This window comes from Myxocyprinus asiaticus, chromosome 26 (genome assembly GCF_019703515.2).
Source record: "Myxocyprinus asiaticus isolate MX2 ecotype Aquarium Trade chromosome 26, UBuf_Myxa_2, whole genome shotgun sequence".
In the NCBI taxonomy this organism is placed as follows: Eukaryota; Metazoa; Chordata; class Actinopteri; order Cypriniformes; family Catostomidae; genus Myxocyprinus; species Myxocyprinus asiaticus.
The window spans coordinates 39,219,044-39,284,747 of NC_059369.1; the positions used below are offsets into that span (position 1 = coordinate 39,219,044).

At 37.8% G+C, this 65,704-nt stretch overlaps 2 protein-coding genes across 5 annotated transcripts in view; both read left to right on the forward strand.

The window, feature by feature from the left end:
• The window catches only part of LOC127416584 (E3 ubiquitin-protein ligase NEDD4-like), a 55,641-nt gene extending 47,397 nt beyond the window's left edge, over positions 1-8,244 (forward strand). For all 4 annotated transcript variants that reach the window (XM_051655998.1, XM_051655996.1, XM_051656000.1 and 1 more), the window contains 8 exons: positions 371-466; positions 697-770; positions 1,557-1,617; positions 1,714-1,773; positions 2,206-2,313; positions 2,805-2,901; positions 3,709-3,781; positions 7,028-8,244. In XM_051655998.1, coding sequence (XP_051511958.1) covers positions 371-466; positions 697-770; positions 1,557-1,617; positions 1,714-1,773; positions 2,206-2,313; positions 2,805-2,901; positions 3,709-3,781; positions 7,028-7,130 — 672 coding nt within the window. In that variant the 3' untranslated portion in view covers positions 7,131-8,244. The remainder of the gene's footprint in view (positions 1-370; positions 467-696; positions 771-1,556; positions 1,618-1,713; positions 1,774-2,205; positions 2,314-2,804; positions 2,902-3,708; positions 3,782-7,027) is intronic.
• A 3,611-nt stretch (positions 8,245-11,855) lies between these two features.
• LOC127417113 (protogenin A-like) lies at positions 11,856-60,614 on the forward strand. The gene is made up of 19 exons (XM_051656822.1): positions 11,856-11,956; positions 13,743-14,042; positions 32,468-32,612; positions 33,601-33,734; positions 33,843-34,139; positions 34,266-34,425; positions 38,072-38,319; positions 40,967-41,131; positions 41,526-41,831; positions 44,146-44,337; positions 52,716-52,811; positions 54,320-54,506; positions 54,899-55,026; positions 56,275-56,445; positions 56,754-56,919; positions 58,136-58,261; positions 59,718-59,856; positions 59,944-60,042; positions 60,195-60,614. Exons 1-19 carry the CDS (start codon positions 11,890-11,892, stop codon positions 60,612-60,614), a joined length of 3,546 nt encoding a protein of 1,181 aa, XP_051512782.1. The 5' UTR covers positions 11,856-11,889.
• Positions 60,615-65,704: the final 5,090 nt, after the last annotated feature.

The window sequence follows — 65,704 nt, forward strand, 5'->3', positions numbered from 1 at the left end:
TGGCATGAAGGTGAGTAAATGATGAGAGGATTTTCATTTTTAGGTGAACTATTCTTCTAAATATGCAGCATAGTCTCACAAAAATATAGCATAATGCTGTTTAATAGGTTTAGCTAATGCACTGTTTCACATGAAAAATAGTAAGGTGAATATATTGCGCAGTAGGCGCTAAGCAATTTGCAAGTACTCCATTTCGAACATAGCCAATGCCTCTGGGTCTTTAGGCAAATTATGAGTGTTGTATAAAATTGAACAAACAGTACACACTGAGCATGTTGATAACACTAATAATGTAATTAATGTTGCATGGAGTTTTGGCTCTCAGTTGTCAGAAACTAGTTAAGCTGTTTTTTTGCTCATATTATTTCAGGACAGTGAATACTTTAATTCTCTAAGATGGATCTTGGAGAACGACCCCACAGACCTGGATCTCAGATTTACTATCGACGAGGAGCTGTTTGGACAGGTAATGCGTAATACTTGAGTTTTACACTATATAAGCACCATAAAAGTATTCAGTACGACTAGTGCACTATATTCTATATCTTTTGAAACCATACAGTAGCTTTGCGTGAGAAACAGAGTGAAATTTCAGTCGTTTTTCAGTGTGAGGGTGAGGAAATGACAGAATGTTCATTTGTGAAGCTGAATATAGTACTATTTTGTTATTAACGAATAATTTGATCTCTTCTGCAGACGCACCAGCATGAACTGAAGCCAGGAGGCGCTGACATCATTGTCAATGACAGCAACAAAAAGGAGTACATTCAGTAAGTTTTACTGCCCTCCTGTGGCACAGAGAAGAACCACATCTGACACATGGAAGTTTATGTGCTAGAAATTGTAATTCCTGTTCAAAGATATCATTGTCATTAAAGGAATAGTTCACCAAATCTGCTGCAGACCACAAATTAAGATTTTTAGAAGAATATTTCATCTTTGCAGGTCCATACATTGCATGTGAATGGTGACCAAAAGTTTGAAGCTCCAAAAAAGCACATAAATGGTGCATAAAAGTAATCCATACAACTCCAGTGGTTTTATCCTTGTCTTGTGAAGTGATCCAATCGATTTGGGTGAGAACAGTCCAAAATATTAGTCCTTTTTCACTGTACATCTTGCCAATGCAGTCTCTAGGCACGATCATGATTTCAAGCTTGATTACACCTCCTAGTGCTGGACGCATGCTCAGCGCTCTAGATGGCGCTGTAGGAAGTGTAATCGAGCTTGAAATCATGATCGCCAAGAAGGCTGCTGATGTCAAGATTTATAGTACAAAAGGACTTGGATAGTGATCTGTTTTCTCACCCACACCTATCATATCACTTCTGAAGACATGGATTAAACCACTGGAGTCATATGGATTACTTTTATGCTGCCTTTATGTGATTTTTGGAGCTTCAAAGTTTTGGTCACCATTCACTTCAATTGTGAGGACCTACAGAGCTGAGATATTCTTCTAAAAATCTTCATTTGTGTTCTGCAGAAGAAAGAAAGTCATCCACTGAGAGAACTTTTATTTTTGGGTGATCTATCCCTCTGGTTTTTATTTGCAGTCTAGTGATGCAGTGGAGGTTTGTAGATCGGATTCAAAGACAGATGACTGCCTTCAAAGAGGTACAAACACAAATTCAATCGGTTTAGACCATTAATGCCAGCTGAAATGTTCACCCATGTGTGAGTTTGATCTTTGTGTTTGATCTTCCTTTGCAGGGTTTCTATGAACTGATTCCTCAGGACTTGATCAAGATATTTGATGAGAATGAGCTGGAGGTGAGACCTTTTACTTTATTTAAACTCGTTTTTTTTAAATAATTTTTAAAGAGAGAGAGAAAAGAAAACAAAGATACTGTGAAGGTTTCACAACAAAATCTTTCCCATCCAAGAAATTCCCTGCATGTCCCATTTTAACATTTGAAATAGTAAATGTTCTGTTTTAAATGGTTTTTAATACTTTAGAATCAGGGGTGTCAAACTCGGTTCCTGGAGGGCCACAGTCCAACCCTAATTAAACACACCTGAAGCAGCTAATCAAGGTCTTCAGGAGTGCTTGAAGATTACAAGGAGGCATTTTGGAACAGGGCTGGAACTAAACTCTGCAGGGCTGCGGCCCTCCAGGAACTGAGTTTGACACCCCTGCTAGATGGTGTGCAACTAATTCAGCTAAGCTCTCAAAGCACTGATTTATCTGTTTTTGTTCCTCAGTTGTTGATGTGTGGGTTAGGTGATGTGGATGTTAATGATTGGAGAGAAAACACCAAATATAAAAATGGCTACACCCCAAATCACCCTGCCATCATTTGGTTCTGGAAGGTCAGATTTTATTCTTTCAGTTCATCAGTACTCTTTGAATTTGTTACATGTTGTGCGTGCGTGTGTGCGTGTGTGCGTACGTGCGTGCGTGCGTGCGTGCGTGTGTTTGTATTAAAATCTTTTTTCTTTTTTTTTTACTTTTTCAAAAAATGTAGCTTTCAAGTCTTATTGTGTATTTTATTCCTATACAGTGCTAAAGAGTTGCAGGTTACAGTCATCTATAATCTGAATTTATGAATATAGGACTGAATTTATTTACTTTAGTACTCTTTGCTAATTTACTACCAATTCATCAAATAAAATATGCTTAAAACTGTTGTAAGAATTTCTAAAAATCTTTATAGCCTTCTGCTAAAGACATATATTTACATAATTGCTTTATTGCTTTTTGTTTGACCGACACATTCTATTGGTATTATTTATATGTATTATTATCTGTTAAGTAGATTGTTAATAACTGTAATAACTATAGTTGTTTGTTTGATTTTAAGACTGTACTGCTGATGGATGCTGAGAAGCGAATCCGTTTGCTGCAGTTTGTGACAGGCACGTCCCGTGTACCAATGAACGGCTTTGCTGAACTCTACGGTAAGTCCTGCCCCTGTGACATCAGAACGTCACATGGCATCCAACGAAAATAATGTTACTAACTCTAACACTCTCATTCATCATTTTACAGCATTTTCTTGTTGGTTTATTGATTGCAATCTCAACCTGGTCTCAGAATCACGTTACTATACCTACATTTTTGCAAAATGATTTTTTACATGGCTCTTTGTACTGTACGTGTTGCTGCAGTTTCCTGGTGAAATGCACACTTGAGGTGCTACAACAACAATGACTTTCATTCACTTTTACACAAATCACGAGTAAAATGGCAGATTATCATTACATTAAAACTTTCTTTTTCTTTTCACCATTCCTCCAAAGACCAACTACATTTACAAGCTTGTTCATGTGCGATCAAATCAAGTGGTAGCTCAACTGATAGAGCATTGCACCTGTGATGCAAAGGTCCCGAAGACCACGTGAGTCTACATGTGAGCTGAAAGTGTCATAGAAGCACCACAGAATGACCTGGTTGCTTTATGAATTGCATCTTTCATCTCATATTCGCTTTTTATGACACTATAGGTTAGATTTAGGTTTAAGGTTTAGGGTAGGGAGGTAGGTTTTGCTGATTTAAAAGTCAATAGAGCATTATCCTTAAAAACATAATCTGTTAGAGAGAAAATGTTACTCATTTTTAGCGCCACACAGTGGACATTTCATCTCAGAACTGCCACGATATGTGTAGGGAACCATGTAATATAATTTTGCAAAAATGTTTTGATACAGTCACGTAATTTTCATGAGATCTGGCTTTAAAATCACATTTTTCTGTTCAATTTTCAGGATCCAACGGGCCACAGTTATTTACCATTGAGCAGTGGGGCGCTCGAGACAAACTGCCCCGAGCGCACACATGGTGAGAGGCCTGTCTGTCTGTCTGTCAATCTGAGCCACATCTTTGTCTGTGTCTGTCCGCACCTGTCTGTCTCTTTGCTGCTCTCTCTGGCATGTCTATCTCTCCTGACAACTGACTTTCTGAGTCGGTTCATTCCTGTGATGTAGCACCTTTTCAACTGTAACTCTGTATCTGTAACAAATGAGTATGCCTGTGCTGTACATGCATTTCTATAAACGGGTAAAACGCGTAGAAAATAAATATTCTCTGGTCAAGCTTAGACACTTAAGCACTATTAATTATAACTTTATTATTTACACCAGGACTACTCTACTTCGGAAAGGTCAGGGGCCGCAAAGCTGGATCCCTGTACCTTCGAGGGCCGTGCTCTTAATTTTTATGATCACATATATATATACAGTTGTGCTCAAAAGTTTGCATACCCTTGGAGAATTGGTAATATACAGTATGTACCATTTTTAAAGAAAACATGAGTGAGCAGGCAAAACACAAATTTATTTTATTTCTTATGGGATTCATATTCAACTGTAGGTTATAACAGAATGGCACAATCATGAAACAAAACATGGCAACAAAGAAAAAAATGAAATGACCCCTGTTCAAAAGTCTGCATACCCTTAGTTCTTAATACTGTGTATTGCCCCCTTTAGCGTCAATGACAGCGTGCAGTCTTTTGGTTGTGACCATAAAGCTCTATTTTGATCTCATTACTCCAAATCACAGTGTGCCAGAAGCTGTGAGGCGTGTTAAGGTGTTGTCGGGCATATTGTAACCAGACTTTTTTGTGGCATTGGCGCAGTAAAGGCTTCTTTCTGGCAACTCGACCATGCAGCTCATTTTTGTTGAAGTATCGTTGTATTGTGCTCCTTGAAACAACCACACCGTCTTTTTCCAGAGCAGCCTGTATTTCTCCTGAGGTTACCTGTGGGTTTTTCTTTGTATCCCGAACAATTCTTCTGGTAGTTGTGGCTGAAATCTTTCTTGGTCTACCTGACCTTGGCTTGGTATCAAGAGATCCCCGAATTTTCCACTTCTTAATAAGTGATTGAACAGTACTGACTGGCATTTTCAAGGCTTTGGATATCTTTTTATATCCTTTTCCATCTTTATTTAGTTCCATTACCTTGTTACGCAGGTCTTTTGACAGTTCTTTTCTGCTCCCCATGGCTCAGTATCTAGCCTGCTCAGTGCATCCACGTGAGAGCTAACAAACTCATTGACTATTTATACACAGACACTAATTGCAATTTAAAAAGCCACAGGTGTGGGAAATTAACCTTTAATTGCCATTTAAACCTGTGTGTGTCACCTTGTATGTCTGTAACAAGGCCAAACATTCAAGGGTATGTAAACTTTTGATCAGGGCCATTTGGGTGATTTCTGTTATCATTATGATTTAAAAAGGAGCCAAACAACTATGTGATAATAAATGGCTTCATATGATCACTATCCTTAAATAAAAGACAGTTTTTTTTGCACAATCAGTCATATTTTCAAAATCAATGCCAAAATTTCACAATTTCTGCCAGGGTATGCAAACTTTTGAGCACAACTGTGTGTATATATATATACATCAACGCATGTGGCCCGCGGGCCGCGTGTTGAGTAACGCTGATTTACACAATGCAAGTAAATGAACAGGATCCCTAATAGAATGAAAATAAAGAGCTCAAGTTAGCCATTGCTCAGTGAGGAGTAACAGTTAGCTTACATGAGGGTGACAACTTGGAAGGTATTTTGGGTGTTTTTTAACAATCTTTTAAAATGTTGATATATCATTCCACTTTTGTAATTTATCAAAAAAGATGTAATGTTTTAGAGTGAGACAAACCAACTAATGCCACAAAACATGAACATGAAGTAATCAAATCCATTGCTGATACTTACTGATGTTTGTGCTGTTTTTATGTCACTTCCTGTAGGATGATGTCATTAATTACCTGGCTTTTGTTAGTTAAAAGGATATTACTAAAGACTAACAGAATGAAAAGTGATTTCAAGGACAAAACCTACAATACAATGAATAATCAATAAAAACAATATTGCCATTTTTCCCCCGATTAGATAAAAAAGAAAGAAACTTTCTTCAGCAGAACACAAATGAAGATTTTTAGAAGAATATTTCAGCTCTGGAGGTCCACACAATGCAAGTGAATGGTGGCCAAAACTTTGAAGCTCCAAAAAGTACATAAAGTCAGCATAAAAGTAATCTGTTCAACTCCAGTGGTTAAATCCATGTCTTCTGAAGCGATATGATAGGTGTGGGCGAGAAACAGATCAATATGTATGTCCTTTTTCACTATAAATCTACTTTCACAGCATTCACAAGAGCTCCTCTTCTTCTGTTTTTAGCAGATTCACATTCTTCGTGCATATCGCCACCTACTGGGCAGGGAAGAGAAATAAAATAGGGAGGGATAAAGCAAAGGAAAAGAATAAATAAAACATATTTGCATAACAGCCCAGCAGGTGGCGATATGTGCAAAGAATGCAAATCTGCTAAAACAGAAGAAGAGCTCTTGTGAACGCTGTGTGAAAACAGATTTATAGTAAAAAAGGACTTAAATATTGATCTGTTTCTCACCCACACCTATCATATCACTTCAGAAGACATGAATTAAACCACTGGAGTCGTATTTATTACTTTTATGCTGCCTTTATGTACTTTTTGGAGCTTCAAAGTTTTGGCTACCTTGAACAGCTGAAATATTCTTCTAAAAATCTTCATTTGTGCTCTGCAGAAGAAAGAAAGTCACACACATCTGGGATGACATGAGTGTGAGTAAATGATGAGAGAATTTTCATTTTTGGGTGAACTATCCCACTGTTTGTTTAAGCATCTCGACAAAGCAACATTGGCTCTACCTATAGAGTGAGTGTAGGGCAGGACTATCCGTTTTTTGACCAATGAAAGACGGGTAAGTGATTGACAACCTGTTATCTGTTTGAAAACATTTATTATTTTTGCAATTCTGTTGGGCGACATGTTGCGCAGAAATAACACACTTAAGCTTTAATAAACTCCTAGTTTTTCATGTTAGAATGGTAATATCTGCTAAAAACCATTGTAGAGAAACTATTTAAAATTTGCCCGTTTTCACTTGATTGTGATATTGTGATACAAGAAAACTAACTGTGATTTTAATTTAAATGGTGAGTTTATTATTTTATCCAATATACAGAGGGGACATGAAAATGTGCTGCATTGTAGGAATGACCCAGCTGTTCTCTGTCTCTTTCGGTCAGTTTCAACCGGTTGGATCTTCCTCCATACGAATCATTCGAGGAGCTACGTGAGAAACTGCACATGGCGATTGAGAACGCTCAGGGCTTTGACGGTGTGGATTAAATGAGACTCGGGCTGCCACGGCAACACTGTCACCATGGCGACAGCATCACAACTGTCGGTTTTAAAGTGGGCAGCACACATGTGCACATGGCTCTGCAGGAAATACGTGAGAATGTCCAGTAAACTGACCTGAGAGCAGTTTTAGCAGCAGACAGGGTGAATATGGTGTTACATAAAGCTGATTTGGAGTCATTCAGTTTCCCTAATTAAGAAAAAAAAATCAACATATTGAGGATAGACAGAACTGTGTAATGTGCTCTATCACACATCTGTTTGCTTATGATGTTTACAAATTAACGTTTTGTAATATACTTCTGGATACAGCTATAAAGTATGTTTCTATGTACACTGTTTCTAAATACCTATAGATTTTGATCACATCTAAATATTTTAGCATAATTTAGAAATTGTGTATTTCCGACATGAGCTTTTAATGTACACTTTATAGTTACAGGGAAGGTGTGCACTAAATGGTAAAAAAGGCCTTCTGAAAATGTATCAAAATGCAGAATACGAGACCATTTTTTTAATTTATTTTTTTTCATAAATTCAAATTTATCCAAACAGGTCTTTTCTCAATATTTTATCTTAATCAGTTCTTCATATGACTACCTTTTACGTTTACATTTTTTTTTTTTTTTTTTTTCCAGAAACCCCACTTTCTAAAATCTAATTGTTTGATTATTATAATCAATCTTTTGTACTGGTTTTGAAGGTTTAAGCACTTTTCTAAAAACAGAGGTTTCAAGTCTTATTGTGTATAGATCTATCACCTCAGTCAAGCTCTTTTGTGACAAATCATTGCTTTATATCATTTTTTTTTTATTGTTTACAGCATAAACACTGCTTAAAGTAAGCATGTTTTATTTCACAGAAAAATATATCGGACTGTTAAATTACATTACCTTTATTTGTAATATAAAACAATTTGATTTGAACTTTCTTTTAATTGAGAAACACTATGTCTATACTGTTGTATAATTGCATTCTGTTGCATTCTTGGCTCTGATGAGAGGGAATTTTCAGAAAGTGTTTTCCAAAAGTAAATTGTGTTGATTTAAATTGCCATATGTATTTTTGAAAAATTAATTAAACAAAAACATCTCTGCCCATGTGTTGTTTTCAGTTTCATTTTATATTAAATACATATATTTTTGTATTTTATATTTAAATAATATTTTGCATAAAAAAATTAAGTCTGTTTGCAGGCTTAATTCTCCCAATTCTCATTGCTGTAATGCAGAAAATATACATTATATAAACAGTAAACTGCTGTTACTGCTGATTACTGTACTACGGTAATGAGAATCATCGTTGTGAATAATAATAAATGAGAGTCTAATCTAATGACGATTTTGGTGATTTTATTTTTATTTATTTATTTTTTGCAATGCTAAATATGATTTATTACTCCACAGGGTTGTAGTTTTCTAAACGTCCACTAAGTGGTAGCAATGGCGCATGTAAAACTAAGACGCACTGTTGCGTTCAACCAACAGGGGGCGCATCATCGCCATAAACATTTTCTTACAAGAGTAGGGTCGATATATATATATACTTTTGTATAATGTATATAATAGACTTCAACTCTGCATACGATGTCGCTTAAATAATACTTAAAATATGTTTAAAGTTACAGTGTATGTGATCAGAAAGTCAGTGTTTAAGTTTCTCTTAGTTTATGAGAGCACTCAGTGATAACAGGGGGTGTTTTCAGCCAAAGGGAGGTCCATTCTCTAAAGGAGTGCTCTTGCTTTGCTCTTTTTCTCTTTCCCATCCCCCTTTCTGCCCACCTTCTGCCCCATAGCACCCTCAGAGGTCAGCTGACTGGTCACACACCATTTCATTCAGTCGCTTGGACTGAATGGGTCAGAGGGGTGTGGCCTTCTGCTCTGGAGGGCGGGATGGTGTGGGAAAGTGACAGCACCCCTGACCAATGAGAGGGGATCTTAGGATATGCGCCGGATCTTCTTTTGCTCTGTAGTGACAAATCCCTTAATGATTTGATCCCTTATTGATCTCTTGGTGCATTAGCATATTAGCAGTTGCTTTTCCAAAATTGAAATGGGATAAATGAAACACATGCTCTCTATAACAAACACACATGCACAACTAATTAAGAACAAGTTTATCTTTGGTGCTCAGATGTTATGTAAAGGCTTCATGTTGACTGAATGCTGTAGAGCTGGACAACAGTGTTAGAGATTTATTAATCAACAGTGTTTATTCACACTGTTCAAAATGTTGCCTTTTCAATTGTGAATTATTTATAATATTTATTAGTAGTAGTATTAATAGTGTTATTACTAGCATTATTGGTAGTAATATATTATACAATCACAATATATAATCAATATTTACTAAATTCAAATTAATTCGAAATCGAAAATACAGTTGCTTGCTTTTTAATGACAGAAGAGAGAAATCACATATCTTATTGGGAACTTTGTGAGTGGCATTAAATACTTTTGCAAGTTGACATGCGGTATGAAATGTTATACTATATAAAACTATTTAAAACAGCATTTTTTTCTAATTATTTTTATCTTTTTTACGCATGCATCCTCTATGAACTATGACTACATAGAATATTTGTACTTTAGAAGAAAACAAATCTTTGTCACTCTGCAGGACCATTTAAAATGAACCAGTGAAGGAAAAAAGGTGATTAAAATGCTAAAAAAATATACACCTAAAACATACACTTTCCGTTATATATTCATTTAAACATTAACCTAAAATTGTGATGTTTATTTAAAAAATGTGCATGGACACATACATCAACTACCCAGCTGTAAACTGTAGGTGGTTTTAAGAAATCTGTCATTTTAAAAACACAGAAAACACATCACTGGTGTTCATACTGAGCTTGTTTGATTGGCTGTGATGGGCACTTTCACTCCATGCATGTTTGCTGACTGTGGGAAAGTGAGCTCGGGTCCTTTTCTCCTGATATTCAGTGCACAGATGCATTGTCCTGCCTGACCCACAGTCCGGGCAGAGCTATTGTCCTGCTGGTCAGTGGGTCCAGAGGGATGTTAGAAATGAACAGAGGGAGTGAAGGAAAGAGGTTAGAGGAGGGGGAGAGGTCAAACTCCTCCTCCACTGAAACAGACATAGCCAAAGAGCAGATCAATATTTTTTTCTTCACTCTGCAGCTGCCGCACAGAACTTTATCGATACTGGGCTGAGCGGCGATCTGTTTTATCACCTGTCAGAACCAGAGGGAGTTAACCCTCATTAGATGAACACGCTTGCTAGCGTCCATAACATGAAAAATGAGCAACAGCAAACCTCATATAAGATCAAACCATTGTCACAGGCACAGGACAACAATGAAGCAACTTAAGCATGCCATAAACAAGAGAACAATCCATGTAAACTTTACGTACCATGTAAAGCAATACCATCATGTAAAAAAATAGATGAGAGAACAAATAACTGAAAGCATGTAAACATTTTCTAGTGTCATAATAAACAGGTACAGATATATTAACTCTCATTTTGTGGGCCTAGAGCATTTTAATTCAGGTGAGATGGCTAAATCAGCAATGATGTGACATATAGGATATAATGATGTGCCACAAATAGGATATACAATTGATAATCACAATGCCACCTGAGTCTTGATGTCATATAAAACAATAAACACAAATGCAACAAATAGAAATAGTAATAAATGCTATATTAGAGTAAAAAATGCTTTAACTCAGATATCCTTTATGTTTATGTCTGTTGTGGCCTGTATATTTTGAGTGACTGAGCATTAGTGTAAGTTTTGGTCAAAAAATATTTATAATCGATATGGATGAAAAAAACTGATCATCAACAAAATTAAATTGCACAGTGTAGATCAAACACCCAAAATATATTTTTTGCCTATTTTTTAAGAATTTACACATTGATTTAATAACACAGTTATGCTACATCAAATTGATTTGTGTATTTTTTTTAACAAAAGTAAATTTATTAAACTTCATTTAGTTTTTATTTTATTTTATGTTGTTAAAGATTACTCAATTCAGTTGAAAATTTTGTTATAAAATTGAAATTTGTTAATATTAAAATGATTTTTTGTTGTTGTTGAGTGTAATAAAGATGACATGTTAACATTCACCAACACAGAAAGTTCATTATTGTGCTTTAATAAAGTAAAAAAAAATAAAAAAAAATAAATAAATAATAATAATAATAATAATAATAATAATAATATATATATATATATATATATATATATATATATATATATATATATATATATATATATATATATATATATATATATAATTATTATTATTATTATTATTACTATTCGAATCAAATCATAGTATTAGTAGCAGAGTAGTAGCAGTGGTAGTAGTAATAGGTCAGTATAGGCTATTATGTAAATTGAACTGACTGAAAAACACAGAAAAAAAACATTTTAAATGATCACTTCCAAATATATCAGAGGAATACCTGCCATTTAGGTTCTCAGCGTTTAAAATATCTGCTCATGAAAATAAAACCACACATCTGTTTTCAGAAAAGTTGGACCACTGTGACGTCACAGTCCAGCTCTCGAACCCTCCGCTGGCGGAGGATTCTCTTCCACTCTGACGAACGCGCGCTGTGTGGGAGATGCGCATCCGCGCAGAGGCTGCGTAAAGTAGTGCGCGCGCAGCGGTCAGCAGTGAGCGCGCTTCAGTTCAACATCAGGTTAGTGTGGAACTCGAGTCCGCAAACCACGGATTCAGGCATGCTCGGAATAGTAGAATAAATGGCATCTTTTAACAAGGAATTATACCAGCGTTTGCTGTTTTTTGCAGTATTTCTGTCTTTCACAGGTAAGTGAGAGTGTCACATTTGCATGTTTTTGCTGTGGAATAAGTTTGATGTATACATTTTGACTAATAAGTGATTTAATCTCAGGTTTTGTCATCAACAGACAAACAGGAATAAATAAACATGGTTTCTTTTTAGATGTAAAACCTTTCTACATTATATTTGACTATATATGTAAGAAGAACAGATTTCACAACACATACACACCCGTGGAAAATATTGATCAAAGCTCCTCATTGAGATGAAAAATGATTCATCTCATCACAATGTGTTCACTTTCTGACTGTTTGTTCTTTCATGAAGAGACTTTATAACTCTTATAAACATACTTATATTCAGTGTTGGGTGTAATGTATTACTAAGTAATTAATTACTGTAATTCAATTACTTTGTCATTAAAAATAAAGTAAGGGATTACTCTTAATTAGTTAGTAATTTAATTACAGTTACTTCTGATGTAATTGCATTAAATAATGTATAGACTATAGAACAATTCTATATAAAACAATAGTGAATTTAAAATAGAAATTTAAAGACTAATGTTAAAATATATGTTTTCTAATTTAACGCTGTCCCCTTAAATTCTTTGGCTAGTTCATTAATAATTAATTTGTTTTTTTTAATGATTTATTTGAAAGAATTAAAAGCACAGATTCATGTCTATCCTTGTATTTTTCATCTGGTCGAGGTTGATAAGGGTTTTAGAAAGTAATTAGTAATAAGTAATGCAATTACTTTTCAAGACAGAGTAATTAGTACAGTAATCTAATTACACTGTAGAAGATGTAATTAGTAGTTAGTAATTCTTTACTTTTTTACAGACTATTCAATTAGTCAGAAATGACGTGACACTTTTATTTAAATACATTTATAATTTAAATATTTTCTTATATATTCATACTGGAATGAAGATGAAATATTGATGTTACACTAAACCAAGCATAATGTCAGGTAACCTAACATGTGCTAAAATGTGTGTGTGGTAACATCTAAATCAATTAGTGTCATTGAAGTCAAATATTATTAATTAAACTGGTATACATTGGGTTGCATAAACAAAATTAATTGTTATGGTTAGTTTAGATTATTAAATTATTTTGTCATTTACATTAGCTAACAGTAAGTATTAATTCTATGTATTCTTATTAGGTTGTCACGCAAAAAAAATCCTGGGAAAGTTAGTTTATGGTTATAAAAAATAAAACCTAAAAAACATCCACAGAATGTTAGTATTTGGTTCCCAAAAAATAACCAAATGGAAACCATATACTAACGTTAAGGTAACGTTCTGTGTTTGCTGGGTTTCAGTGTAAGCTTCATTTCTATGCCATGCTTAATTTTGTCATTGTTTCTCCAGAAATAAGTGTTTCTTTTATAAGCCATTTAAAATCCGTTGTTATTCTACTTTGATGTCTCTCTTTTTCTTTTCTTGTTGCTCTTCTTTTTTGGAAGCTCTTGTCATGGTGGGCTGCTAAATATCTTTTGAATTTCATGCTGGGAATTATGTTAAAGCTCTTCTGTAGAGAAAGATCAAGCCGAGGAGTCGCCTCTGACTTTATGAGCCATGAATAAGGGGATTATGGGGAGTAATCCATCCAGTCAAATATGATTACAGAACTCAGAAATCCAACCAGCTGCTAGATTTCACCTGCCATCTGAGAGCCGCACACAGAGTTTTACAGTCCCACCGAAAGGAAATAGAAAACTGACCACCTTAACTTTACATTTAAACCACTGTAACTTTATTGTGTCACTCACTTTTTTTCTCTGTCTTGCCTCTCTCTGCAGGTGTGATGTGTTTTAGCGAATTGTTTTTCATAAAAGAGCCTCATGATGTGACCGTGATGAGGAGAGACACTGTCATTTTGGACTGCCAGGTGCATGGCGAGGCTCCAATCGGCATCCGGTGGCTAAAAAACAGAGTGACGCTCACCGAGTCGGAGCGTGTTTACCTGCTCACCAACGGGTCGTTGTTCATCTCGGAGGTGGAGAGTCGAAAAGACAAATCAGATGAAGGGTTCTACCAGTGCCTTGCCCAGAACAAATATGGATCTATTCTGAGCCAAAGAGCTCATCTGACTATCGCAAGTAAGTTTCGTTAGGAGTAATATGCTCTTTAAGTGGCCCTAAACGTGCCCTACCACCAAATTCCCTTGAGCAACGACACCCAATGATGGCACCTAATGTGTGTTGGTGTTACTCAAATGTCCTTTGTGATTAAATCAACTCCTCTACTCAACCTACAGTGACATCAGAGAGGAAACACAGAGCTTTAACACTTAATGTGTAGAGAAGTTGTAGTTTGTTTATGCAGGTCAAGCAGGTTACAGAGGTTAAAAATAAAGGTTCTTCAATGGTCCTTCAAACCATTTTCTGTATAGGGTTCTTGGGTTTGCTATATGGTTCTTTGGAGGAACAATTCACCCAAAAATAAAAGTTCTGTCCTTATTTACTCATCCGTCATGTCGTTTCAAACGTGTATGACTTCCTATCTTCCGTGGAACTTAAAAGGAGATGTTTAGCAGAATATCCTGGGGGCTTTTTTCCATACAATCAAAGTGAATGGGGACTGGGGCTGTTGATCTCCAAAAATGACATAGCACCATAAAAGTATCATTTAAGTAACCCATAGGACTTGTGTGCTATATTCCAAGTATCCTATGCTGTACCTTTCATGTGCCATTCGCATAAGAGTGAGAAAATGATGACAGAATTGTAATTTCTGTGCAAACTGTTCTTTTTAAAAAGTTCTTGATGTTCCATTATAGGTTCTTCAGATCTGTGTTTTGGTTTCTGGGTTCTTTAATGCACCAGTAAATAGATGGTTTTCTAATTATCGTAAGTAAATAAAGTTCTTTATTCATAAAGGTTCTCCTATGTGACATCAGACTGAAACATTTTTGGTTCTAGTTGGAGCATTTATTTGAGGAGTATGAGTGTGTGTGTTCTGGCTGAACAGTGGAATCTGGCTCTGAAGAATTCCTGACAGATATGTTGATACCTAGAGGAAGTGCCATGTGATGGATGGGGCTCATTATTTACTGCACTGTCAGGTGTCCTACAACAGAATTAATGGACAGAGAACAGCAACAGTTGGTCGTAATCATTACAGCAGTTGTCATGAGTGGTTAATGTAAAGGTCAAGACGACATGAGATAGATAGATAGATAGTTAGATAGATAGATAGATAGATAGATAGATAGATAGATAGATAGACAGATAGTTAGATAGATAGATAGATATATAGATAGATAGATAGTTAGATAATAGATAGATAGATAGATAGATAGTTAGATAGATAGATGATAGATAGATAGATAGATAGATAGATAGATAATAGATAGATAGATAGATAGATAGTTAGATAGATAGATAGATAATAGATAGATAGATAGAAAGATAGATAGATAATAGATAGATAGATAGATAGTTAGATAGACAGATAGTTAGATAATAGATAGATAGATAGATAGTTAGATAATAGATAGATAGATAATAGATAGATAGATAGATAGATAGATAGTTAGATAGCTAGATAGTTAGACAGATAGTTAGATAATAGATAGATAGATAATAGATAGATAGATAGATAGATAGATAGTTAGATAGATAGATAGATAGATAGATAGTTAGATAGATAGATAGATAGATAGATAGATAGATAGTTTTCTAATTAGCGTAAGTAAATAAAGTTCTTTATTTGTAAAGGTTCTCCTATGTGACATCAGACTGAAACCTTTTTGGTTCTAGTTGGAGCATTTATTTGAGGAGTATGAGTGTGTGTGTTCTGGCTGAACAGTGGAATCTGGCTCTGAAGAATTCCTGACAGATATGTTGATACCTAGAGGAAGTGCCATGTGATGGATGGGGCTCATTATTTACTGCACTGTCAGGTGTCCTACAGCAGAATTAATGGACAGAGAACAGCAACAGGTGGTCGTAATCATTACAGCAGTTGTCATGAGTGGTTAATGTAAAGGTCAAGACGACATGAGATAGATAGATAGATAGATAAATAGAGAGACAGACAGACAGTCAGACAGACAGATATATAGATAGATTGATAGACAGACAGACAGACAGACAGCTAGATAGATAGATAGATAGAGAGAGAGACAGACAGACAGACAGATATATAGATAGATTGATAGACAGACAGATAGATAGATAGAGAGATAAATAGAGAGACAGACGGACAGACAGACAGTCAGACAGACAGATAGATAGATAGTTTGATAGACAGATAGTTTGATAGACAGACAGACAGATAGATAGATAGATAGAAAGAAAGAAAGAAACAACTGTGGATAGACAGACAGACAGACAGACAGATAGATAGATAGATAGATAGATAGAGAGATAGACAGACAGTCAGTCAGTCAGACAGACAGATAGATAGATAGATAGATAGATAGATAGACAGATAGATAGAAAGAAAGAAAGAAACAACTGTGGATAGACAGACAGACAGATAGACAGACTGACTGACTGACTGACTGACTGACTGACTGACTGACTGACTGACTGACTGACTGACTGACAGGCAGGCAGGCAGGCAGGCAGACCGACCGACCGACCGACCGACCGACCGACCGACCGATCGATCGATAGATAGTGATTTGATATCTGTTCAGCAATGTTTGTTTTAAAATGTGGCAGTAGATCAAACAGAAGAATCCATCAGTGGGTCTTTTCTACCTCTGTGAGGGGGAAGGGTCTCTGGGGTCTCTGTGGTCACGGGTGTGTGAGAATGCATCCATTGGTGTGCAAATGAAGCCCGGCAGGTTTGAAAACCTAAGTTTGCAGAGGACACTAGTGCCCCAGTGTTAAAGAGCCTATGACCCCTTTTCACAGAGCAGAGCCTTTATATCAGCACCTCCTGACCAAGAGCGATTGTTCCTGTGTGTGTGAGGGGTATATTGAGGGGAAGGTTTGACAAGGGCAGAGGCTTTTAAAGGTCCTCTCCTATCCTGAGGCCATGCGTCATGCTGCGCCGCTTCAGGACAAAAGCATGTGCTGTCTTTCCTGTGCGTTCTCTTTTTCAGAGCAAAACTCAAGCTCTTTGGCAAACACTAGCACAGGAAGTGATTGGAGTTTTCTTCAGCAAAGTCTGCACTCAAAGTCAGAAATCAAATTCATTCCACATCCACATTATTTTTATAGCTCTATAATCTTACTCTATTTTAACAATTGAGTCTATTTCTTAAATCTCCAGTGGAAGTTTAGGAGAAACATCTGAGATGAAGTTGATACATAAAAAATACACCACTCCATTAAGTCTCCTGAGCTATGAAAGAGCAACTTCTGAGCAATAACAATTTTTGTATGTGCATATACAAACAAACATGCAAAAAACATTCAGGATGTTTAAATAGACACTCTGATAGAATGTGTAGTAGTTTTTGGGGTGATGTTGAAGCGATGTATAGACGCTTTGCAGGTGTATGCGAGCTAACGGTCGTTGTCAGGTTGGGGGGTGAAGTTGTTGTATAAGATCTAATGAGCATCTTATTGCGTAACAGCTCTGAGGAAACTGAGGGGAGGTAGGAAACAAATGTTTGAGAGTGACAAAACATGACAATTAACTGCCTTCCCATTCTCTACAAGAGCACTACAGATTGTGATTTTACAGAGAGGTTTTATTGGGAATCAAGTTTTGTGTTATGAAGTGAAAGAGATAGTAAAGACAGCAAGTGTTTTAACAGGCTGGTTTTAAAGGGACATTTAGACTCACCCTACGGACTCTCTCAGAGCTCATAAAATTTGCAGACACCTGGGAACTAATGTGAAAAAGCACAACACAAGCACAATTGAGGGAATTGTGGGGGGTATTGCCTCTGAATATTGGGCAATATATAAAAATGTTTATGATATATTTAACAACGTGAATATTTTAATGTCATTTTTATTTGGCCATTAAGTTTTCTGAAGACCATGTCATTAGACAAGTTTCGCGATCTTTGTTTTACAACTCGCAAATGTGAGAGGGTTAAAATTGAGATGTTTTAAAGGGATAGTTCACCCAAAATTGAAAATTCTCTCATTTACTCACCCTCATGATATCCCAGGTGTGTAGTATGACTTTCTATCTTCACCAGAACACATTTGAAGAAAAACAGAAAAATATCTAAGCTCAGAAGGTCCTTAAAATGCAAGTGAATGGAGATTTCTCTTTTGAAGCTCCAAAAATCACAGAAAATATATATATATATATATTGAAAATATACATTTTCATTTATATGCACTAGTATAACAATACATCATAAACAATATTTACCTACATTTATTCTTAAGTATTTTAATATATAAAAAATGGCATGCAGAGATTTTATGTTTATTTATTTATTTGTAAGTCATCCTTGTGTTCTTTTAGTAAAAAGAGCATTGAAAATTTTTTCACTAGATTTTTACTAGGCTATACTGAATTCTTGCATTAAACAGTTTGAATCTACCTGGCAACAGTGACTATTTAGTCGAAATGACAGTTCCTTTAATTTAAAATAATCACCCTTGTAAGGCATTTTATATCATATATTACACATACATATTGAGATATATATTGAATAACATTAACAGCTAAAAAGTATTGAGATTTTAGCGAATTCGCACAGCCATTCTGCATGCATAAACATGAAAACACATGCACACATGCACTCATAGTTGTAAACTGCATACTCTCATCCTGAATGCCTGATTTTATTGCAGAAGTCGAGCTGGTGGTCTCCATGCGATGGCTTTCTGCTTGGCTAGTCTGCAGAATTCATGAAAAGCTTTTTCTCTCAGTGTCCTTGTGTTCCATCTGCCCCCAACTGCCCCGGCCAAAGCAGGGGATTCCTTTAAGGGGCATTTGTTTGGCCAAAGTGAGCTGGACAGGCCAGCTGGCGCTTTGCACCGATGGAAGGGCAATTATGCAAATGAGACTGAACTGAAGATGATGTAGGGTTTTGCTCAAGTTTGCTTAGCGTTTAGTTTAATGACTTTAAAAAATCAGTTCAGTAGTGAAAGACTGAAGTAGAGATTCCAGAGGTCAGAGTGTTTATTTATTCACTGGCGTTTTAGCACCGTTATGTGATGATAAAGGTGACACAGTCAACACTCTCTGTTCTCATCATGCTTGCATTTTTTAACGCTGCTTGTTGGCAGATGTTGTGAATGGGTTTTAATGTAAGTGTGTGTTTGCTTTGGGTTGTTGTGCATTTGTTTGAGTTTGTGTATGTTTGTGATGGTAAGATTGATGGTTCCTTCCTTATGTTTAGACCTTTTTCCCTTTGCGTTTCTCTCTCACTAACACGCGTTTACTTTGCTATGTAAATGAGGACATTCCATAGACTTCTATCGTTTTTCCCCATTCTCTTACTATTGCTTATACTTAGGGTAAGTCGTTTAAACAAACCCCGAACCCTAAGTTTTAAACCTCAGTGTTATATGATACATGAATGAAACCTCAAAGGTGTGCTATTAGGTATCTAAGTGATCATATTAACAGTTTTTGACAGGCGGATGATAAAGTTGGCAAAAAATCCCATGAATTTACATTGAAGGAAAGACACGAGCCATAGAGACCAGGCAGAATATCATAGTGACCTGGGGGTGGGCTCTTTTGACTTGGACAAGTAAGCAACCAGGCCTATTTTGCCACCCATTACCTGCTAGAAACCATTTAGCAACACCCTAGCAACCATCCAGAAGACCCAAACAACCATAAAGCAACACCCTGTCAACTACCCTAGCATTGTACCGCTCACTTTTACTTCAGAAAATGTACGAATCTAGTAATCAATCTATTCTCACATCAGACAACCACAATAGAAAAGAAAAGATAATTTTGATGTCCCTGTGGCAATTCCAGGAATTCTAGGAACACATTAGAGGCCCTCAGGGACCCTGAAAGAGGGGCCATTTCCCAACACCGGCCCTCAAAACAACCACGCGTGAGGCGCAAACTCAGGCGTGTTCCTAATTTTAAACTGTTTAGGAAGGCCACCTTTGACATCATCTCTGACCCTGCCTCTACATACAGCCTCACAAACACTGTTTCAACAGCTTTTACATTCAGTTAGGGAATTTAGGACCTTTTACAGGACCTTTTAGGACCTTTATTTATCACATCATCTGTACAGTATTTTAGGCCTGTCACAATCCTGTCCAACAATCTCGAAAAAACAAACATCTTATATTTTTGTGGTCTCGGTAGTTGAGAACCACAAATCTGTTTTGGGGATGTCCTCAAAAGTAATCTATTTCAAAAAAATGTAATAAATAATAATAATGATGTTTTATAATGTTTTTGTATTCTAAAAATGCAAAAAGTTCTCTTTTAGGGGTAAGGTTAGGGTTTGGTCTAGAGTTAGTCTATTCCAATTAGAATTTATCTGTTCAGTGTCTGTGCAAAACTCCTGGCCATAATACTAGGGTGTTGTTTGTGGTTGCCAGGGCATTGTTGCAGTTGCTAAGGCTTTCTAATTGTTTTTAGCACGTTGCTATGTGGTTTCCAGTGTTCTGACTGGCCCAAGTCAATAAAGTCCACCCCAGGTCTCTATGATATTCCGGTGTCAAGATAGGTCCCTCTTTTAATGTAAGTCTTCACACGTTTAATCACACACAAGGCATAAAAAAAGTAATAGCACACGTCTCCTCAACAAGCCGGTTTGGTTTGAGGTATCGTTCATGTCCATTGCACAAACTGTGTAAGTAACATGCCAAAGTTGAATACTTAGAGTTAAGGGTTTGTTCAAAACACAAACACTACCCAGGGGCAAAAGTTATAGGCTATTTATTCTTTAAATTATGTTTTTTCACCTATAGTTGCTAGGTGACACCACTGGCCTTTAGGTTGGTAATAACCAGAATAAAGAGAAAGACAAATGTGCAGCATTTGAGTTTGAAAAGAAATGTTTGAGGAATTTCAAGGGACAAAATTGCTTCAGCTCGCAGTGTGGCATGTGAAAGGTTTCCATAGTTTCCATGAGTGGCAGTCAGAAAAGGTCATAGGTTGCTTTAAGTAGCCTAGCAGGCTGTGTGCAAGGAAACAGCACAGAGGAGCAAAAAATTCTCACTAATAACAGATAAAAACATGCCACCATAAGTCAGCTCATCTCTTTGGATATAAAGGCCTGATTTCTGGAGTTCACTCTTGTGCATTTAAATATCCCATCCATATTAACTGCCATGATCCAGTCCTAATATACCCTACTACTAAGTCCAGGAGAACTTTGTTCCAAGACATAATGAGCTGCCATTAATAATTCCATTGGTAATTCCATTAAACGATTTGTGGTTGATTTCTATTCAATGAATTATGTTTTATAATATACATTTCTCTCACTCAGTCCACCATCTTGGAAAAACTAGATATGCGTCCCAAACTGCACATCACTGCACTATTCTACATAATTTTGTAGTGTAAATAGTGAGAGTAGTATGTTAACTCTGAAAATGCAACAAAAAAAGTGTACTATGAGTACCCGGATGATACAATTCTTCAACCGTCAAAATAGAGTGTGGAATTTTGGACACTTCATGCACTCAGCGCTCGCGGCTTGCCATTCGTAGCGAAAGGGGCGGAGTTACCTGGCTGTGTTGCTGGTCTGACACAACAACTGTAAACAATGGAGAATGAAGCAACTAGTGAAACTTCAGTAAGGACAGCACCTTACAAATCTAAGTTGAATGCTTTACCATCACCCAACGCTATGTGAATATATACGTTGTTTGAGATTCAATCTTGGCTAAAGCTAGCAGCAGCATATCGCATGCATTTGAAATGTCACTTCCGTCAGCTGTTAAATGGCGAACGCTTCCGTGTTGTAAAAATCCGTAAAGTGTTCCATTTGGAACAATATTACACTTTGAAATTTCATACACTACATGTCTGATTGCATAGTGTATATTGTAAGTGCATAGTGCATTATGTGTCATTTGGGACACAATTTAGGTGTCTATTGTTTTATGCTTGCCTAGAATGCCTTAAAACGATAGTTCACCTTAGCATGACATTCTTCTTTTCTGTGGAACACAAAAGTAGATGTTTGGCCGAATATTAGCCTCAATCACTATTCACTTTCATTACATCTTTTTTCCCATACAATGAACATGAATGGTGACAGAGACTGAGATGAGTCATTCAGCCTAACATCTGCTTTTGTGCTCCACAGAAGAAAGAAAGTCTTTTGCAACAACAAGAGGGTGAGGAAAAGATGACAGAATTATTTTTTTTTGGGTGAACTGTTCCTTTAAAATGCTGTCCAGGTAGGTTTTTGGAACGTAGTGTTACTCTACATTTATTTGATTACAAATAATGCAATCTGGTTGACCATTTGACCTGTTGCTGTTCAGCGGATCAGATAAGACACAATAGCCGTGCTATGTTAGAGTGGGTGGGACAGTTTTCTGAGCTCAGAGGGCAGATAAGGGTCTCCTGCCTCTTTACCCCCACTCCAACTGCCCACAAGGCTGAAAGGCTAAAGGGCACGGGGAGAGGTCCTGAGTATGGCCTCTCATTGGCTGGACAGGGCCTGATTCTGGCTTCTGATTAGCCGAAGAGGGGGCCAGCGGTCTGGGGTTGTAACTTGCCTGCTGGCTGGGTGGACTCTTGAAGGATCTGCAGAGCTTTTGGGCTTTGCATTCTTCCCTTCTGTTCACATACAAGGTTTTTTTTACCCCCACTGTCTTTTCTTTAAGGAAGGAGAAAGAAGTTCGGGTCAGGTCAGGGCACAGCAGGACACTGTTTATTCACAGCACTCGCTGGGCATCTTTTGAATAATGCAGCTGCTAATAAAACCTTAAAACTTCTCAAATTACTTTCGCATTAAAGATGAATTAATGGATTACCTGGCCTCTTCCATTACAGCATCATGAAATACGCACTTTGAAGATGCTATTAACCTGACAGACAGTTGTTTTACAGGCGGATTATGAAGACAAACACCTTTGGATTAACGTGCACTGATGCATCTTGTACAATTAGAACATGAACATGTATTAAAGAGATGGTTAAGCCAAAAATTCAAAGTCTGTCTTCATTTGCTCACCCTCATGTGTTTCGAAACCTGTATGACTTTCTTCTGTGGAACACAAAAGGAGACGTTAGACAGTTTGTATTCACTTTCATTGCATCTTTCCGTACAATGCAAGTGAATGCTGACTGAGGCAGTCGTTCTCCCAAACATATACTTTTGTATTCTTCGGAAGAAAGAAAGTCATATGGGTTTGGAACAACATTTCATTTTTGGGTGAACTATCCATTTAACAAAGTAAATAGGGCCAATTTTGATTTCTTATTGACTTTAATGTCCTTTGTTATCAGTAAAATGATATCAAAAATCCTGTTAGTCTCTTTTTTGGAGATTAAACTTGCATTTAAAGGTACAATTTGTAATATATTTACTGTACTAAAGCATAAAATGATCATAATATGTTATTAGAGATTTAGGAAACATGCTAAATTGAAATACTGGCTTCTCTGAAAACAATGCTACAGCCAGTATATTCTACTTTGAAATGTCCGTTCCGGGCCGGAATTTCTGTTTGTGTTTTGGCGTGTGTGATCCCGCCCACTGCCCATTTCCCAATAGTATTTCGACACACCGGGTTGTCAGATTTGAAACAAGTTAGCGGGCAAACACAGCGTGCTGCAGCCATGGAAGACAGCAATACTTCTAGCTAACATTGACAGAGTTATAAAAGATCCCCATGAGCTGGTTTATAATTTGCAAACAATAAACATTGTAAACATATACATTAGCTGATCAACTTGCAGTGTAAGGCTCGTCGCTTGCCATTGTCAGTTTGCTCGTTCCTATTGCGTGTGCTCAACCTAGCAACCCGCATGAGCTTCGAGTCTGGGGAGAAGGGGACGGGGGAGACAACTCTATCCAATATTTTGAATTTGGACTGCAGTACCCATTTTAAACGCTTGATGTCAATGCTAAATATTGCTCCTTTAAATGTGGAAAAAGCTTCAGAAACAGAATAAACAGAAGCTGAGAAACGTATACGTAACTTTCGGTTTTTATATGTAACATTTTTCTTAAAATGGTTATTTATATCTTCAGCTTTAGTGTGTCAATAGGAAATATAAATGTTAGACTCCTAAACATTACTTTTGCAAATAGAAAAGATTAGAAAAGAAGAACAGGGAGCCCTGCAACAGATGTCATGGCCCCCACAAAGCCCCCCACTGAACACTGAGTCAATCTGGGATTACAGAAAGCTTGGAACACCCTATCTGCCAACAACCAAGAAAAACTGTGTCCAGTTTTGGTGCTGTTTTGAAGGCAAAGGTGGCCACACCAAATATTGATTTAGCTTTTTTATGTTTACTGGACTTTGTATGTTGTTAATTGATAAATGAAAACTATTTATGTCATTATCTTTGAAGACCTCCTCACTATGCAACATTTTTCACAAGTGCCTAAAACTTTTGCACAGTACTGTGTATGTATATATATATATATATATATATATATATATATATATATATATATATATATATATATATATATTACTTGATTTAAGCATTAATCTAAAAAGATTTGGTTGGATTCACGCTTAAAGAAATAGTTCACTTAAAAATGAAAATTCTGTCATCATTTACCCATCCTCATGTCGTTCCAAACCTGTATGACTTTTTTTTCTTCTGTGAAACACAAAAGGAGATGTTAGTGAGAATGTTAGCCTCAGTCACCATTCACTTTCATTGTATGGGAAACAACTGTGTCGGCATTGTTCAAACTTCTGTTGTGTTAGGCAGAATAAAGGAAGTAATGACGGGTTTGACTGAAAAAAGTATTAATTCAAGATATATTACCTGAAAATAAGTTTTATTGTCAAGTAAATGTATCTTTTTGTATTTTTATTTTTATTTTTTTTAATCCCCTTTTCTCCCAATTTGGAATGCCCAATTCCCACAACTTAGTAGGTCCTTGTGGTGGTGCAGTTACTCACCTCAATCCGGGTGGCGGAGGATGAGTCTCAGTTGCCTCCGCTTCTGAGACAGTCAGTCTGCACATCGTATCACGTGGCTTGTTGTGCATGACACCGCAGAGACTCACAGCACGAGAGGCTCATGCTACTCTCCACGATCCATGCACAACTTACCACGCACCCTGCTGAGAGCGAGAACCACTTAATCGCGACCACGAGGAGGTTACCCCATGTGACTCTACCTTCCCTAGTAACTGGGCCAATTTGGTTGCTTAGGAGACCTGGCTGGAATCACTCAGCATGCCCTGGATTCAAACTTGCGACTCCAGGGGTGATAGTCAGCATCAATACTCGCTGAGCTACCCAGGCCCCAAGTAAATGTATCTTTATGTTAAGGATGTTTAGATATTTTTATTAGAAAACAAACATTTTTGCAGTGCAAATGGGTTTGCAGTGATCTCTTTCACCCTCAGTAAAAAGCTGTTTTTAAAAAAGGTTTTTTGGGAGTGAAATAGAGATGGTGGCCCTAGAGTTGCAGATCAGGCTCTTACTGTTGTCATGGGAACCATTCTCCCTTTCTGACCTGTCCGATGACCCTGTGAGTACGGATCCACAGACCTGTGTTTCCTGAATGCATTCCTCAGAACTTCTTAAAGACATATTATCAGAGAGATTGAGAGATTGAGAAAGGAATTCAAGAAGAGATCACCAAAATGAAACTGAAGTGAGCGCTTTCACATCCAGTTATAATGTTGCTCTGCTGTGGTGCTGGTTTGTGACTGGTTTGTGTGTGTAATGCTGGTGGTTTGTGTTTGATGGCCCAAGATGCCTGAGCAGGGATGAGCTTACTGCCGGTCAGGATTTGTTGAGGTTAAAGGTTAGAGGTCAGGTCTGTGGAAAGGACAGATTGTCAGATCCTTTTATAAGGCTGCAGGGTGGCGATTTTACCCACACAACTACACAGTAGGAATGTGCTGAATGACTAATTTCACTGACGTGTAAACGGAAATTTTGAAGTCGACTAGTCTAAAAATAAACCAACCTAGAGAAAACAGTCAAAAAAATGTGTTTATGCGACCCATTTAAAACACTTCCAAATCCGAAGCTAAATTCCACTGAAAAGGGGCATTCATTGGCGACGGGCTTGCCTTGCATTTTGATCATTGTACATTAATTATAGAACATGACACGCATTCACTGAATCAACTTTAGTGAATATTTAACAGACATATTTATTGAAAACAATTGAATGAATAGTGCAGGACCAATGGAACAACCATTAAAAGCCTGTTCTAAACGGAATTCACCATGTAAAAGTTACTTAACATATTAAAACAGTCAAAACATTGTTGAAAATAATTAACAGGTAGACTAAGCCAAATCTACGAGAGAGAAAAAAAATGCTCTGAAAAGTTGTGCGTATTTTACTATGTGCAGTCGTGCATTAACCATTGATCTAATATGACAGCTGTTCGGTAAAGAACGTTTACCAATAACGGTTATGATGTAAAAAAATTTAAATAAAATAAAAGTAGCCATAGGATAGAAAAAATAGGCCTGTGGTGTAGCCTAAAATGAACCTAATGTATTCTAAACATGACATGCACACAGAATAAAAGATAGTTTAACCCGTTAAGCAGTCGGCACCTCGTTGAAAATAAGCAGTAATTTTCTAGGCTACTTACTCAAAAGCATACATTTTTTGATGAGCAAAATTAACACGTCGACATGGTCCGGTGAAAGACGGGACTTGACTCACCTGAGGCGACTATCCTGCGCTTGAAAAAAGCCTGCACAGCGGAAAAATAACGTACAAGCATGCACAGATGTAAAGAAGACTCAAATGTGAAAACATCCTTAAGGACTTTCAAACGTTTGGAAATCCAATTCCCGCACCATCACCGAAGTGATTTCATAGCTACTTTGCTGAGTTTGCTTGTCTAGCGAGAGGACATTTTCCTGCGCACGCCGCGAGTGAGAGAGGGAAGAAGCACACGCAGCCTGAGGTGAAATTAAACTTTGTATCTGCTCCAGATATCCTCTTTTTAAAATAATATTTGTATTATTAATTCTGTTTAAAATATATAACATTAATATTGCAGTAATTTAAGCGCAGCCTCTGTAAAAATATAAGGCCAAACGTAAATGTGTAAAAATGATGATCAGTATAATGGGGGGAAATATTAATCGACTAGTAATTCCAGTGTCGACTAGCACCGCACATCCCTACTACACAGCCAAACAGACTCAAACTAGATGAGTTCATCATTTGCTAAACTAAAAGAATAGATTTGTGGGGGACAAATGTTGTAAAGTTTGCTATTGTTTTGTTTAAATGGATATAAATATTTTATTTCAATATTATATATATATATATATATATATATATATTGTTTTAATTAAACAATTTTAACTAATTAATCGCACCGTTTTCTCTGATCGCTATTAATCGCGATTATATTATGGTACTTGATACATTACAGCAAACATTACATTTTTTTTATAAATATATTTGCTTTATACTTTGTCTCAATGAACTTGCAAGAAATTGGTTAGTCTTCATTTATTTTAAATATTTAAATATGTACATGTTTTTGTGGATAGAGTTAATTAGACACATTTTAATGTATTAATCTTTGATACAAGTATATGTATACATGCCATAAAATCAGTGGACATGCTATAATTAAAAGTGGGGCAAAATCTTCTGCCGTTTTAAAGTGGACTTTTTAATCAAATGGGCAGATTCAGTTCATGTCAATTATTATTGAAACTTAAGTGTACATTACCAGTGCATTATTAGACACTATACATACAGCTTTAAAATATATTGTATATATGCTGAAGTTTAATTTGCTGAAGTTTAAAATCTCAAAACTATTATTTTCTCTGGCTGCCATTCAGTCTACATGTATACCTGGCTGTATCTTGCTGAATGGCCAGGTCCTTCAGTCTCTATCGTGCACATGCTAGGTCTCTCATCGGTGGTTTTGCTTTTGAAACGGGTTGAGATGAAAGTGAGTGAGCATTTTCGGGCAATCCGAAGAGATCCGGCATGCGGTTCACCACTTGCGGGTAAAGTCTCCATTCTCCGTACAGTAAATCCGCTCCCGTGTTTATTATGCCCGTGGCATGCATTGTGCGTAATGAATAAGCATGCACTGCTCCACACAATCAGTTTTTGGGCTAGGATGTGTAGTCGAGTCGAGCATGGACCTCCTGAAAATGGATACATGCCAATTTTAGCAACAGAAAGTGGGGAAAAACATTAGTGAAGTTTTGCTCATTGTACAAAATTGCCTGGGTTTGTTCTTGGGAGGCAGCAGATGCCCTAACTCTGCCCCCACCCTAATCCTAACCATATGGAGCCTGTAAGGCTGAGTAGCCTGGCAGGAACAACTCGAGACACCTTTCTCCCATCGCGTGAAATTTTAGGAAGTAAAAAAAAAAAACGGATACTGCATTAATTACGTAAATGTTTTTAAACGCATTAAACAAAAACTATTAATCACAGATATAACGTGATATCGATATTTATCGGGAAAAGAATTCCTTCATGTCGATGATTAACTTTTAAATATTTTTCTTTGTTTAGCCTATGTTCAACATCTAGACGATCGGATCAGGTACGTATCGCTAAAAATGCAAGCAGTTCGGCAAAGTTATACACACAGTTAGCTAACTGAATTACAGTTATGAAATCAGCCTTTTAGGAAGTATTATTAGACTAGTGGCAGCTAGCTATCCGGCCAATATATTATTGTTGTGTATCAAACAAGACAGCACTGATAATGCCATATATAGCTATCGACTGAACACAACAACAACTCTGATATCAACACCCTTGTTTATTTATGTACTATTTAGTTAAACATTTTTTCATGATCCATAGCGCTGTCACAGGCTAGAAAGTATTATTTCTTCTTTATGTGATGTTTATCGATAATCCAGTTTATAGTGCATTACCGCCACTTACTGAGCTGAAGTGTGGAGCATCACAAGAAAGGGAAATGGCCAGGACATCACAGGGCAACACACACAGACATAAACATTCACACTCTCACTCACACCTACGGGCAATTTAGGGTCTTGAATTAACTTAACCTGCATGTCTCTTTGGACTGTGGGGGAAACCAGAGCACCCAGAGGAAACCCAGTTGAGCCAGGACTCAAACCCAGGACCTTCTTGCTGTGAGGCAACAGTACTACCCACTGAGCCATCAATCAACATCAATGCATGCTATATACAATAATATGTATAATTAGGCCTTAATTATTATTATTGCATCTTTATATGTTGCCTTATATGTTGTTGATTTATGTAGTATTAATACTGTATACTGTCTATATTTATTTGCCTTTCTAGGCCAGGTCTCTCTTGTAAAAGGCATTAAAATCTCAAAGGGACCAACCTGGTTAAATAAAGGCTAAATAAAAAATTGTTGCCCCTATATTTTGAATTTTTTTGTCACTTTCTGTGGCATTAATTTCTGACCCTGCTCTGTCTGCAGTATGCTCAATGAAGTAGGGACCTGTAGTTTAAATTATGGATGCACCGATTCGATACCTGGATCGGTATCGCTCTGATACTGACGTTTTTAGACAGATCAGGTATCAGTCTGACAAGCCCAATCCAAATACGATACTGTGTGTTAGCCATGTTCCTTACTGTCAAGCTCCAAAAATGACATAAAGATTCATAAAAGCACAGTTTATGAAGTCCATATGATTCGTGTATTATATTCAAAGCCACTTGAAGAGAAGCGATAGCTTTGTGAATAGCAAAAGGCTGCGTTTAATAATTAAAAATATAGTATGCATGCGCAGCGCATTAGTAAATGATGCGGTTCTGTTGACACACATACATAGCACGCACAGGCTGCTGATGTGCTCGAGAACTCAGAGTTGTGCGCAATATGTGAGTGGTCCACACGAACAACATCTCAGATGCAGATGCTCAATAGTTCGGTTCGCTTATAACATGCATTTAGAACAGCACCGGAGGAGCATTTCACCAGATTTAAAAAAAAAGCAGCAAATTAAACTACAGTGAACTTGCCTAAACACAGACACTTACAGGACTCCCTGGAGTGTTCCGACTGTCAAAATAAAAGCCAGAGGGTTTTAAAGTTAAAGGTGCACGACTGAGATATATTACTCTTGTGTTATACAATTCTAAAAGTCAATAATAATAATAAAAATGTATGATTATCATTGTTATTTGTTTAAAAATTACAATATTAAAATTGACTGGGTTCCAAAAATGAACTGTGAATGAAAAGTGGACTGATATCTTACAACTATCACTACTTTAAAGTCCAGAAAAAATGTGCAAAGAAAACTGGCTTCTTTTCTACTGAAGACTTTCACTGGAATTACTGTTAATTTTGCTGCCACATTATCCAGTAGACTATTTAACAATAACGTTAATCTTAATAGGCTGTACATTTATGTTGAAATAATGTGTAGTTTGAGGATAGTGTTTCTTTATATATGAAAGAGTACCCCAATTAGTATCACACAGTGAAGTATAGATATTCAAAACTGATTATGAAAAAAACAACACTGGTATCGGACCGGGATCGGCCGATACTGAGATTTCAGGTGTCAGAATCAGATTAGAAGAGAAAAAGTGGTATCGGTGCTTCCCTACTTTAAATCTATGAAGATACTTCCTGACAGTGATTTGATTTACTTATCTTCATCTTTATCTTTGTACCAAAACACTCTGGCCTCAGGCTATGATTTTATTGTTTTTATCTTCATCCTTAAATGAGATTTATGCTGAGGTCTGTATGTATAGCAGAGGTTTCATTGATTTCCGTTAACTAATTATTGACCTGAGGCTTCTTTAATACCCAGCAGAGGGGAGGGGACATCAGGGGGTAGGAAGGGGCAGATCTTAATGGCTTTTGGGGGTTTTATGGCTCTGAGTCCAAGAAGGTCAGAGAGGTAAAACAGACCCTCACTGCAACACTGATGCCTCTGTGATGAAATAGTAGAAGTTAGACAAGTTACACAAACATTAATGCCTTTCAAAATCTGTACAACCATAAACCAGCCAGTTTACAGTGTGTATGTTTTACTGATTATTATCACTCATAAGGGGAGAAATGAAAGTTTTGTCATTATTTGTTCACCCTCATGTTGTTCCAAACCTGTATTATTATTATTATTATTATTATTTGTCTTTTTTGGAACACACAAGGAAAGAGTATGTTTTAAAGTAAATTATGTTCATGCTGCTCTTTTCTATTACATGAAAGTGAATGGGGACGAGTGCTGTTCAGCTCCAAAAATGACAAAAAAGGCACCATAAAAGTAGTCCATGCGACTCTTATGGTATATTCCAAGTCGTCTGAAGCCATACAATACCGTTTTGTGAGGAAAACACCACAATTTAAAGATGTAAAGTCTTGATTCAGGGCCTTTTCATTCTTTTTGCATGCATCACTATGGGTAAACAGAGAGCGCAATTAATTATTAAAGAAGCAACTGGCCCCAGTGGCATGACTGATGCCATAGTGTAGTGGTTAAAGATCTGAGTGAGTAACCCAAAGGTTGTAGGTTCAAACCTCAGAAGGGTTTACAGTTACTTGAGCGACAAGCTTCAGTCTTGGTTGTTCCAGAAAGATTTATTGTAAGTAAAATGTTGCTTCAGATTTGATTCCTGAATGACCAATAAACATGATGAAACCTGTGTGTGTGTTTGAGAGAAAGATAAGTTTAGTCAGCTCTCTCTGTTTAGATGGTATTGACAGTGTGTTAATAACTCATTGACACTCACGTAAAGATGGGCAACTTGCTAATTCAGTGTTTTGTTTGATCTTGGGTTAATTAAAATGGAAGAAAAAAAGACAATGATGACTGCTTTACACACACAAGGGAGTGTTACCAAAAGGCTTGTGTTATGCTAGCGTGAGGTGTTTGTTGGCAGTGTTTATCTAAAGCTTTTGGTTGAGTTTGACTCATTCGTCTCTGCTGACACTGAGAACGTGTGACTGTAAAAGCTAACAACAACCAAACTAAACTCTCTCTTTCTCTCTCTCTCTCTTTCTCGTCTCTCATCATCACACTCATTTCTTCTGCCTCTCTTCATTTACTCTTTGACATTCTCTCTTGTTTTGTCCATCTTTTCCAAGTTCCTTATGTTTCCCTTTGTCCTGCATTTCAATTATAGGCAAATAAAATGCAGTAAAAGAGAGAAAAATGTGTTTGGTCCATTGATAAAAACAGCCGCTCTCACATTGTGCAACTCAGGTCTTGTGCACAGGGTTTAAAAAAATCCCTATAGAAGTCTTCTACTTACAATATAATCCAAAGATAATTTACCAAAAATAATTAACGTACTGTAATGTCTGAACATTTCACTTTTACTTTAGATTTTATTTATTTATTTATTTAGTTTTTGGTATTAACCATTATTCTTAATAGTGAGTTATATCAAGCTATATCAGTACATATATATCATATATATATATATATATATATATATATATATATATATATATATATATATATATTAGGCTAATATTACACTGACTAGCATAAATTTAATTGTAATTTTTTTAATTGTGAATTTTCCACAGGTATATCGGCCTTCACGCAGCAGCCTTCATCTATCATGGTGACAGAGGGATCGGTTGCCCGATTCACCTGTAAAATCATTGCCACACCCCCACCAATCATTATTTGGGAGTTTAACAGAGTCACTTTACCACTGGCCACTGAAAGGTATGGCTCCGCCCACTTACCAGAGGGGGGAGAGAGGGAGGGACTTAGGGTCGACCAACTTTCTTTAAATGGATAGTTCACCCAAAAGTGAAAATTCTCTCATTTACTCACCCTTATATCATCCCAGATGTGAATGATTTTCTTTCTTCTACAGAACACAAATGAAGATTTTTAGAAGAATATTTCAGCTCTGTAATTCCTCACAATGCAAGTGAAAATCTACACTTTCACTTTCACTTCCACATTGTGGTGTAGAAGTGACTCACTTTTACATTCAGTCACCTACTGGTTGGGGCAGCTCAAAGGTGGAGAATTATAGAAAAAAGGACTTAAATATTGATCTGTTTCTCACCTACACCTATCATGTCACTTCTGAAGACACAGATTTAACCACTTGAGTCATATGGATTACTTTTATGCTGACTTTATGTGCTTTTTCTGTGTTCTGTTCACCATTCAGTTGCATTGATGTGAGCTGAGATATTCTTCTAAAAATCTTTCATTTTTGGGTGAACTATCCCTTAGGCAGCACCATCAGTGCTTAAAGGGATAATTCATCTAACAATGAAAATTCTGTAATAATTTACTCAGCCTCATGTACTCATGTTGTTCCAAAGCCATAAGACTTTCTTTAGTCCGTGGAACACAAAAGGAGATATTAGGCAGAATGTTAGCCTCAGTCACTATTCACTTTCAGTGCATCTTTTTCCAGACAATGAAAGTGAATGGTGACTGAGGCTAATATTCTGCCTAATATCTCCTAGGTTAACTTTTTTTTATTTTTTTTATTTGTAAATGATAACAGAATTGTAGCAAAAGTGTATATGTGTAGCAAAGTGACAAAAAAATTAGATTGTATAATTGTAAACAATGTAATTTTAAACCTCAATGTGTTTTGGTAAAAAAGAAAGATATCAAAGAAAGTTATTAAAGATTTTTTGATGTTAAAAAAAATCAACACATATTTTTCATGTCTGTTTTGATCTAGAATCACAGTGCTGCCCGGTGGCATTTTGCAAATTCAGGGAGTTGAACCGAGTGATGCTGGTAGTTACCGCTGTGTGGCGACCAATATTGCTAGCCGACGCCGGAGTACGGAGGCAATACTATCCGTGACCGCAGGTAAGACAAAGATCAAACCGTGCAGATCACAAGAGCATGTACACTGCCAGTCAAAAGTTTATACACATTAAAAAACTTTCACTAACTAATCTCTTTATTTTTCAATAGCTTCATCTCCTAGAATCCCTCAGAGGCCTTGTATCATTGCCGGGCCACAGAATTTGACTGTAGCGACTCACAGTAGCGCTTTGCTGGAGTGCATGGCGACAGGAAATCCTCGTCCACTCATCTCGTGGAGTCGCGCCGATCATAAGTCTATTGACGTCTACAACACGAAAGTTCTCGGCAACGGAAACCTGCTTATATCCGACGTAAAGCCCCAGCACGCTGGAATATACTTCTGTCGTGCAACTACGCCCGGAACGAGAAACTACACTGTTGCAGCTGCTAATATAACTGTGCTAGGTAGAGACATATTCTAATATTTTTACTGTTTTAAACTGCTGAAGTTAACAGTAAGAACATGTTATGTAAAGTTACTCTTCAGATGGTACCTACTGTATATATATTTGTGTTGTTATTTCTGTGTAGCTCCCCCCTCTCTGGTGGAGTGGCCGGAGAGTGTGACTCGACCCAGGGCTGGTACCGCCCGCTTCGTGTGCGTGGCAGAGGGATTTCCATCCCCTCAGATCACCTGGCTGAAAAACGGAGAACCCATTCACTCAAACGGACGCATCAAGATGTACAACAGGTATTGACACCACCCACGTAAAGACGTCAACTTAACTAGTTTCCCAAACTCATGCTTTTGGTTGGGCCAGACACAGCAACACTGGCTGTGACCTAATGACGTGACTATTTTTTACGACCAGTGGAAGACAGGAACACAATCTTTATTTTTTCAATTACATTTGGTGGCACTAGTGACACAGGAATTACATACTTCACAATTAAATCAATATTGTGGCAAATAAAAAAATCAAAAATCAAATAATGAACTCTGTGGACACTTTCTGTAGTTCTGACAGAGTGTAATCCACAATAAAAGTGTGTTTATATTTGACTTTGCAGGAATTTGAGGCAAAGTATAGTATATAAGTTGAGAGCTACAGTATACCGGATGCTCAATCTGGCTTTAGTACACTGACGTTACTCAGGGCTTGAATTGCCTCATTTATCTGCTGGAAACTCTGTCGTGCTGAAATATTCAGCAGTCAGTTTCTTTGGTGGAATGAGAGAGGGTTAATTATTCAGTGCTCTGCTAATGATGTTTTAGTTGTTTTTCTCTTTGATTTTCCTCTAATTTGTTTCCTGTCTGTGTTTGTTATGTGACCCTGAAAGCAAAGGGGGTTGAACTAGAGCATGTTGAAATGGAAAGCATCTCTATAGCAAGTGTTAAAGAAGTTTGTAAAATGCCTTTTCAGTACTTCCATTTACAGTATAACTGTTAATGTACCAAAAAATCTGTTTACAAATGGGCTTCGTGAATCTCGGAAAAACAATTCCAGGTCACATTAAAACCCAAAAGATAACGAAAATAACTTATATTTTGCATTAGGAAAATGAAACCTATATTTGGAATATTTACATTTATTACTATTGTTATTACATATATCATTAGGGGTTTTAAGCACATTTTGCCCCCAAATTCTCTTAAACATAATGTGTCCAGACATTTTACTTTAGATTTTTTGGTAATTCCCATTATTATTAATGGTGATTCTCCTTTCTGTAATACAGTAATGTTTTAGGTCAAGTCATTTTTAATTGCATAGTGCTTTTTGCAATGCTCATTGTTTCAAAGCAGCTTCACAGGAAACCATTAAGGTCTTAAATGTCTTTAAAGGGATAGTTCACCCAAAAATTTAAATTATCTTATTATTTACTCACCCTGATGATATCCCAGGTGTGTATGACTTTCTTTCTTCATCAGAACACATTTGAAGAAAAAAATACATAAATATCTCAGCTCAGTAGGTCCTTAAAATGCAAGTGAATGGTGATTTCTCTTTTGAAGCTCCAAAAATCACAGACAGCCAGCATAAATGCCATCAATCATCGATTCAAGCGGTTAAATTAATGTCTTCTAAAGCGATACGATCACTTTTGGTGCAAAACAAATATCAATATTTAAGTACTTTTTTAACTATAAACCATCGCTTTCATTAGACTTCACGAGAGGGTGGAGTTTAAACGGTCTCTCATGTGATGTATTCTGTTGCCATGATACAGACATAATCTCACGTTCTCCTCTCGGTTGAGACATCCAGGATAAGTTCACAAACGCACCATTGTGAGTAAAGAAGCAGATAAATACAGATCTAAACCAAACCCAACGAAGCTTCCGTAAACAGCGCAGCCGGAAGGGCTGTGTCGCACGTGCGTCAGTCATTGCGTGTTTTAAATGCCAATGCAATTACGTCACACACGTGTACCGCTGCAGAACGGAAGCATGATTTAGAGTTAAAAAAGTATTTATCTTTTTCGCACCAAAAGTGATTGTATCACTTTAGAAGACATTGATTTAACAGGTGGTGTTGGGGGGCCTGGGTTGCTCAGCAAGTAAAGACACTGACTACCACACCTGGAGTCGCAAGTTCAAATCCAGGGCGTGCTGAGTGACTCCAGTCAGGCTTCCTAAGCAACCAATTGGCCCGGTTGCTAGGGTGGATAGAGTCACGTTGGGTTAGCCTCCTCATGGTCACCATAATGTGGTTCTCACTCTCGGTGGGGCGTGTGGTGAGTTGTGCATGGATGCCGCAGAGAATAGCGTGAGCCTCCACACACACTAGGTCTCCACGGTAAAACGCTCAACAAGCCTCAACTGACAGTCTCAGACGCAGAGGCAACTGAGACTCGTCCTCCACCACCCAGATTGAGGCGAGTCACTACACCACCACAAGGACTTAGAGCACATTGGGAATTGGGCATTCCAAATTGGGGAGAAAAAGGGAGAAAATCCCCAAAACAAAAATAGCTGGTGTTGTATGAATGACATTGATGCTGACTGTCTGTGATTTTTGGAGTTTCAAAAGAGAAATCACCATTCACTTGCATTTTAAGGACCTTCTGAGCTAAGATATTTTTCTATTTTTCTTCAAATGTGTTCTGATGAAGAAAGAAAGTCATACACACCTGGGATATCATGAGGGTGAGTAAATAATGAGAGAATTATCATTTTTGGGTGAACTATCCCTTTAAAGGGATAGTCCATCCTAGATGTGTATGATTTTTTTCTGCAGAACACAAATTAAGATTTGTAGAAGAATATCGCAGCTCTGTTGGTCCATTCAATGCAAGTGAATGGTGACCAGAAATCAGAAGGTCCAAATATCACATAATGGCATATAATGGCAATAAATATTATCCATATGACTTCAGTACTTAAATCCACAAACCAAAGATAGAACAAACCAAAATATAACTTTTTCACTGTACATTTTGCAATGGCAGTCTCTAGGCACGGTCATGATTTCAAGCTCGATTACACTTCCTAGTGCTTGACGCATGTGCCGAGCTCTAGGTGCACTATAGGAAGCGTAATTGAGTTTGAAATAGTGATCGCCAAGGAGACTGCTGTCAAAATTTATAGTGAAAAAGGAATTACATTTTGGTCTGTTCTCTCCCAGAATAGATTGGTGCATAGAGGCGTATTTATTACTTTTATGTTGCCTTTATGAGATGTTTGGACCTTCAGAGTTCTGGCCACCATTCACTTGCATTGTATGGACCCACAGAGCTGAAATATTCTTCTAAAAATCTTCATCTGTGTTCAGTAGAAGAAAGAAAGTCATACACATCTGGGATGGCATGAGGGTGAGTAAATGATGAGAGAATTTTCATTTTTGGGTGAACTATTTATTCTTTTAAGCTCCCAGTGAGTTTGCCAATGGTGACTGTGGCAAGGAAAAAACTCCATAAGATGTTTTTTTAGTGGAGAGAAAAAAATAGCTGGCATAACAATAAATAAAGTATGTCTAATGCAAGTCATGTGTTCATTGAATAGATTAAATAATGCAATTTTTCAAAATGTTACTAAGACAAGATTTTAAACTGCATTACTCTATTACAGCAAAAAATACTGTAATACAATATATTTGTTTATTTAAATAAGCTGAAATTAAAAGCAGTACTACAAAGACTTGCATATATTTTTAGAATTGAAATAATATGTCATTATTTTTTGCATTACAGTAATGAAGGCTGTTCTTAGTAATTCTAAATAATAAATAAAATAGACTTCATTGGCTTTCTGGAAAATATAATATTTATATCATATTTCTTTCTTTTGAAAGGAATCCTTTTTTCCATGACCTGGACAAAAGTCAATGTGTATGCACGCAGCACCTGAATAAAGTTTTATTTTCATCATGAAAAAAACTTGTTTGTTTTCGCAGTAAACTGGTGATAAACCAGATCATTCCAGAGGATGACGGTATATACCAGTGTCAAGCGGAAAATGAGCAGGGTTCAGTTCTGGCCATGGCTCGTCTGATCGTAGTAATGTCTGACAACCGACCGAGCGCGCCCAGAAATGTTTGTGCCGATACTGTCTCAAGTTCAGCCATCTTGCTGGCTTGGGAAAGGCCGATGTACAACTCAGACAAAGTCATCGCTTACTCTGTGCACTACATGAAGGCAGAAGGTGAGTGCCAAACTCGACACTGAATTTCTGTTATCCATACACAAATATAACTGTTGTTTTAGTTTGAAACACAATTGTAGAACTAACTAGATTTTTACAATTTTGGAAGAAAATGTGAGTGTTATTTGCCCATGTAGAACATGCCACCATGATGCCAGGGCAGGGGTTGGCAACCTTTTTGACATGGAGTGCCATTTTTTATTTTCCTAGTTAATGGCTGTGCTGACGAAAATGTTTCTATTTTGCATTGTTCTATTTTAAACGTTGATTTTCATTACAAATTATATTATCAGCATAACCGTTTGAGTGAAAAATCTTGCATGTGAATTTTCACAGAGCATCTTGTGAAAGAGCTTTAATGATTGAAAACCTGTCCTTTTGTACAAAATGAGTTAACACAAATTTGCTTATTTGATTACCGATCACGAAATTGTGTGTAATCTTAAATATTTCTTATATTATGTCACTGTAATCATGTAATCACTAGCACGCAAGCAACAGCAAGAGAGGAGCAGTCTATTTTATTTATAAGAAGTTTTTCACACCAGCATTCCTATCTACATCTTGATGTAATCCTTCCTCATTATCACGCAGCATATTTTCATCAATTTTCGCAAGCCATTCGCGCATCACAAGCCGGTCAACTATTTAGCCCTTTTCGGTGAATCGCACCTGCAAAATCCTAAAACTTCATTTCCAGGTTTAATTTATATTTTGAATAGACTCGATGTGGGTTTATATTTTCTCTTTTAATCATTTAATGTAATTTTGAGTGTGACTATGGTTTAAGGACGGTGTACCTGTATGCTGGGTTGGAAATCTCAAGGATTAATAGTGGTGTTTTCCTTATTACATCATGTTTTGTTCTGAAAGCTAAAAGAAACAAATGAAACACAGAATGTAGGCTGTCATCCGAGCAGCCTGACCAAAGCAAAGTGGGCGCGTTTACTCGCTCGATTAACCGAAAGTGAAGCGCTGCTGGCTCATGATGCACGAATGGCTTGCACGCGCTGTACGAGTCCGTTGGGTATACTGCAGACTTGTCACATTTTAACTTTTTGTTTATCCTTCCATTCAGCTCATGAAAACACACTGCGTGATCATGAGGAAGGATTACATCAAGATGTAGATTAGAATGCAGGTGCAGAATTTCAAATAAATAAAATAGTCTACTTATTTCTCGTCGTTGCTGGCGTGCCGTCCCCTGTGCTAGGGTGATTTGGGTGGTTGCAAGGGTGTTCTTCTGAGTGGTTTCTGGCTGCTAGATATGGCTCAGGTCCCTCCTTCAATGTCTGTCATATTTTTTGCCCATTTTATTATACTTCAGACAAAAATCGTAAGTTTGATTGCTGAGAAAAGTGAAGCACACCTCTCTTAACCAGCTTTGTTTGGCACAGGAATCCAGTTAATTCTAAAATACTGTTGACTATGTAAAAACGAATAAAAACTGTGTGGGAACATCTCTTCCTCTCTATTCATGTCATCTTGTTTTCTTGTGAGTTCCTATTGTGAATTTGCCAATGAAAGGGCTGAAAAAGTAACTTTTGACAGAAATATCGAGAGTCGTTTGTCCAAAACATTTACTATTGAAATCCTTTGACAATAATTGCTTTTGAGAAAGTCGTCCAAAAACAACACCTGCCTGCCTGTGTGGAGAAAAAGTGAAAAGAATGAGAAGTCAAAAAGGAACAATGTGCCTGAATAGTGTGAAATCTTCAACATTTTGTCGGTTGTACTTGGATTTGTATGTTCCAAGGAGTCCTTGAGAATTCCAGGCCATATAGCAGAATAAAGAATAGGCATAGAGAAAGAATACATACTGCATCTGCTCTGGAGGGCAAAAAACATCGGAAGTCTTTGAAAAAAGGGGCTAATTATCCTGCATGTTAGAGGGTCTTAATCTTGCCCTAAAGAGGTTTATGGGGGAGGGGGTTTCGCCTCCGTACGTCAAAGTCTGCTGTGTGGCCATTCAACATCAGAACAAGGCCTTTTTCTGTTGACGGTTGAGGATTTTGTTTATTGGGTCAGAAATTCAGTTGGGGCTCAATGCTTGTGAGTGTTCCTTTTATTTTAATATCCTAATATGGGCTAATTAAAGTGCAGTGGATCTGTGGGAAAAGCAGCAGGTGGAATTTGGCTTTAGTTGTGTTGATAAAGCAGGTAATTAAACGAAGCATGGCCTTGTTGATTGAGTGGGCATGTTTCTTTTATAATGGCTCTGGATTTTGAATAGCCACACAGACTCGTAGAAAAGACTTGATGGATTTACATGAAGAAGTGCAACAACCATGTATTTATGCACTAAGCAATGTGTGAGGTCACTTAGCCATTGGAAAGAAGAACCAGAAATAAGACATCTTTAATAACTCAGTTGTTTCTCCTAGACTGTAATTAAAACTGAGATTAAATGGAGACGTTTTCAAGTCTCCTGCTTCTCAGGTTTTTCTCCTGAAAAAAAAAAAAAGATCCCAGTAATCTCATGTGTGTCTCCACTAGAGCTTTAGAAGAGATCTCAAGAATGTCTCAAGCTGTGCGCAGATTTGCAAAAATATCAAAGTCTGCAATCAAAAGTTGTCTATCTAATTTTCTCATCAGATTCTTCCAAGAGCAAATTATCTGAGCTTTGCTATACGCATTGTCCCAACAGGTCTAAATAATGAGGAGTACCAGATTGTTATCGGTAACGACACCACCCGGTACATCATAGATGACCTGGAGGCGGGGCGGAACTACACATTTTATATCGTAGCATACATGCCCATGGGTGCCAGTCGCATGTCTGACCATGTCATACAGCAAACACTAGAGGATGGTGAGTAGCGAATGGTACTTGTTTGTTCCAGGATGGTGGACTGCCATGGATGATGTTTTATGCTGTACTTTACCAGGGGATACAAAGTTTCTGTCTTCAAAGACAGCATGAAATCAAAAATAGATAATAATTTACCTTGAACCATAAGTCATAATTTAGTTTTTCATTATAATTTTCCATGCTTACTGTGACCGTTAAAATTACAGTACCTTTAATACTTCTGTATGAAAATGACTTCCTCTTCACATGGGAAATGAGTTACAATGTGGGTTTGTGGGTTTGCTGTCGGGTCAAATATAGTATGGAATTTATCAATGCAATTTGCTATTAAATAAATTTTACTTCTCATAATTTCTCTCTTAATGTTCTCTCTCCCTCTCTCTTTATATTTCAGTTCCCTTGCGTGCCCCTGAGTTGAGTCTCACTAGTCAGAGTCCGAGTGATATTCATGTGTCGTGGCAGCCCCTGTCTCATAAACTGAGTCGCGGTCGTGTGTCTGCGTACCGTCTGTCATACAGAACAAGCACAGAAGAAGCAGTGTCCCAACTGGAGCTGTCAGGGCACAGAACCCATCACCTCCTGGAGGGTCTCCAGCCTGACACCACCTATCTGCTCCGTATCGCTGCAACGACCAGCGTGGGCTGGGGCGAGCCGTCTGCCTGGACGTCACACAGAACGCCCAAAGCTTCCAGAACCAAAGGTATCTATCTATCATCTATCTATCTATCTATCTATCTATCTATCTAACTATCTATCTAACATCCATTAGGGGTGTAACGATCCATCATCGATCTGGATCGATGCATCGATCTATTTGTATTTTTTTTTTTAAAGATGCACCTTTATTTTAATGCTCTAATGCCAGCCACATAATATCGTATTATCGACTGCAGGCCCCTGAATCGAATCAAAATCGTATTGTGGCAGACTTTGAGGTATCGGCAAACATCGGATCGCTGGCTAAGAGAATCGATACAAGATCGTATTGTGATGAAACTGGCGATTTACACCTCTATCATCCATCCATCTATCCATCTATCTATCTGTCTGTCTTTCTGTCTATCTATCTATCTATCATCCATCCATCTATCTGTCTGTCTGTAGGTCTTTCTGCCTATCCATCCATCTATCCATCCATCCATCCATCCATCCTTCCATCTATCTTCCATCCATCCATCCATTAATCTAAATATCTATCCATCCATCCGTCCGTCTGTCTGTCTATCTGACTGTCTGTCTGTCTGTCTATCTATCTATCTATCTATCTGTCTGTCTGTCCGTCCATCCGTCCGTGTGTCTGTCTCTCTATTCCATCCATCCATCCATTCATTGAATCTTCCATTATGTAAAATTTAAAATCCTGCAACACACATGCTTTAAAAAAAAAAAAAAAGAAAGAAAAAAAAAGATTAGAGCGAATGCTGCTTTCTCTCCCTTTGTTTTGAGATCATAATCTTTTTAAAGCATTGCATTTGTTACAGTGCGATCTTTGACCCTCCTTCTCATCCACATTGGAAAGGCTTTAGTCATGGTTTAGAAAGCAAGAGCTGCGGGGCTGCACAGCCTTTTACGTACCAGCCAGTAGATCTCCAGTTCTTCAGTTCAGCCTCTGCTCACATATCAAACTCTGTCAGGCAGAAAAGTGAGATCTACGGGAACGTACTTTGTTAGATTGCTGTGGTTAAATTTAATGCCTACAAAGATACACTTGAACCACAGGAAACTCTGCAGGAGTGGGTTTAATTAAGCATGAAGTGATTTAAACCTGGAGATGCTCCTGTAAGGTCCCATCTCATGTGCACTTGAGAGATTCATAGGTGCAGTTGTGACCGATAAATCTTGATGATTTGTTCTCCTGAGGTTGCAGGGCTGCTGTGTACTGTGCTTCAAGATTTGCTGGACTTTTAGTGATTTTGAAAGCATTCCTCACACACAGAAACTGTGGCAGGGAACAGTGCTAATGCTAACACAATAACCACCACCACAATAAACGAGATCTCTTTAATACCTCTTGTATCTATACCGGTAGTTATTTCTCATAGACAGCATTGAGATTTAGTGGAGACTTTCCAAAGTCTGCTTCTCAGATGTTTCTCCTGAGAGAAAGACCCCAGTAATCTCACACATGTCTCCTGTAGTGTTTCAGAAGAGATCTCAAGAATGTCTCAAACTGTGCTCAGATTTGCCAAGATAACAAAGTCTGCAATCTATAGTCAGAGATCTCAATATGAACTCAAAGATTTCTCATCAAATTCTCTCAAGATCAAGTGTTCTGAGTTATGCTGTCCATATTCATTTTATTCTTCTATACCTTTACTGTATTTCAACGATGGTCTCATTTACTGTATGTCTAATTTGTCTCCTTAGTTAAAGGTGCACGCAGTAATTTGTTTCTCCATTAAAAACGTTTTACTCCTAAAGAAATGAATTGTAATTTTGAAACATATGTATAAAATCATGACTGCTCACATGAGATGAGGACTCTAGTCATATCAGTAACTGTATAAAAGCTGTTTTATTTTACATGGGGCAGGGACATCCTCATGGGGCTGCCATTTTAGAATCACATGACCAGCTGAAAACATCTTTTTATTGGACACTTTCAGTCTTGGATTAAATTAATAATGGCTGATTGTGAATAGTGTATTTCTACAATGACATCTGTTACTGAATTGATTTTGATTTTGCTTCATCCACATTACTAGGTGTCACTGTAAGTCCATGATGACACAAGCAAAACTGAGTGCACCTTTAATTTTCAGAGAAAAATATGACACAAGGTTGACTCCATTATGTCTAATGAGCACTAAAAGAACAACCTCTGAGCAAAAATATTCTCTGGGTGATCATGCAATCCAAAATTATGACCACAAGGGAGTTTTTTAAGTGAGAAAATAAACAGCCTGATATAAAAACTTTTTTTAATGGTGCAGTGACTTGTTCATGAGTGAGATTTAAGATTGGATGATGTGAACGTCTGTTTGTGATTGCCTGTTTATTTTTTTCTCCCACAGTACCCCTGGCACCAGAGCTGCAGTTAGATACTCTGAACTGCACTACGATCGTGGTACGTTGGCATCTCCCAGTGGGCAGCACTACCACTGGACTGCAAGGCTACAAACTTTCATACCATGAGGAAAGCCAACCAGACGGACCCCTGACCCAGATACCCCCACAACACCGCCAGCACATCATTGGAGGCCTGGGTGAGTATACAATACATGAAGTATCTATCTATCTCTCTGTCTCTCTCTCTGTCCATTCTCATGGCTCTTCCTGTATCAGAGAGGTCATTAGAACATGACACCAAAAAAACCAGCAGAATTTTGGAGCAGATACTGTACGTAGATTTAGACACTTTTATTACCTATTGACTTAGTTGTGGCATCCCCCCATCAAAGGTCTTGAAATGAACAGGCCAGTGGTTTACCAAGAACAAAAGCATTAAAGTGTTATTCAGATATGTAGATTTGTGGCTTTTCTCCCTAAATGACCACACCCCTTTGACCTTTGACCTCTGACCCTGCCTTCCTGTTACCTAAAAGCTGGATAGTGCGGTGGTCTTCCCATGAGTCCCTGGTGTGGTCGCCCTCTCTTGCCCCAAAAGGTCAGTTTCATCTGGGCCTTTAGTGGTCAGTGGTGGCCATGAATGCCATCCCACAATGCTTTGCTTGACCAGTGGCCATCTGTGGCCGTAGAGAGGTCAGACAGCTGGTCAACAGCTGATATTCAAATCAACCTGAATTGGTCCCAGTATTTGCGTAAGTGTTATTCAAAATAACCCTCATCTGCTGATTGGATATTGGTTTAATGTGTCCGATGATGATGTGACTTGAGCAGAACTCTCCATTTGCTCTCCATTTAGTCTAATTCTCAATGGTGTCTAGGAGAAATAACTGAGAAATTAAAGAGGCAAGCACGTTATTACAACTCTTACCATAAATACTTGACAATTTAAATATTATATAATTATTTTGCACATTACAGTAATGAAAATGTTTGGAGGAAATGTGCTTAGTTGTCATGACAATAATGTCACAATGCCCAAAAATTTCTTTCTTTTTGATTTTGAGGTGAAATACGGCCTGGACATATTCTTTACAGGTTTCGTGAGATCCACCCTTAAACATGATTTATACTGTATTCATAAAGACATGCTGCTCGGATGAGTCTATTCATTAGGGGTGTGGATGTGTCTCATGGTGAGTTTATGGCGTATCAGTCCAGAGGAGGTGAAAGAGGAGCAGAGAATGTTAGGAAAGAAAGAGGAGCTGTTGTGTGGGGGGTTTATGGTGTGTTTTATGATTGCAGTGGGACAGAATGTGGGATGAGACGGCACTTCAAAGCTCCTTATACAATGCTTTAACGCCCCCATCCACACAAACACACAAACTTACTCACACTCTCTTTCTTTCTCACACACTCAGCATGTTGACATGCACTTTAAAAGTTCTATTTCAGTCGGACCAAAACAATGATTCATCTTTTTAAAATGTAAATGTTTTAGTTTGACTGAAATCGTACCAGTCCGATTTTTTCAAAGTGGGACTAACAGACCTAGAAACTGCAATTGTAGCTCAGCTTCATCCAGCATATATACACGTTAATCAATCTACAATTGGTCTTGGTGTTGTACACATGCATGCTTCGAAAAACAGAGGTGATGTGCGACAGGTATTTCAAACTTCCTCAACTGACGTACTTCCTTCAAATTCATTACATTTTTTGTTGTATTGTTGTTTATTGTTTATTGTTTATTTCCATATTAATGAACATAAGCCTATCATTGGCCTACAGTGTACAGCAGTCAATTTTGCTATTGAATTTGTCAGTCCGTCCGAGATGGACGTATTATAAGGACTTTTAGAAGGACTCTTCAATGTACAAATGCGTCAGATGGACGTTTTTGGAGCGTCTCACTTTGGTTGCGTTGCGTCATAAACAGCGTTTTAGGTCACTGTGTCAAGTTAAACATATTTTGAAACAAAGTAAAACACCTCTGCATTCGGAATTGCACTCTGTCCAGCTGTGTTTGAACATTCTCATCTTGTGCTGTTGCTAGTGTCAAATGGGCCTATGTGTGGTTTGTTGTCTGTACAGCTGCTCGTTGCCTATAGACCTTATTCACTCTAGCGCCATCTTTGATTTTTAATGGGAATGACAATGAGGCTGTGAAGGATAGACATACAGTCTCTTCAGTGGCTGTACTGCAGTTTGTTTTTGGATTGTTCCGTGGACAAAACAGATAAAATATCTGTCCAAGAACATTCAGCATACAAAGATCTCCAGACAACATGAGTTGTGGAAAATCAGATGTGATCTAAGAGCTTTATACAGCTATATACCGTTCTTGCCATTGATGAGATGGTAAGTATATCCTTCACAGCCTCATTGTCATTCCCATTAAAAATCAAAGATGGCACTAGCATGAAAAAGGTCTATTCAGCTGGAGTTTCGCCTACTGCCCCCTGCTGAACACAAGTAGTACTTCAAGCTTGAATTTATGAGATTGGTAGAAATTTTCCCTATAATGGTATACAGGTGCATCTCAATAAATTAGAATGTCGTGGAAAAGTTCATTTATTTCAGTAATTCAACTCAAATTGTGAAACTCGTGTATTAAATAAATTCAGTGCACACAGACTGATGTAGTTTAAGTCTTTGGTTCTTTTAATTGTGATGATTTTGGCTCACATTTAACAAAAACCCACCAATTCACTATCTCAAAAAATTAGAATACATCATAAGACCAATAAAAAAAACATTTTTAGTGAATTGTTGGCCTTCTGGAAAGTATGTTCATTTACTGTATATGTACTCAATACTTGGTAGGGGCTCCTTTTGCTTTAATTACTGCCTCAATTCGGCATGGCATGGAGGTGATCAGTTTGTGGCACTGCTGAGGTGGTATGGAAGCCCAGGTTTCTTTGACAGTGGCCTTCAGCTCATCTGCATTTTTTGGTCTCTTGTTTCTCATTTTCCTCTTGACAATACCCCATAGATTCTCTATGGGGTTCAGGTCTGGTGAGTTTGCTGGCCAGTCAAGCACACCAACACCATGGTCATTTAACCAACTTTTGGTGCTTTTGGCAGTGTGGGCAGGTGCCAAATCCTGAAAATGAAATCAGCATCTTTAAAAAGCTGGTCAGCAGAAGGAAGCATGAAGTGCTCCAAAATTTCTTGGTAAACGGGTGTAGTGACTTTGGTTTTCAAAAAACACAATGGACCAACACCAGCAGATGACATTGCACTCCAAATCATCACAGACTGTGGAAACTTAACACTGGACTTCAAGCAACTTGGGCTATGAGCTTCTCCACCCTTCCTCCAGACTCTAGGACCTTGGTTTCCAAATGAAATACAAAACTTGCTCTCATCTGAAAAGAGGACTTCGGAACACTGGGCAACAGTCCAGTTCTTCTCCTCCTTAGCCCAGGTAAGACGCCTCTGACGTTGTCTGTGGTTCAGGAGTGGCTTAACAAGAGGTATACGACAACTGTAGCCAAATTCCTTGACATGTCTGTGTGTGGTGGCTCTTGATGCCTTGACCCCAGCCTCAGTCCATTCCTTGTGAAGTTCACCCAAATGCTTGAATCGATTTTGCTTGACAATCATAAGGTTGCGGTTCTCTCGGTTGGTTGTGCATCTTTTTCTTCCACACTTTTTCCTTCCACTCAACTTTCTGTTAACATGCTTGGATACAGCACTCTGTGAACAGCCAGCTTCTTTGGCAATGAATGTTTGTGGCTTACCCTCCTTGTGAAGGGTGTCAATGATTGTCTTCTGGACAACTGTCAGATCAGCAGTCTTCCCCATGATTGTGTAGCCTAGTGAACCAAACTGAGAGACCATTTTGAAGGCTCAGGAAACCTTTGCAGGTGTTTTGAGTTGATTAGCTGATTGGCATGTCACCATATTCTAATTTTTTGAGATAGTGAATCGGTGGGTTTTTGTTAAATGTGAGCCAAAATCATCACAATTAAAAGAACCAAAGACTTAAACTACATCAGTCTGTGTGCACTGAATTTATTTAATACACGAGTTTCACAATTTGAGTTGAATTACTGAAATAAATGAACTTTTCCACGACATTCTAATTTATTGAGATGCACCTGTATATATATATATATATATATATATATATATATATATATATATATATATATATATATAATTATTATTATTATTATTATTATTATTATTCAGCATCTCGCGCAGGAGTGTTGTGTTTTTTAGACACCGCGTCAAGTTAAAAGAACTTTTAAAATTGCATCTTGTGACACCTGCGATCTGTTCTATTCGTTGTTCTGCGTCTAGCTCGTTTAACGCAAGCATGTGTTCGGTCTGAACGGCTCCTTAGACATGACTCTTTCCTTGAAAGTCATGCTGCTTTTTCCCCTGACTTTTACCACTTATGATATTTAGTGCTCTGTGGAGGTGAGGGTCCCTACAGTCATTGCCAGGGGTTATGGCCTCTAATGCTTACCCTTTAATTAAAACAGAGCGTTTTCATTAATATCCATGAGAGCTGACCTCAGAGAAGTGTATGTGGCATTTATGCATTGATTTTTCCCTCTCATGTATGAGTGTCAGATAATGAGTTATGAGGTTGTGCGGAGTGCTCTGATTGGTGGAGATCTCATATGAGACGCCCATTAAAGTGACACTTTACATACAGTATGACTGGCATTTCTTCAACATATTTTTGGACTCTAACTCTAGTTATCACTCTAGCTTACTTTTTTAACTACTGTAAATTGCTTAAGAAATTTGACTGCAAATTATGTGAGATGGGTATGTGTCTTGTAGATACTATAGCTTAAGGCTTTGCAGCACACTTACTGTATATGTCTGTTTATGAATGTGTTCTTTGTAAGTTGTGTACTGTAGCCTTAGGGTGTTAAAGCATCTGTGAGAGTGTGTTTCTGCATTTAGAAACATTATGGGATGCTTGCTGTCAGGCAGAAGATGAATTTCTACAGGATTTAAAGTGAAGTTTAACCCTTGACCACAAAAACAACAGAAGAACACATTGTTTCTGGACAGCAGAAATAGCTCAAAATGTGTGTGTGGTAAAATCTCACGGCCTGTTTAAGGCAGGAGACCAAAAAAAGTAGATTTATTGGTCAGCACAGAGCTGAGAGCCCGCAAGTACAAAAACAATCCACACCCTCATAATATGCACCAGATCTAGAGCTATTTATTTAGCATTATTACTCTTCTCTGGAATACTAAATTCTGATTGGTCAGTCGCAACATTCTGTGGTCAAATTGGTTTGCATAATGAGCGCTAAACTGTATATTTGACCATTGTCACAAGCAAGCGATTTCCTAAATCATGCCACGCTCTGTTTTTTCTCACATAATAAAATAATTTCTCCTCAGATCAGTATTTCATGTACTTCTATGTATTTATTTGGCAAGTAGCCTTGTAACACTTGGAATATCTCCATTGTGTCGAAGTCCTGATAGCTGACTCTGCATTATAACTTACTGTACTTATACTGGTTTAGCTTCCAGAATTGGCCACACATTTTGGATTGTAAACGCACACGTGTATATGTGTGGTTGTATGTTTTTGTCCTGTACGTACGCTCCTCCCAGAACCGCTTTGCAGGATTTGACTTGCCCAGATTCCATGTCAGAGGTCACGACACAGATGTCAAACCCCTCCTCTCTCTCTGCCTCTCTCTTAGTGTGTGGTTAATATCTCGGGGCTATTGTAGGCTACCGCAGGGATATTGATGTTCGTAGTGAGTTTAGGGTTTGGGGGGGTCTCTTGTTTCTGTCAACTTCATTCTCATTTAGACACATTGTCTAAAGCCATCAACGAGCATATACCTATATAAATTTGTTTTTATCAAGTAAGTTTAGATTTTTTCAAAGCATCAGCCCTGCTGTTTTTATTTTACAGTGTCTGTTGTCTCTCTTTCATGTTTAAGTTTTATTCTTGTTTTTGGACTCTTAAATCGCATAGGCTGTACTCTCTTCAAGATTTGAAGTCTCATTTTTGTCTCACTCCCCCTCTCCAAATACTTTCTTTATCTTTGTGTCTCTCTAAATGTTGATGGCCTGGAGAAAGAGCCCTGACTTGTGTGCCTGACCTCTGACCTCTGACCTCCAGATTCTTTAGGAGTTTTATCTGAGAGTGAACCTTGACCCCTGACTGGCTCCACTGAGACTCTTTAGAGTTGTGGATCTGTAAGACACTTTTTACCCAGTCGACCAATCACAACAGGGCTGCCTATTTGACCCCGCCTCCTTAATGACTTCTCCAAGGCTGTGTTCAGAATAGCACACTACCATTTCACCTTACAAAGCCAGAATGCGGTAACTACGGCAACATTTAAACTTTACGTTTCTCATACTATTTTTTTAAAATAGTTTGCAGTATACAGTGTAAACTGTGCAGTGTGCTAGTATTCCATTCTGAACACAGCCCTAGATCTCTGTAGTATTTATTCAACAATATCAACTCTATGTTTTGATTGATCAGTCCCAATTCACCTGCAAACTTTAGCTCAAGGATGTGCCATCAGTTTTGAAGGACACATTCTATCCAATCCATACCAGTAAAAATCAAATGCTTGATTGGTCTTTTAACCCCAAAAACAACCCTTTAACCCCATAATCTGATCATAGTTGATCAGCGTCTGTCATTGTTTCTATGTAACAGTAATTAGGCAGTTGACAAGACATGTCAAGCGGTGACTGCTGTGTGGCATGCTAAACTTCGTGTTTTTATGAGCTCATAATAATTGAGAGACTAAAGCACATGGAATATTTGTAAAAAAACAATTATGTATTATTAGTGCCTTTTATAATTTACATACATTTGTCATTGTCACTCAGGACCTTTTTATATGTAAAAAGTGAAATATTGAGCAGTTACAGCTTCTGAAAATGTACACTTTGATATCAAAGAAAAATCTTAAAATGTATTTTTCAACTACACAATTACAAACACTTAGAATTTAGGATTTGACTGTACAAAACTGAACCACAGAACACTTAAACACATAGCCAATGAGGTATATTGAATACATTAATATTATTCTCACAATTCTGTGCTGTCTAGCGGCATCATGTGGCAAAAATAAACACCACAGGACAATTCCCTCAATTCACTTTAAAGTATTTTTACTCCCTCAAAGTTGATTTTGCTTACTAGTTTCTTACTGTTTACTGTACTTAATCTCATCATGGCCATTGCTGATGTCACTCCAACAGAAGGATGTAACCAAATACTAAGACTGCAGAAACCAAATGCAAACTTTGATGAAACGGTCATTCAAAAACTCATACTGACCACAATTCTGAACATTGGTGGGGACTATAGGGATGTGTCCAAACTTAATGTCTTATGGTGGTTATGACCCTATTCTGACCATATAAAATAATATTTTGCTGGAATTTTAATTTGCATTGTCATTGATCTGTACTTTTTGGGCAGTAACAGGAAAAATTGTGTTTAAACTGAAATTATCTGGACAGAATGACAACAAAGATGATTAGAATTGTCAGATTTAGTAGTTTACAGCTGGGCTAAATTTAAGGGATATTTCAGCAAAAAAAAAAAAAAAAAAGAATAAATTCTTTCATTTTTACTCACCGTCATGTTGTTCACCCGTATGACTTTCTCTTTTCCATTTAATGGTAATACAAAATGAGATGTTAAGCAGAATGTAAGTGACTGACAGCCACAGTTACCATTTTCAAAGAAAGCGATATGGGTTTGTAACCACATGAAGATGAGTAAATGATGACAGAATTTTCATTTTTGGGTGAACTATCCCTTTAAATTTAAACTTCATGGAAATGCAGTATCTGATTATTTTCCCAGTTAGGGTCATAGGAAGATATTTGGTAGAGAATATACTTGGATTAAAAGGTTTTGTGTTATTGTAGTTTTTTTAAATAATGCATTGCTGTGACTTGGTGTCTTATTCACAGCTTGAGTGTCATTTGAATATCTAGAAATGAGCTCAGGTGGGCTAGTCATAACTTTGCTTTGCTGCTCAGCAGCCTGGGATCAATTTCTGATCAGTTATCAATATTTCTATCGGTCAGATGTTCCTGTGATTGATGAGGTTGTGCTTTTGGCCATACGACTGACCTTTCTGTGTCTGTCTGTGTTTCCCATGACTTTTGGGTCTTTGATTTGACCTCTGTGTGCCTGCTGTGAATGGGATGAGACCAGTGTTCAGTGTTCAGCCGTGGTGGTGGGGGGGGGTTAAAGCTGATGGATGACGGATGAGTGAACAGATTGGGGGATGGACAAAGGACAGTGCTCACAAACTCACTGACCAGCACCTCTAGCTCAGGGCAGCTGATATTGATTAGCCACACGTGCACATGCGAACATACATGCAGATGGACGCATGGACACATGCTTGCCACACGTCACCACTATTGCCACACACACACACTATAGCTGACCACATTAATATTCCATCCCTAATTCTGACATCATACAGGTACATCTGCTGTTACCTCTCTTTCAGTGATAGATGATATGTGTAATATGGAAATACAATAGAAACTGATTTTAATCATACCTTTTTCTGCTCTTTCTCTCTTACAGACCCCAGGAAGAAGTATCATGTCAAACTTTTGGCCTATAGTTTCATGGGTGAAGGTTACCAGGCAGACCAGACCATCAGCACACCGGGATGTGTTTGTGAGTTTAGCAGCGACACACATCTATCCATCTGTCTGTCAGTCGGTCGGTCATTCAGTTGGTCGGTCTGTCTGTCTGTCTGTCTGTCTATCTGTCGTTCTTTCTGTCTATCTTTCATTGTTCTATCTGTCTGTCTGTCTATCGTTCGTTCGTTCTGTCTGTCTATCATTCTGTCAGTCTGTCTGTCTATCATTCGTTCTGTCTGTCTGACTGTCTGTCTGTCTGTTGGCCTGTCAGTCTGTCATTCTGTCTGTCGTTCTATCTGTCTGCCTGTCTTTCGTTTGTTCTATCTATCTGTCTGTCTGTTTATCTATCGTTTGTCCTGTCTGTCTGTCTATCATTCGTTCTGTCTGACTGTCTGTCAGTCAGTCTATCATTTGTTCTGTCTGACTGTCTGTCTGTCTATCTGTCTGTCTATTGTTCTGTTTGTCTGTCTGTCTGTCTACCTATCGGTCTGTCAGTCTGTCGTTCTATCTGTCTGCCTATCTTTCGTTTGTTCTATCTATCTGTCTGTCTGTCTATCATTCGTTCTGTCTGACTGTCTGTCAGTCTGTCTATCATTCATTCTGTCTGACTGTCTGTCTGTCTGTCTGTTGGCCTGTCAGTCTGTCGTTCTATCTGTCTGTCTATCTTTTGTTTGTTCTATCTGTCTGTCTGTCTGTCTGTTTATCTATAGTTTGTTCTGTCTATCTATCATTTGTTCTGTCTGACTGTCTATCAGTCTGTCTAACATTTGTTCTGTCTGACTGTCTGTCTATCTGTCTGTCTGTCTGTCTATTGTTCTGTTTGTCTGTCTGTGTGTCTACCTATCGGTCTGTCAGTCTGTCGTTCTGTCTGTCTGTTTATCTTTTGTTTGTTCTATCTGTCTGTCTGTCTGTTTATCTATAGTTTATTCTGTCTGTCTGTCTATCTGTCTGTCTGTCTACCTATCGGTCTCTCAGTCTGTCATTCTATCTGTCTGCCTATCTTTCGTTTGTTCTATCTATTTGTCTGTCTGTTTATCTATCGTTTGTTCTGTCTGTCTATCTATCTATTGTTCTGTCTATCTGTTTGTACTGTCTATCTATCTGTCTGTCTGTCTGTCTATCATTTGTTCGTTCTGTCTGTCTGTCTGTCTGTTTATCTGTATATCGTTTGTTCGTTCTGTCCATCCATTCATCTATCTATTGCCTTAGCAACCACTCAGAACACCTCAGCAACCACCTAGCAGGCCCAACGTCCCTTTAAACTTTAAATCCCTCTTCAAATTACAAAATTATTAAAATCATATAAGGCTAATATAACCTTGAAACTCTTCAGGCAAGACATTGTCAGGCCAACATTCCAAGTTTGTCTTCACAAACTGTCCTTTTCTAGTTTAAGAATTACTGTAACATATATCTATTTCAGCACTATTATACAGCAGACATTACCAACATATTGCACTGGGTTACTTGACAGTTCAAAAAACCATGCAGGAAATGTGTAATTTAAACTTATTTTCACGTTAATGTTTGTTTGTTTTGCAGCGGTTCGTGATCGTTTGGTTCCGCCCCCTCCTCCGCCTCATCACGTATACGCCCACAGTAACAGCTCCTCCTCTGTGTTCCTACATTGGGCCCGACCCGCATTCACCACCGGACAAATGGTCAATTACACCATCCGTTGCAACCCAGTCGGACTGCAGAACGCTTCACTGGTGCTCTACCTGCAGACGTGAGTATTACTGACCGGAAAGACTGACTGAGGCTCGTATTTACTGTACATACTACCGTACTGCTCATACTATTTATGCAGTATGCATTATACCGTATATACTGTGCACAGTATCTGTTTTTCTGTATGCATATAATACACAGATGGCCAACTAGATTTCCTACAATGTGCAGTATACATCTAGAGCACACTGTGGAATATTATATCCCACAATGCAATGTGCTTGACTTGTGTAATGTAATGTAAGATGTAAAATTAGCTGCGTTTTCTCTTCCTCAACTCATTATTAGATCGCACTAACAAAAGTTAAAACATTTTATTTTATATTGGATCAAAAATGCTAAATAACATGCTATAATTGTTGTCCTCTCATATGTGTTGTGTATCTGCAGTGCTGCTCAGAATCTGCTGGTGAGCGATCTGGACCCAAATACTAATTATGAGTTTGCAGTTCGTCTTCATGTGGATCAACTGTCCAGCCCCTGGAGTCCTGTGGTGTACCAGACCACACTACCTGAAGGTACACATACTCATGCACACACACACAGCCTTGTTCTGGCTGTACTGTACATGTTTTCTGTGTCCCCGTTAACACCTGGTTTTCATGTTCGTCTTGGGTGTTGAGCTATAATTTCAGGTGTAAAAAGGTTCCAAAATGTTTTGTGATCTGATCAGTCAAACTACATTCTGAGGTAGTCAGAAATGCTTTGAAGGACTGCCTACTCACCTGTCAATCATCTATTGAGTCTGTACAGTATCTGCTAAAAGTTTATTTGATCAACTTTTAGGATTACACTAGCATATAATGACCTGAAAGCTGACAGGCATGGGGTAAAAGTCACAAAACTTCAATTTTGATTTCATGAGGTTTTAATGCCAGGGGTAACTTCTACAGGTCGACCGAAGGTGGTTGAAATGGCCTGTAACCGATTAATCGGCCTATAGTTTTTAAAATCAGTTTTTTTATTATTATTCTTTTTTTTTATTATTGTATTTTTTTATGTTTCCCTATTGTGATGGGCCCAGACACAAAGGCTTCAAGAGTTCAAAATGTGTAAAATCCCAGATGTGTATTTGTTGTGCAATTAAAATCCCTATAATAACCAGGGGAAAAAAATATATATTTGGTACATAACACGGGACTTTTAATTATAAACAAGCCAGAAATACACTGGGGATTCTTATTTTGAAATGTCTGTGCTTCCAACTTACACAAACACATAAAAGAAACAAAACATGCACAATTACAATCATCTACAGTGTATTATAATAGAATTGCTATAAAGTAAACATTGTGATATGGGCTTATTAAAACTGTAAGCAGTAATTAATCAACAGTTGATCATCATTCATCAGTAGTAGATCGTCAGGGATAGCTTTTCAATTATCATATTAATTAATAATCATGAATTAGTTCATAAACAGTGATGGTGACAGAGTCTTGGCTCCGTTACATTGCTCTATATGTAAATATTCACCAAATTAAGCTTTTTGTAGCATATATATTTACCAGATGAAGGGTTTTAGCCACAGAGGAACACAGAAATAAAAATAAAAAAACTATCGGCAATGGTCGATTTTTGCCGTAAACCAAAAAGGAACTATCAGCACCGATATATCACCGATGATATATATCCGTCGACATCTATTAACTTCCATTGTATGTCAGAAGCAGGTATTCTCTGTACCTGTCAGTTCTGTGTTTTTATAACTCTCTATTGGAGTGGTTTTGAATGACAAGGCAACTGTTTCTCCGTTCTCTGTTCAGCTCCCACTCGCACTCCTTCAGGAGTCAAAGTGACTCTGATTGAGGGAGACACAGCGCTGGTGTCATGGAAACCACCTGACGAGCCCAACATCGCTGTGAAACACTACACCATCCTGTACGCTTCACGCAGAGCATGGGCGGCCGGAGAGTGGCAAATCCTGCAAAAAGAAGGTTTGTGCCAGGAAAACGCTTAGACTTCTCCTGGTCTTCTCTTATTATAAAAAATGTGTTTACCGCCCATCTTGGCATCTCTTCATTAATTCTGCTTTCTGTACATATATGATTTTATGTGAATATGATTTTTCTTTTCATTTTGGGGTGAAATATTACCCAGGCTATTCTTTATGAGAGTCACCCTGTTCCTGAACGCAGGGACATTATTTACGAAACCTTTGCATTTTAGAACCTACCAAATAAATGATTCATAGTTGGGTGTTTGTTTATGTTGTATAATACTAACCCCGCTGTCTCATTGTCAGGGAGCGTCACTATGGCCTTGCTGGAGAATCTTCAGTCTGGTCAGGTGTATCTGGTGAAGGTCTCGGCATCCAATCAGATGGGAGATGGGCCATTCTCGCCTGCTGTAGAACTGACCATGCGTGCTGAAGGCCACATCTCTCGATCACACGGCTTCACCCATGCTACAGGTGAATATCAAGCACTTTGTAGCACCCCCTAGAGACCGCTCTGGGGATTAGATGACAAAAGTAGATATTTAAAATTAATAAACATATCGAATTGTTGTCAAAATTCATAATTTCATATGTAAAATTACTCCAAACGAACATATCTCGTACTAAAGAGGCAATGAGATATCATAAATGTTAACTTGGACTGTTAATACTCGGGATAATTTAATCAGCATCAACACAAGAAGCCATTCTGTATTTTGATTAGTCTATAGCAGGGGTCGGCAACCTATGGCACGCGTGCCAGCATTGACATGCGGAGGGGTAATCCCTGGCACGCCAGCAACGACGAGAGAGGAGTAGACTATTTTATTCATATGAAATTCTGCACCTGCATTCTAATCTACATCTTGATGTAATCCTTCCTCATGATCACGCAGCGTGTTTTCATGAGCTGAATGGGAGGCTAAACACAAAGTTAAAATGTGACGAGACTGCAGTGTATCCAACAGACTCGTGCAGCACGTGCAAGCCATTCGCGCATCACGAGACAGCAGCGCTTCACTTTCGGTTAATCGAGCGAGTAAACGCGCCCACTTTGCTTTGGTCAGGCTGCTTGGATGACAGCCTACATTCTGTGTTTCATTTGTTTCTTTTTCCTTTCAGAACAACACGTGTTGTTAAAAGAAAAACACCACTATTAATAATTGAGATTTCCAACCTAGCATACAAGTGCACCCTCCTTAAACCATAGTCACACTCAAAATGACATTAAACGATTAAAAGAGAAAACAGCCGTTGACCAGGAAAATAAAAAATGGCACTCCATGTCAAAAAGGTTGCCGACCCCTGGTCTATAGGCATTCAGCATTGACTATATTCATAATCTTGCACAACCTTGAGTTCCTTATTGATTTGTAAAATAATAAAAATATTAAGGCCACAAATTTCCATCAAAATATTATTTTATTAATCAAATTGATGAAGTGGAATCCTTTCACTACAACATAAAGTCCCTGATATATAAATTAATAGTTGGTCTCTATGGGTGCACAGTGGTTTACACAGCAGATGTTGAACAGGTGTTTCACATCATAACTGTTACTATATTGTAACATACTGTATATATTACAGCGTTCCATGGCTGGTATTGACTAATCAGCATCCAGGACTGGAACTATCCGTTTTATATCCTAAAAGCCTTGATTTCTTTAATAGTGTTTTATGCTCTGTGTGTTCTCAGATGGCTTCTATCACCTGGATCAGCAGTCAATGACTGGTATAGTGGTGGGCGTGTGTATCGCTTTAACCTGCATCATCATCTGTATCCTCATATTGACCTGCAGGAGCAAAACCAGGTGTTCTATAAGCACTTGCCATCACCTGTAATTAAAGTTAGGTCTGTTCTAGAGGTCGACCGATAGTGGATTTTGCCAATTTCCTTAACTAAGGTGGTGGAAAAAGCTGATAACCAATTAATCAGCCGATACTTTTCAAATATGTTTGTAGAACTTTAAAAAACTTTCTTAGCCTTTTCTTACTATGATGGGCATAGACATAGAGGCTACAACAGTCTAAAAATTGAATAAAATTCCAGATGCGGTTTATTGTGGAAGATTTTGGTGCATAACGCAGGCTATGAACAAGTCTGAAATACACTTATTTATTTTGGGACTCTTATTTTGAAATGATGGTGACTTGACTCTGTTACAATGCTATAAATGTAATTATTTACCAAATTAAGCTTTTTATAATAGCCTGTCTATTCACCAGGTGAAGAGTTTCTGTGCATCACCAGATGAGGCTTTTATTATTATTATTCACAAGATATAAAGACACGATGTACAGTATGTGCTAATGGGGCCCGTTTCCATATAAATCGCATTTTTCTTTGCATGCCCTCATTTTAATTTAGAACACTTGATTTATCTAGTTAAAATAACCAAATTTGCATTGAAGTGAGGATAAATATGGAGGTATATTGTCAATTAGTGTTTGCTTTTATTACACCTCTAGAGACCGCCTTTATACTGTAGAACCAAGCTGTTCTAACTGTAGAATCCTCCAGCACCGGCCATAGAGGAATAAAAAAAATAAAAACTATCGGCAACTATTGGCATAGATTTTTACAGATAACCATTACTTCCAAAAAGCAACTATAGGCATTGATTAATCTGTAAAACCAATATAACAGGTGGGGGCCTGGGTAGCTCAGTGGTAAAAGACGCTGGCTACCACCCCTGGAGTTCGCTAGTTTGCTATCCCATGGTGTGCTGAGTGACTCCAGCCAGGTCTCCTAAGCAACCAAATTGGCCCGGTTGCTAGGGAGGGTAGAGTCACATGGGGTAACCTCCTCGTGGTCGCTATAATGTGGTTCGTTCTCGTGGGGCGCGTGGTGAGTTGAGCGTGGTTGTCGCGGTGGATGGCGTGAAGCCTCCACACGCGCTATGTCTCTGTGGTAACGTGCTCAACAAGCTACGTGATAAGATGCGCAGGTTGGCGGTCTTGTGCCAGCTGGGATTCGTCCTCCGCCACCCGGATTGAGGCGAATCACTATACAACCACGAGGACTTAAAAGCGCATGGGGAATTGGGCATTCCAAATTGGGTGAAAAAAGGGAAAAAATCCACACAAAAAAAAACAACAAAAAAAACGATATAATGGTCTACCTATAGTCAGTTCACTTTCACACAGATTCTTCACTGTCTGTATATCAGTATTATTTGCCTGTAAGAATGCATTCACAAATGTCACTTAAGTGATCGTTTCTGTGGTGATACTGAAACTAACTTGAATTATCACATCGTGACACAGGAAATCCTGTTCCACCAAATGTACCAGACAAGCAGGTGGACAGACTCCACCCACTGCTGTCCACCCGGCCAATGGGAGCCCAGCTGAGAGTGTGGAGGTGATGATGCCAATGATGAGGGACCATTTTGTTGATGCAAAAGTATGTTGAAAATGACACATCATATCATAGTGTCTGTGTGCAAGAAAAATTGTTCTCAATCTGATAAATGTGTATAAAATTTTTTAGGGTGGAACAAATCTGATCATCAATAGTTACGGGCCGGTGAAACAAACCAGTGAGAAAAAAAGAAGAAAAAGATGGAACTTCTGTAAGAGGGGAGACAAGGTATGAAACCGTCTCAATTTACGATATGCTTTCATTAAAGAAACAGACAAATGAAGCCACTATCTAATACCCAACTAACATGTTACACCAATGGACTGAAGGGAAATTGGGGTGAATCTCTCATGTTTACTGGTATTTGCTGCTTTTAACAGGATGTGAAGAGGGTCCCCAGTCCTTCATACTCGTATCATCAGGGCACCACTCTGCTGTGCTACACCGAGACATCACCTGGATCTCCTCAACACCAGCCGTCATCTTTGCAGGGCCTGTTTGGGCCATCAGGGGGCGACAGTGAGGGCTCTCATTCCAGTGAGGGCAGTCATGAAACGGGTGACTCGGGACGTTACTCTCACGACAATACAGAGGCGACCAACCTGTCTCTGGGTGCGAGTAGCCATCCGGCCTCCCTGCGTGGCGAGGAGAGCGGGGCATCGGACGATACACCCGTCCACGAAGAGAAAGAGCCGCATTTCTTCTGCGACATGGTGGTGTCAGAGGTGACTGAAATGACACCTCGGCAGCAGGGAATGACGGAGGGAATCTCTGTGTCCCCGCCTCCAAACCCTGTTTAGCAAAACATTGTGCTCTCTAGCGCCCCCTTCTGCTTAAATGGACTACTGAGCAGGAAACCCACGGAGGTCGCTTTGTACTGGGCGAACGGCTTTTACCCCGGACGTCCAAACAATGGCCTCTTTCTCAGTGAATGTATTATTTGTTTCTCTCTTATGCTTTTCATTTTTTATAAGTGATTGTGTGCTTGATAGAAACTAGAATCTCACCCACCATGAATGTTATAAAAATCGTCAAAAAATGCGAAAAGTCGCATTTTCTGATGTAACCTCAGCGCGAGTGGACAGAAAACACTCTCTTGACTCTTTAATCTACCTCAGTTTACCTACGACGGTAGACTCGTTCTAAATATTTAATATCTACTTATACATTCGTCGTGGGCGGAGCACGTGTGGTGACGTGACAACGTTACATCCTCTTAGCAATAATTTTCGTCCTTTTAGAGTTTGTGTGTTTGTCTTTGTTTATTGTTTGTTTGCTTGTTTGTTTAGTCCTGAATTATGAGATTTCAAGTGTGCAACGTTTTGCACCATGTCCTAACCAGGAAGTTTCTAAGAAGCGATATGTCCACGATGAACGTGAAACTGCTGCGCAACGCAATAAAATCACCGCCAGTCAGAATGTGCTGTTTATTATACAGTCATGTGGACCAATATGTTTCTCGGTGGGCGGAGCTACCCAAAGTGACACCTTAGAAATGAAAAACAAACGATGGACAAAGTGTCCTATCGTGCATTGCTTGTTGTGGCTGTCTAATCGAAAAGAAAGCTTTGATTGTGGCTTTGCGTTATCACGTCACGCCTGGTTAGGACATATGTTATTTTCACTCAGGATCAGAAACAGCTTTACCTGAGGTTCATAGATGTTTAACTTTCAGTTGAATGTTTTACTCCATTAACGTACAATTGAGTATTTTGTGTCTTTATTTACAACTCCACTCCAAATCGCACAGCATTTCTCAGGTTCATTGTACGAATGTGCATATTTTTGCTCTTACAGTCCCTGTTTTATACTACCTAATTTTAACTTCTATTTTAAGCTGTAGTTGTGTTTTTATTTTTCTTACCTCAGGGATCAAGTTTAGTACATTTGAAAAGCCATGTGTTATGTGACATGGTTTGATTGACAGGGTATCCTTGTAATGCTTGTCCAAGGGCAGTTGACCCGTGTTGAATGTGTGTTTTACCTCAGATGTGCGTGAAAGTAGGACTTGTGTGGTTGCTGTGGAGACGGACTTCTTTTCCATATTTTATTTCTTCCTTTATTCTTCTTTTGAGTACGAAGTAACAAGATAACGCTGAAACTGATCTTTCTCAGTTCGGCAAAACCCCATAGCTTTAAAAAATGGCCTTAACGCGTGAAGAGCTGTGCAGATATTTGGATGAGACTCATGTGATTCCAGTCTGATATTATGGAGTGAATGTTCTTAAACCAAAAGTTTGAATGATCATGAAACTTTTTGCCTCAAAAGATATCTATTTTTCTCAACATTTCTTAATATGTACTACTGAGTACACATTTTAGTTACTTTAGTGCTTTGAAACATACTATTTTAGATGTAGAAACATGAGTTTAGCACTTGTCTGTCAGATTAGTTTTGGGTTTATGCGTAGGTCACGCAACTATATGCGCAACGGTGACACGCCATCATCCTCGGAACTGTTTGCTTCTTTTGTTTAATCTTTTTCCTGGTCTTTGGGTTGATAAGATGACAATGAGATTATCTGTGAATCAAACCAAAGATGTTTCATCCAGAGACCAGCGATCGCCTGAATTCTAAAGCACAACTAAGAGTTAAGAATCATACAGTTTGGCTTTAGAGCGCGGGCTAAAATGCTACTTTTAGGAAGTAAAAGATGCCATTCTGTGACCAAATAGGTTGGAGATGTGGTCAGTTGAACAAATACAATTGATGGTTTTACGCTATTGGGTGAATCTCACAAAACATGTCCTGGTCATATTTCCCCCCAAAAATCAAGACAATAAAAAAGAGATTATGTTTTGCATTAAGAAAGTTTATCCTATTTGTAGGATCATTAAAGAAATTATCAGACAAAAATTATAATTCTCTCATCATTTACGTACCCTTATGCTACCTTTCTTCTGAAGAACACAAACAAAGATATTTTCATGGATGTATAATGTGTTTATATACATACAATACAAGTCCATAGGGACAAAAACGTTCAAGCTCCAAAAAGAACATAAAGGCAGCATGAAGGTAATCCGAGTTGTTTAATCCATGTCTTCTGAAGTGATACGATTGGTTCTGGGTGAGAAATAAACCAAAATGTATTTCCATTTTCACTTTAAATCTTGCTTGGAATTTTTAGATCCCGTCGACTTGCATTGTATGTAAATAAACACATCATATCTTCTGCAAAAAATATTCGGTTTTTGTTCCGGTGAAGAAAGAAAGTCATGCGATTTTGAGACAGCATAAGGGTGATTAAATGATGAGAGAATTATCATTTTTGTGTGAACTGTTACTTTAAGATTGTTTTCATCTTGACACATTTTCCCTCAAAATTCTCAGTACCGCAATACATTCTGATCTTTTACTTTTCAGTTATTTTATAGTTCCTACTATTCTTAATGGCAATTCTCATTACATTTTCATCCCAATATTACAGTACAAAAAAATACTATAATATTTATTTTTATTGAAAATGAGTTTAAATTAAAGGCAGCACAACAGATACTGCCATGATGTATAAATACTTGACAATTAAATAATATATTTGTATTTTTTACACAGTACTGTCATCAAGCTTCATTTCATTTTATATATATTTAATTTGATTTTTATTTATTTTGATTTTGTGTTTGAAATATACATGTTCTTGAGAGATTTTGTGAGATTCACTCCCTTAAACCAAAAATCACAGTAATCAGCTTCCCTCATTAGAATTTCAAGTACAAAATGGATGTGTTTGTATTATACATGAAGATTATATTCAGAGAGAGAGAGAGAGAGATTATATTATATTATATTAATTAACATTCCATGCTGCTGAAATTCTTCTCAATCAAGGGAAATTGATTGATCTTTGATGACCACATTTTTTTAAACAAAGTGACACAATCATGTTTTGATATTTTCTTTTCAAAGCAAACAGCCTGAAACCAAAGAATGTTGTCACCGTTGCACAGAAGATTACCGTAGATTCCTACATTTTGCATGGTTTTGTCCATTTTCAAAAAAAAAAAAAAAAAAAAAAACCTTTGTTCCTAAGTAGTTTTGATTGCTGCTTACTGAAAGGACATCAGGAAACCAAAAACAGTGTTACATGTTGGTCGTACTTTCAATCTACCTTGACTTTCAACAAAAGCAAACCAAAGAGATTTCGTGTATTTTGTTTCCTTTCTCACTGGAGGAGAAATGTTGTATTTTTTGTGTTAAATTGTTGAATTCAACATTATTTGTGTGTGCAAGTGTAATTAAACATGTCAGTTCTTCGGTTATACAAAACCTAAATCACTACAAAAGTTGCACTTTAGTATTGCAACACAGTAAAACGAGTCAAATGTTTTGCAGCTGTCTGTGAAGTGTAAAGAGGTTCCTTCCTCACAGCATGATGTTACACATCCAAACAGAAGATCTTGGAATATTTTTGCTTAAACCTCCAGAATAAAAACTTCTCAGATGGCTTTTAAGGTTTTACCAAAGTTATATAAGGTTTAGCAACCTAGATTAGGAGATAATACTCAAGAAGTAATATTAATCCAGTTTCATGTCACTAGGGACAGTACTGATGTGAACTGCACTTGCTTAGACTCTCTTGCTTAGATTTTCTTTTTATGTGCATGAACTGAAGGGAAAAATGGAAGAGACAGGTAACCTCTTCCAAAAAGAACCAGAAAGGTTCAAGCAGTGAATGTTTGGTTTCTCCAGGCCTGACTCAGCTATAAATAAATCTATAAGCCTTAAAAACGTCTTTCTGTTCAATATTATGGTATAATTATGCCAAAAAGGTATATATTTAGTTACCCCCACCACAAAAATAAGATTGTTTATACAGAATGATTTCCAGTTTAAATAAAAATGTTCAAACTTGAAAATATTCATATGTTTTGTCTCTTTTTTCTAGAATAATTTTGTTATATTTATTATAAGTGGTGCTAAGATGTAATGATACCTCATGTAAGCGTGTCATGTTGCCCATATGCATTGCTTGTCAGGGTCAACAAAGCTTGACTGGCTTGATTGTTAAATTTCACAATATTACCAAAGAACATAAAGCACTTACAATACAGGAATAGACAATATAGGAAGTAAATATGGTGACGTAAATGAAGGTGGAAATAAATAAAAGAGACAAGTTAAAAAATAATAATATTAAATAATATAATAAAAATATATTATTTTAATTAAATGTCTAGTACATTATATTGATGTTGTGTCCTGTATTTTTTGTATAAATATTACAGGTAAATTATCACATGGTATTTCGACAATGTTTAAAAATGCCTCCAGACAATGTTATTGTAACATAACATCACACTCAAAAAATATTTCAACCTATTTTTAAGCTTTACACATTTCAATTTCATAACAAAATTCCTTAAAATCTTTAGCAAAATTAAATTAATAACAATTTTTTCGTAATTTGGAACATCATCTTGAGGGCCTGGGTAGTTCAGCGAGTATTGACACTGACTACCACCGCTGGAGTCGCGAGTTCGAATCCAGGATGTGCTGAGTGACTCCAGCCAGGTCTCCTAAGCAACCAAATTGGCCCGGTTGCTAGGGAGGGTAGAGTCACATGGGGTAACCTCCTTGTGGTCGCTATAATGTGTTGTTCTCACTCTCGGTGGGGCGCATGGTGAGTTGTGCGTGGATCCCGTGGAGAATAGCGTGAGCCTCCACACGCGCTACGTCTCCGCGGTAACGCGCTCAACGAGCCACGTGATAAGATGCACGGATTGACGGTCTCGGACGCAGAGGCAACTGAGATTCGTCCTCCGCCACCCAGATTGAAGCGAGTCACTACGCCACCACGAGGACTTATAGCGCATTGGGAATTGGGCATTCCAAATTGGGAAGAAAAGGGTAGAAAAAAATATAAAAATCGTTCTGGACAAAACGATT

Bases quoted from the DNA above. Each gene is read 5' to 3' on its own strand.
- LOC127417113 (XM_051656822.1), top strand. From the start codon at position 11,890: ATGGCATCTTTTAACAAGGAATTATACCAGCGTTTGCTGTTTTTTGCA. The intron at 14,043-32,467 runs GTAAGTTTCGTT...AATTTTCCACAG, and splicing joins AGCTCATCTGACTATCGCAA to GTATATCGGCCTTCACGCAG. The intron at 38,320-40,966 runs GTGAGTGCCAAA...TTGTCCCAACAG, and splicing joins GCACTACATGAAGGCAGAAG to GTCTAAATAATGAGGAGTAC.